Source organism: Malania oleifera, chromosome 8 (assembly GCF_029873635.1).
Source record: "Malania oleifera isolate guangnan ecotype guangnan chromosome 8, ASM2987363v1, whole genome shotgun sequence".
In the NCBI taxonomy this organism is placed as follows: domain Eukaryota; kingdom Viridiplantae; phylum Streptophyta; class Magnoliopsida; order Santalales; family Ximeniaceae; genus Malania; species Malania oleifera.
Window position 1 is genome coordinate 19,150,361 of NC_080424.1, and position 72,089 is coordinate 19,222,449.

At 37.4% G+C, this 72,089-nt stretch overlaps 1 protein-coding gene across 1 annotated transcript; it reads right to left on the reverse strand.

Annotated features, from left to right (window-relative positions):
• Positions 1-7,690: 7,690 nt before the first annotated feature.
• LOC131162427 (uncharacterized) lies at positions 7,691-56,332 on the reverse strand. Its single transcript, XM_058118882.1, has 9 exons — positions 55,935-56,332; positions 55,658-55,779; positions 32,941-33,148; positions 32,272-32,857; positions 31,921-32,172; positions 31,625-31,816; positions 31,462-31,536; positions 28,827-31,337; positions 7,691-8,403 (listed from the first exon to the last, which is right to left on the reverse strand). Exons 1-9 carry the CDS (start codon positions 56,096-56,098, stop codon positions 8,095-8,097), a joined length of 4,419 nt encoding a protein of 1,472 aa, XP_057974865.1. The 5' UTR covers positions 56,099-56,332; the 3' UTR covers positions 7,691-8,094.
• Positions 56,333-72,089: the final 15,757 nt, after the last annotated feature.

Below are 72,089 nucleotides of genomic sequence, written 5' to 3' on the forward strand. Positions count from 1 at the left end.
CCGAACTTATTTAGGGCATTATAATTGATTTGATGGCTTATCTTGTGTTCATAGGATAGGTATCATCATTTAAATATAGTGTAGGCTTCATTGTTGGAGTAAGATAATCCCTTAGTGAAAATAGTGAAGGTCCTATAACTAGTGTGGTACAAACATTTGTAAAGTGTGAAGTGTTCGACTCATGAAAGTTAGTATCAAATCTTGGTTAATTGCTTGTTGATTTGATTGCCTTCATACTATAGGATTGTATAAAGCATCAATAAGAGAACCATGTCATGCACTAATACCAAGAGAATCGATGTGTTAGAGGTGTGCTCAATAGGCAAATATAGCCGATGATATGGTCATGGAGAAGGCTCGACTTGGTGAGCATATTAATGTATTGGAGGGATCCCCAAGAAATTATAAGGGTTCCTTAAGGAATTGTTAAAGGATTTCCATGCTATGGTATAAGTGCTATAAAACTAGATGGGTGAATTTGCTACCATGATAAACCTAATGGTTCATGATATTAGGAATTCCAATTTTATAGCTTTAAAAGCATGGAAGAATAAAGGTTCTAAAACCCAGAGTGTATGGGGGTGCCTATGATGCTAAGGAGTCGGAGAGCTTCTTATTTGACAAGGGGAAAATACTCTTACACGATGAGGGCCAATTTGAAGGAGGTAAACGTATCCACGGGGATTATGTGCTTGACTGGTGACACTAGTCTGTAGTGGTGCACTAAGTATGATGATGTTTAGAATGAATGGTGTAATTGATAATAAAGCAATTTTGAAAAAAAGAGCTCAAGGCACAATTCTTTTTTGAAAATGTTTAGTACAATGCTTGGCACAAACAGTGAGATTTTAAGTTGATAAGGGAGTATGTGAAATAATTTTTTGCTTAATGTTTGACATCCAAGACATATTAAAGAAAGAAAATTTGTTCTGTTTCCTTGAAGGATTGAAGTCATAGGCGCACAATCCTGAACTTTGTCAACAAAAAGCTTAAGACTTGACTATGCATATGCTGCTTAGATGTTGAGAGCTCCACCATGCCGAGGGAGATTGGCCTATCAGGCGGAAACAATAAAAAGTATTTCAAAAGAGGCAAACCCAAAAAGTAAGGGAGACAATACCAAGGCATCAACTTCAAAGGAAACTTCCTTATCTCAGTCATTCAACACATCTAGTGGTATTGGTACATTCGCATGCTTTTTATGTTGAGGTTTTCATATAGTTGTTGATTGTTCTCACAAGTCATCATTTAATGTTGTCATGAGTCAAGCTTGTTCAGGACATTATGCTTGCTTGTGACCGTAGTATCATGCATTTGAGATGAGTTTCCATTATGTAAATACTAGCATAGGATTATTTTTTAGATATAGTTTTTCCCTAAGCTAAAAATGGGAGCGTGACTCTTTGATCATATTGATGTTTACTAGTGCCAGAGTGGGAATAGTATAGAAATCTCTTTAGGGGATTGAGGGTTAGTGTTCATCAACTTGCAAAACTCACTAGCTATTGTAAATGTTTTTAGCCTACTTGCCTCCCTTACTAGACACACATTAACGGAGGTGTTGATAATGAAATATGTTACTTTGCAATTCATTGTTTACTAATTAAGTGTCATTGCTTTCATAAGTTGCTTATTACTTCCGCTTATATTTATTTGAATGGTAATGAAAGTGTTCTATTGGTGAATTGTGGTAAACGCTAGGCTGGCTAGTTAAATAAAAGGGCTTTAGCAAGCACTGCACAGTCCTTTCACACATGTGTGAAATATTCGGCCCGTGACACCTAGTATTAGAGCTTGGTTAGTTACAACATGAATTTAGTTGTCTTCATTGTGGAATTGGTAAAAAATTTAGTAAATGACCATGCCAACCAATGCCCAGAGAATCAACATGTTGGAAGCATAGGCTGAGACGATAACCAACAGTATAGCCATAGAGATGATGAATTGGAGGGACCACAAAAGCATCAATAAAGTTCTATGGTGGAAACGTCAGAGGACTTTCACCACACTATGGAGACCATGCAAGCTCATATAGCTAACTGCAAAGATGAATATAATGGCTATGGGAAACTCTAAAACTCTAGGTTTTAACAATACCAAGGTACCAGAACCTAGGATGTATTGGGGTGCCCGTGATGCCAAGGAGTTGGAGAACTTCTTGTTTTATATAGAGTAGTACTTTCGCACTTTGAGGATGGACTCAGACTAGGTAAAATTGGATATTATGACTATATGCTTGGTTAGTGGCGCCAAACTGTGGTGGCGTACTAAGTACAGTGAAATTGATAATGGACGTTGTGTAGTTGATTGTTGGATAGACTTGAAGAGAGAACTCAAGGCCCAATTCTTTACTAAGAATGTTGAGTACAATGTTGAGAGGAAGCTAAAAGACCTCAAGCAAAATGGGTCATTCAGGGAATATGTCAAACAATTTCCTACTTTGATGTTGGATATCAGGGACATGTCAGAAATGAACAAGATGTTTTGTTTTCTTAAGGGGTTGATACCGTAGGCAAGGCAGTGTCAATGCCTTTTGTTGGTTCTTTGTGTCTAATGGGAGATCACCTTTGCATGGTGCAAATCATTGCAAAGAAAGGAGACGATGAGAAGTTTTTTTCAGCCATGCCACTCAAAAAGGGATCGATAATGGGTAAGTAGGCATATCTAACCACGATGGTGGTAGAGGAATAAGCAAGCCAAGATTTGGTGCCTATGAACTTCCAACTTGTGTTAGATGAGTATAAGGGGGTGTTCCAGATGAGCTACCTCACAACTTGCCTCCATAATGAGGTGTGGAGCATGCGATTGAGTTGTTACCAGGAGTGAAACCACCTGTTAAGAGGCCATATTAGATGACACCTCCAGATCTAGAAACGTTTAGAAAACAACTTGATAAATTGTTGGAAGTGGGATATATTCGCCCTTCCAAATCAGTGTTTGGAGCACCAGTGTTGTTTTAAGGGAAACATGATGGAAACATGCAGATATGTGTAGACTACCACATACTCAACAAGGTGACAGTGTGCAACAAGTATCCTATTTTGTTGATTGCTAATTTTTTTTATCAGCTGAGTCATGCCAAGTACTTCACTAAACTCAATTTGAGGTCTGGCTACTATCAGGTGAGAATTGTTGTGGGGATGAGCCAAAGACAACTTGTGTGACACAGTACAATGCATATGAATTCTTGGTGATGTCATTCATGTTGACGAATATGCATGTGGCATTCTGTACCTTGATGAACCAGGTACTTAATGAGTACTTTGACAAGTTTGTCGTGGTGTACCTGAATAATATTGTTGTTTATAGTTCCACTTTGGGGGAATGTAAAAAGCATCTGTGAAAGGTGTTTGATAGGCTGAAGGAGAACAATTTGTTTCTGAAGAAAGAGAAGTGCTCTTTCACTCAGCGGAGCATCAAATTCCTTGGCCATGTGATTGAACAAAGTTATACCAGGATGGGTATGGAGAAGGTGAGAGCTTTTCGAGAATGGAAGATCCCAATTACAGTGAAGGAGTTTCATTCCTTTTTTTATCTTGACAACTATTACAAGAAGTTCTTAGAGGAGTACTCGAGGAGAACTGCTCCTTTGATAGAATTACTAAAAAAGGGTCAAAGGTGGAACTGGACAAAGAAGTACTAAGGAGCCTTTGATGACTTGAAGGATGTCATGATGAGAGATCTAGTACTTGCACTTACGGACATTATGAAACCCTTCGAGGTACAAATAGATGCATTAGTCTATGCCCTTGGAGGAGTCTTGTTACAATAAGGACATCCTATTGTGTACAAAAGACGTAATCTTAGTGAAGTGAAACGGAAGTACACAACTCATGAGAAAGATACTAGCGGTGATACATTGTCTCCGCATGTGGCTACATAAATTACTTGGGTCAAGGTTTGTGGTGAGAATGGATAACTTGGGTGTTAGCCACTTCTTCACACAGCCAAAGTTGACACCTAAGCAAAGTTGTGGCAAGAATTCTTGGCAGAATTTGATTTCTCATTTTAGCACAAAGCAGTGTGCCTACACCAAGTTTCCGATGCACTGATTACAAAGGCCTCGCTGGCAGCCTTACAAATGGTAACACACTTGATAATGGGTATCATTACCACAACGATGTGAAAGCACATCAAGGAGAATTTAGCCAAAGATCTAGTTGCGTAAAACCTTATGAAGCTAATAGAAGAGGGGAAAGCACATTAGTTCTAGATGGAAGACGAATTGTTGATGACCTATGGTAGCCAACTGTTTGTACCACAAGCTGGAGATTTGAGAAAGACACTGCTGAGAGAGTGTTATGATACCATATGGGACAGACATATAGGATGGCAGCGCACTTTGGCATTACTGAAGCTGAGGTATTATTGGTCGGACGTATGTAACGATATGGTTGATTATACACAAACTTGTCTCACTTGCCACCAAGACAAGGTGGAGAGGAAGAAGATTGCAGGACTGCTAAAGCCCCTACTAGCACCATTTATACCGTGGGAAAGTATCTCACTGGACTTCATCACAAACCTGCCCAGAGTGAGAGATGCAAGGCCTATACGTGTGGTTATAGGTAGGTTTTCAAAGCACGGTACATTTATAACCGCACCAAAGTACTGTTCGACATAGGAGATGACACAACTATTATTTAAGAATATTGTGAAGTATCCTAAGATATTTTCAGTGACCTAGACTTAAGATTCACCAACATCTTGTGGACAATTTTTTTTTTCAGAATCCTTGGTTCACAACTTTACATCTCTTCGAGCTATCATCCACAAATAGACGAATAAACATAGAGATTCAACAAGCTACTAGAAGAGTACTCGCACCATTTCATCAATGTCAACCATAATAATTGGGTGCAACTACTTGATGTGGCTCAGTTCTGTTTCAATGCCCAAAAGAGTTCAATAACCAACAAGAGTCCTTTTGAACTTTTTACAAGCCAATAGTCGTTGTTACCTCACACAGTGGATGAGTCATACAGAGGAAAGAGTCCCAAAGCATACATCTTCACCAAATAATGGAGACAAAATATAGAGATTGCCTGAGCCTACTTGGAGAAAGCTTCTAAGTGGATGAAGAAGTGGACAGATCAAGGGAGAAGACCGCAATACTTCAACGTAGGTGACTTGGTGCTTGTTAAGCTCAATCCTGAACAAATTAGGTCAATATGAGGATGAAATAAGAGACTATTTTGTAAATATGAAGGACTGGTCTCCATCTTAGCCAAAGTTGGGAAGACCTTTTGCAAAATCGACCCTTCGACTTGGATGAAAGTGCATCCTGTGTTTCACGTGAGTTGCCTCAAGTACGCTAACACGAAAGATCCAAGAAGAAGTCAGTTAACCAGAGTATAATTGAAGATAGTGCAACCCAACAGACGATAAGTTGAAGACCTCCTTGCACATAAAGAGTTCACATCCTCAAGGAAGAAGAGGCAGGAGTTCTTAGTGAAGTGGAAATGTCTTGGAGACAAAAAATCAACTAGATTTCTGTGGAAGATATGCAACCGTTCGTCAATAAAGTTGAAGTCTAGCTAGTGTCAAAGTATACAAGGACATCAACCGCATAAGTAGGGGAGCATCACGAGCTAAGCTTGTTCAAGGCATTATGTTGACCGCTTGTCTCGTGCATTTACGATGGGTTTCCATCATGTAAATACTAGCGTAGGGTTATTTTTCATAGATAATTTTTCCTTAGGCTAAAAATGGGAGTATGACTCGGATATATTGATATTTCCTAGTTCCATAGTGAGAATAGCATAGAAAGTTCTTTAGGGGAGGGTAGGTATTCATAAATTTGCAAAACTCACTAGTTATTGTAAACGTGTTTAGCCTACTTGCCTCCCTCGCTTGACACACATTATTAATGGAGGTGTTGATAATGAATTAAGTTGCTTCAATGTTTGCTGCTTAAGTGTCATTACTTTCATAAGTTGCTTGTTGCTTCTGCTTATATTTGTTTGAATGACAATGAAAGTGTTCTATTGGTGAATTGTGGTAAACGCTAAGCTAACTAGTTAAACAAGAAGGGTTTACGCATGGTCAATTCACAAATGTGTGAAATACTCGGCCTATGACTCCTTTTAAGCTTCCATTGTCCTATTTGTTCAAATCCTAATGGTGAATCACCAATGTTAAGGACCCTCCTAAACTAATGTGAGACAATCTTCCATATGTTTGGCTATTCATTTAACTAAGTTTCACTATCCATTTTGTTGTAGTGCTTCGTTATTCCATTGCACTCTTAATATTTCTACTTTTGGAGGCTCATCAACTTTTATCTCCTCGATTTAACTGCATTTAGTTTAGGGTAATCTTCACTTGATCACTCAGAAAGCCTTGCTATTGGCTGCTTTTTCCTTAAAGTGTAGCTCCTTATCTATGAAGTCCTTGTTGTAAGTTACCTAGTAGTCCATGTCTACTAACAACACCCATTATTTGTCAAATTTCAAAATCTCATATTAGTGGCTTAGTTTCCCTTGATCATTTTTTTACTTTTCTTAGTTGTAGTTGTCACAAGTTAGCTTTTCTCATCCATTATCATCTTTGCCATATGAAGGGCATAGAGCAAAGAAACCTTGCATCAAAAAAGAGAATGAGAAATAACGATGCTGCTTCATGGCTTTCTATATCCCCTTAATTGTTTGGAACTAAAAGAGGGCATTGGGATCTCTTGTTTTCGTTGAATCGGGATTCAATATATCCAAAAACACATATAAGTCGGCAACTAATTTGTCATTTATGTTGAAATTATTTTCAAATATAGTTTTGTAATAATGATTAACTAAACATGTTTTTTTTACATATTTTTTGTATCTCGTACCATTGAATACCAAAGTAGTATTTAAAAACTAAGCAAATAAGGCCTAAAGTTCTCCATCGACCAACTTCACCCTAAGCTTCAAACCATCTTAGTCTTCTCAACCCTAGTCCAAGGTGGGATAAACATTAATGGTACAAAAGCTTAAAATGTGGATCAAGTCAACAGAAACATAATGATTGAGTAATCATAAAATCAAAGGATTTTAATAGCTCTCTTACTATTAGCTATAACTTGTATACACTCGATTAGCCAACTCACAAGTTCAATTTTTTGTATGAGTGGATAGTTGCTTGGCCTGGGGGAGGGGGGTGTGATTGGCCAAGTTGCTGCCACAAGTAATTCATGCATCATAGACACGAAGTGTGGACAATCAAAACGCAGCATTTAAACTACTATAATATAATGAATTTATGTAATACTCTCACCATTAGCTAGTTATAAGTTTTAGTACAACAGTAAGTACACGGCCTATTCTGATTAAACTTGATGGAATAGTTGGAATTTGTGACGAGACTTTCATCATCATCAATTTGGTTTCCAAAAATTTTAGCCATCTAAACAACAAACCCTAGGTTTTCAAACTACCCTATATCATGCAGGCTTATGAAAAAATTAATAAAACATATAAGAAATCATCCTTATCTCAAAAGAATTAAAAAAAAAAAAAAATGATTTGGTGCTGATTCAATCTGTAATCGTCCTTTCTTCCCCTTGGAATTACTCTCATAATATCATAATGAAATAGTAGGGATAAAGGTCTTTTAGGGTTAATTTAAAATATTTTATTTATAAAAGAATCTTTTTTTAAAACTTAGTATGAATGGAACCCAACAAGTAAACAAATAAATTATGAAAAATACCATCTGACAAAAAGCAAATCAACCTTGTCATTAACTAAATTTCGAGTTGGGTACTACAGCCGTGTAACAAAATAGTACATTGCTAAATAGATACATCAACTGAGATCCTGACCAGAACAATCATAAAAGTTAACTAGGGTAAACCATAAATAACTGCTTCCAGTGACCTGGTAATTGGTATAAAGCCATCGTATTGTTCCCAAATCTCCCAATCAAGCTATACATATCAAGCAGAGAGTCATGAGTTTCATCCCCAAAAATTTTATACTGATTCTTGAGTGGAAGAAAACTACATAAGCAGTGCAGAATGCAATACGTTTTGAAATCCCATCTTCAACTACACAGCCTTCTCCATAACATGCCAGAAGATCATAAAGCATCAACTCGAATTGCAGGAGTGAATTTTGTTTAAGATTCCCACAAGGTATGCATAGCATGCAATGCACTCAACTCTGTGGAATTCAGAGACATCTTATAAAGCTCCCTCACTTTTCTAACATCTCCAGATCTGCCAAACGGTGAAGTTGGCTGCAGGACAATAGATGATCTATTTGTATTTGCTGAATGTGTTGCTGTCAGCATCCTCTTCAGTAACGCCTGTAACTGACTCCAAAATTTAGCATGGAGACCGGGATTTTCATTTATAAAAGAGCTTGAAATTGATTCTCCAGAAACATGGTGTCCTTCAAGCAGGCGAGATAGAGCTGACTCCAGCATCTGCAACATAACTTGCAACTTGTTAGTCTTTTCGTGGCTCTGAGAATATATATGTAGTTCAGTGCATACTTAAGAAAGAACAAAGAAATAAGTGGACATTATCATCTTGATTTATCTAGAGAGACAAGTCAATCAGTTCTTCATTCAGTGGTGCTAAAAAAACTTGGAAACTAAACCATGTGTTTAATGATGATGACAGATGAAAGTGATGCCAAAAACAAGAAAATTTACCTAGAAGAAACCTAGGCTTGGATTAACAAGCAACATCCAATTAAGCAGAAAATCACTGGGGGAAGTTCACAGGAAGGCCAACAGTTCAGAGGGAATTCAAGTAGCTAAAGTATGTACTAATGCAAAGATCTAAAATGCTGAATGAGTGTGGGACCAAAATTCTCCTCTACAAAGTTATACATACCTCTCAATTTTGAGGCAAATCGAGATTTCTTGATATTGACTTGTTAATAAATCAATAACTTGATAAAAAATTCAATTATCTCCAAGAATAAAATATTTTTTATTCTTAATATTTTTAGTTTGACCTGCTGTATCTGTCTTAATTCTTGCCTTTTTTCGAGTAATTTTTTCTTTTCTAAATTAACTGAGGTCTACATTTTTTTCTGATTCAACCATTAGATGTTATGCCAGTCATGTGTGCTCTTTTTCATCTTACCATTTGTTTGGCAAGCTGCTGTAAGTATGATGAGATTCTCTTCCCCCAACACCTCTCCCCACACTACCACTGTGCAAAAGGGGATTATTGGCGCCATTGCATCATCACTCTATAGATTCTCCACATGTCCGCAAAAATGTCCATACAGTGTACAGACGGGGGTTCCACCAAGTCTATCATGCTCAAATTTTGGAGCTCTAGTCTGATAAAGTTTCATTGCATTTGAAGGAGTTTTGGTCTTCCTAGCTGAAGCTTTTGTTTGTTAAGTAAAAGACCTTTTTTTCCCACTATTTTACAATACACAATGCTGTTTTGTGGAAAGGAGATGTACAGGATTTAACAATCTTCGCGTCAGTGTGTTCTGTTTTATCGTTATTTGATTTAGTGCAGCAGGTGATTTTTCATGACTGTTCCAAGTTTATATCCATTTTTGTTGGTATTTCATCATGTTTTGAGTATGAACAGTACTTCCGACTTCATGGTTAGGTTCCATAGGTGTAATTTTTACATGGATTTTGATGCATAATAATTCTCTGTGATTTGTAGGCAAACATAGTTCATGTTGTATTTTGGGGAGTTGGATTTTTATGTTGACTGTGATTGGTTCTGAGTTTTACTGTTGTACTGTGATGGATTCATCTTAGTTTGATATTTACAATCTGCAAATGACCTTTGTCATGTTAAAATGGTCAGAATTACATGGCATGGTCTAGGTCAATCAAGGTTTTTCTTGATGCAGAAGGAAAATCTGAATATTTGGCATTGACAAACATCTGTGAACAACAGTGCAAAAGCTAACATGGAATGCGGCTGCCAATGGAATGTCACGACTGAATTTGGTGACACAATAGATGGCATTGTGCCTGTTAGAAATTATGTGGATGCATGTATAATAAAGAGTTTTGATGATTTTCAAATCGTCAGAAAATGAAAACTATCATTTGATCAGAAGGAATTTTGAGTAATAGACGACTGATATATTACTCTATTAGAAGCATTATCAGATGCATCATATATGTATTCTAGCAGTCTATCTAGTAACGCATCATTAGATGCATACTGGTAATCTATCCATTAGATGCAGTCTCTCTTTCAGAGGCATATTAGATGCAGTTGTGCACGTAACTCAACAGACACACCATTAGACATAGAAAGCATGTCTACACTTGAAGACATATAACATTATGCATCAGAAGTTTCTTAATAATGATTTTTTTTTTGTCATAAATGTTAATACATATTTCATTATTAACAAATCACAATTTCTATATATTTTTTTATCTAAGATCAGAGCTTAGAATATTGTTTGCATACATTTTTAAACATAAAAACTTTTAAAAGGCTTGCTGCAAACTCCATGCATAACTCAATGCATAACAGCTCTCGATGGCAGCTCTATAATAATATTGACTTTTTTCTTAAAACCATCTTGGAATTGAAACAAACTTTCTTGAACTCAATTTGGTCAAAATTATCTGTGTTCTTTTTGCTATGACTGTTGACATTCTCCATGCTGTTTTTAAATTGTTATGAGAATATTAAAAGCTGGAAGCTGGTTGCCCAAACGGCTAAGTCATTGCTTGTCTATATAAACCATGCTTCACCCAAGGAAGATGTATGTGAGAAATATAGAGAAAATTTTTTCTATCATGAAAGAATTATTCTGAAGAACTACAGAGTGATAATTTCTTTAACAGCAATCTGAGAATCTCTCAGATTTTGAAGCTTGTTGATTCAAAGCCTCACGCATACTTTATTGTGATATATTGTACATTTGTACCACTAATATTTCTTTCTCACATAGGCCGGAAGTTCTCAACTTTATCCTAGTTCACCACATCTTTAAAAGATCAATTGTTGGGTGAATAAGAAAAGATACTGAGTACTTCATTATTTCATTTCTACTAACTCTTGTAACCTTTTGTGGGTGGTTCACACAAGCTTAGGGCAGGTTGCCCTGAGGTGATCGTTAGCACGGAGTAATTGGCTTTCTAGCCAAGTGGAGTGCACATCCAAGTAAGGACAGGTAGTCCGAAGTGTTTGATTAGTCTAGAATTCTGAATTCAAAATGATAACTGTCTCACAAACCAAGTATTTATACCTATAACAACACATAATTGCATAAAAACCCCAAAAATAATGAGAAATTACACACACACACACAAAGGAAAAAATCTAGTACAAGCATAGTATCCTAAATCTACTCTAAAATAATTATGCCAAACAGGCGGCATAAATGATGTAGGTGATCCTCCAACCAACTGACACAAATTTTCTAATATGATGATGCACTTGAATTTGTTAAAAATAAGCTTCAGTCTTTTTTATTGGGCAAAAGGAATTATTTATCATTGTGTGTACATACCCCTCAGTCTCCTAGAGCTTGGTTTAACAAATTTAGTGTGGTATTATCTGCATTTGGTTATATCCAGCACTAATCTGATTATTGAGTCTTTGTCCACAGAAAGGAGGATGGAGTGGCACTTGTAGTAGTTTATGCTGATATCATCATCATTGGCAATGACCAAAGCAGGATTTGCACAAGTCAGGAGGGGATTCAAGCAAGATTCCATATAAAGGACTGGGGTACTCTGCATTACTTTCTTGGCATTGAGATTTCAGTGTGAGGAAGGGATGAACCTATCTCAGCAAAAATATACCTTGGACTTGCAGAGTGAGCAGGTGTGTTTGATGCTAAACCACTCCACACTTCAAACGTTGAGTTGTTTAAGGATGTGGACTTGAAGACAAATACCAATATAGGTAGTTGGTGTTGGCAAATTAATCTACTTGATTGTCACTAGACCTAACATATCATTTGCTACAGGGTGGTGAGTTTATGGAAACTCCCAAGATGGTGTTTGTAGGATTCTACGGGTATCTCAAGAGCTCACAAAAGTTTGATATTTAAATGTGATAAAAAGCAGTGAGATCAAGGAATACTCCTGTAAAAAATTGGGTTGGTGTGTTGAAGATGGAATGTCTATGTACATTTATACGTAATAACCTTGTTACTAACGTAGCAAGAAACAATTTATTCTAGTGAGATCCAATGCTCAAGCAGCATACCTACCTATGGCCTATAAAATTAGTTTGTGCAGTTGAAGTTTCTCACATCAGAAATGGGATTCAAGAAATGAAACCCATAAATACGTTTTGTAAAAACCAAGTTGCCATTTATATGTATGGCAACCCAGTGATTCATGAGTGAGCAAAGAAGATTGAAGTTGTTTGCCATTTTGGGGATGCTATGTTGACAAAGGTTGTGAGGACTCCACTTGCGAAATTTATGGAACACTAAGGCGATGATTTCAGGAAGATTTATTTATACCCACATTATCTCATTGGTGTAACAACATGGAGTCAGGTGATGTTTATACAATCACAGCTTGAGGGGAGGATTTTTTTTTTTGTTTTTTTTTGGAGTAAGAGAAAATTGTATTAACAACCAAAATAACATACTTTTTTTTTTTTTTGGCTAGATGAAGAATTTATTAGAAGAGAAAAGAATGTACATCAGGAAAAAAAAAAAAAAAAAAAGGAAAAATGGAAAATAGAACAGGGAGGATAAAAATCATCCCTTTACATCAATAACAATAAATTACAACAAAAAATCATCATAAACTAAAAGCCAACTCAATGAAGCAGAGCCTACAGGTCTTCCAAAGAAACATGACGAAAAAATATGTTAGCCGACACCCATAGCGAAGCAACATATACTACTGCTGCAAAGCAAATTATTAGCAGTAGCCACACCTTTGAAAATTCTAGTATTTCCTCTCCAACCAGAGAAACCAAATAACAGCCATAACAGTGCATTGCCACAAGGCTTTCCTATCCTTCCATCTACCAAAACCCCGAAATGTCATTGTATAAAAAGCCTTTAAACTGGAGGGGACAAACCTAATATTCACCAAAAATACCAAAATGTTTATTCCAGAAAACCCAAGTAAAAGGGCAATGAAGAAATAGATGTGAACAAATCTCACCACTCCTCAAGCAAAGGACACAATCCAGAGACAAGGCCTTGTTTGGCCTTCTTTTCTGAAGCAAATCATTAATAGTAATTCTTTCAAGAACCACAGTTCAAATAAAAGCTTTTATTTTTTAGAGAGCTTTAGCTTTCCAAATCAAAGAATACAAACCAAAAGAATCTGCATTAGGTCACTAGTCAACAAGAGAACTCCCCAGAAGAATCTAAAACTCCAAACCCTTTTATCTCTCCCCTGAGCATGAAAAGAATCAAGGAAACTAGTTAAAAGAGCCAACTCATTAATCTCTTTATCATTCAGATTTCTCCTGAAATGGAAATTCCAAGAGGGACTATCCCCCTCATAAATCAAGAAAATCAGGAATAGGAGAGTATCATGAAGAAAGGGACTTGATAAAGACGAGGGAAAGCAATAGCCAAAGACATTTCCTTAACCCAAAGATCTTCCCAAAAATAAATACGCTCTCCATTACCTACCAAATACTGGACTTTTGGAAATAAATAATTATATATCTAAGACATGAATTTCCAAGGACTCACACGAGTAATATAAACCCCAACTTTAGCATCCCACCCATTTTGTAGTAAGCCAAATTTATTGCGAATTACCTTATGCAAAAGACACCAAATTACCAAGACCCAAACCTCCCTTCATTTTGGATCTACACACAATCTCTCAACCTACAAGGTAAATATTTATTACTCTCTCCCCCCTCACTCAACCACAAGAAGTCTCTCATTAATTTCTCAAGCCTTCGTGCCACTCTCGCAACAATTCTAAAAAGAGAAAGATAATAAAAAGGAATGGAGGATAGAAATGCATGGATAAGAGTGATACAACCCCCTAAGGTGAAGAAAGCTCCTTTCCACCCATCCAGTCTCTTAGCCACTCTCTCGAAAACAGGATCCCAGAAAGAGTCAGCATTAGGATTGCCTCCTAAAGGAACACCTAAATAATTAATTGGCCAAGTCAAAACAGCACAACCTGCAAGCCTAACAAAAGAGTCCACATCATTGCCAAGGCCCACTAAACCACTCTTAGAAAAATTAATCTTCAACCTGGAAGCTTTCTCAAACACCTGTATTATCTGTGAGGAAGCACCCATAATGCCTGTGAGAAAGAAAAAGTTATCATCTGCGACTTGAAGATGCGAAATGATACAATCCTCGTACCCTACTTTGATCCACTCCACCAAATCATTCTACTCGATGCATCAACTGCAATAGTAAAGAGAAAAGGGGAAAGAGGACCCCCATGTATTAGACCCCTGACACATGAAACCAAGACCTAGCCTCACCATTTACTAAAACAGAGAAGACCACACACTCTCTAATCCATTTCCCCCACCTCAGACTGAAACCTTTTCTAACCATCACCTCATCCAAAAAAAAAAAAAAATCTAGTTCACTCTATCACAAGCTTTCTCAAAATCTAATTTCAGCATTAGACCTCTCTTATTCCATTGGGTAGCAACCAGCTCATATGCTACCAAGGCAACATCTAGGATCTGTCTGTCACCTATAAAAGCACTCTGGCCAAGAGATATAGCATCCTCCATAACTGTAGCCAATCTCCGAGATAACACTTCAGATAAAATCTCACAAACACTCGTGACTAAGCTAATTGTCTAAAGTCCATGACCTTAACTGCACAATCTATTTTAGGCACCAGGGTAATAAAAGTAGAATTAATACTCCTTCCTACCACTCCATGGTCAAAGAATTCAAGAAACACTTTGAGAAGGTCCACCCCCCCCCCCCCCCCGCCCCCCCTCTTTTAAAATATCCCAACAATCCTGAAAGAAATGCATAATAAAATCATCTGGCGCAAAATCCTTCTCTCTATCTATCTCAAACTGAGCACTTGATCTCCTCTTCATCAAAGGGTCTCTCTAGCCATGATGCTTTATCAGCTGATATAGGACACCAATCCAGCCCCTCGACCATATTCTCCCCTCATCCTCCTCTAAAAAGAGATTCTTATATAAATCAGTAATACAACCCACAATACAGTCGGGATCTCTAATAACCACTCCTCTTATTGTCCTCAAACTCTTTAATAAAGTTTTTCCTTATCCTACCATTTGCCATCTTATGAAAGAACTAGAATTACAGTCCCTGCTCCTAGCCCAAGATTTCTGCCCCCCAGCTTATCTCTTCCCTTAAAACAACTTATTCAAATTCATTAGACAATTGGATACATCTTCCAGCAATATCCTCATAAATGTGTCCCTCCTCCATCAGTCTATCAATTGACCGCAATTCCACAAGAATACCTTTTTTTCTGGATCTAACATCTCCAAAAGTCTCAACATTGCATATTTTCAATCTTTCTTTTGAATACTTTAATTCTTTCATAAAGCAAAAACCTTCCCACCCTTCTACAGTGTATTCCCCCCACCATCTCCTAGCCGAACTTTGAAAATCTGGATGAGAAAGCCACATGTTTTCAAATCTAAATGAAGTAGGGGCCCACTTAACAGGATTAGATACAAGAATCAATGGACATGGTCTAAACAACTCTAGGAAGAACTTCCTAAGCAAGGGCAGGAAATGCATCTTACCATTTAGTGGTAAACAGGAACCTATCAATCCTAGTAGCTGCATATTTAATGCCATTGTTGGATATGTGGCTCATATTTGAATGGAAGCATATGCCGAGGAAGCATAGCAATGCAAAGAACAAGGAAGGAGGTTATAGGAGGAAAACCGTCGACGGTTTCAATCGTCTGCAGAATTCAGCTCTCGGTATCTTTCCATCGACAGTTTGCCTGAAATCGTCGACGGTTTTGTTCGGCGTAGGTTACGGATTTTGAATGGGGAGATTTCGGAGGATTTTCCTTCATAGATTGCTACAGAAGTGTTTTAGATGTAGTCTAAGTCTTCTATACGCATAGGGTTAGTATATAAACTATTTTTGTAATCCTCGTTTGATGAGATAGTGAAAATCAGCCGCTAGCTCCCGTGGATGTAGGCAAATTGCCGAACCACGTAATTTCTTGTGTCGTGTGTTCTTATTGTTTGATTTAATTCTCTTTGTGGTTGATTGCTTGTTCCGTATATTCATCATTGAGTGCTTGCATTACTTGTTCCAGATTGATTTGAATTTGTGTGTTTCCGCTGCGCATTCATATCAACAATTGGTATCAAAGCTATTGGTTGCAATGACTGGGATTTCTTCTACAAAGTTCGAGATTGGTAAGTTCGATGGAATGGGGAATTTCAGACTTTGGCAGAGGAGAGTTAAGGATATGTTGGTGCAGCAAGGTATTGGGAAGGCACTATACAGAAAGAAGCTAGAAGGCATGGACGACACGAGTTGGAAGGAATTGGAAGCGAAGGCTGTATCTACTATCAGGCTTTGTCTAGCTGATGACGTGAGGTATCATGTCATGGATGAGGAATCGCTGGTAGCAGTTTGGCTGAAACTGGAGAGCCGGTATCTGTCAAAGTCTATATCGAACAAGTTGTAACTTAAGCAAAGCCTTTACGGGCTTAAAATGGTAGAGGGTTCGGACCTGAATCAATACATCAACGTATTCAATCAGATCATCAGCGATCTGAAGCGAATTGATGCGAAGTTTGAGGACGAAGACAAGGCGTTGATGCTGCTAAATTCCCTACCAATGTCTCCTACGTACGAGAATCTTACGACTCTGACATGGGAGAAAGAAACCCTGGAGTTGGAGGACATCACAAGTGCATTGTTGGGGTTCCATCTGAGGAAGAAGACCAATGATGAGAGTTCACAAGGTGAAGGGCTCATGGCGAAGGATAATCAGGATCGTGGGAGAGGCAAGTCTTGGAGCGGATCAAGAAATAATAAAACTCAGTCGCGGCCTAGGAGGAAGGACGTTCGGTGTTTTAAGTGCCGAAAAATTGGGCACATAAAATCGAAGTGTCCAGAGTGGAAGAAGGGGAATGCAGAAACTCAAGAGGGTTCGTCAAAATCCGCAAATGTAGTGAAAGGAGACTCGGGGAGCAATGATTATGATATGATTTCTATTTCATTGGGTTCAAAACGCCTCACAAATTCTTGGATCCTAGACTCAGGATGTTCTTTTCACATGACGCCCAACAAATCATAGTTCACCACTTACAAATTGGTGAGTTCTGGTCCCATTTTGATGGGAAACTATGCGACCTGCAAAGTTTTTGGAATGGGAGATATCAGAATCAAGATGTATGATACTGTGGTAAGGATGTTATGCATAAGGTATGCACCTGATCTACGGAAGAATGTGAGTTCGTTGGGCACTTTACATTGTAATGTGTATAATTACAAGTCTAGAAGTGGGATAACGAAGGTGCGTAAAGGTGTCTTGATGGTGATAAAGGAACAGAGGTTAGCAAGGAATATCTATGCACTACTAGGTAACACAGTTGTAGGTGGAGTTGCAGCTGCAAGTTTTGAGTCAGGAAACACTGTTTTATGTAAAACAATCACACACAAAACAGAGGGTATTCTCAACTACATTGTTTTGAATGTTTTTGGGGACCGGTGAGGAAGCATCACGAGTTGGACATAGGTATTTCGTGTGTTTATCACGAAAGGTCTGGGGGTACTTCATGCGACACAAGTGGGAGATGTTTGCCAGGTTTAACTTGTGGCTGAGGTGGAAAACTAGATTGGGAGAAAGTTCCTCAGGTCAAACATTGGAACTTAGTACACTGGTGTTCAAGGAGTTTTGCGAGCAGTATCTTAGGTTGTATGTAGAACTTGCAAGGAACTTCTTGGTAAAGTTAGCGAGTATGGCGTGTTTCTTGATTAACCGATTGCCAAAGGTTATCACTATATAGGAGTGTTGTAGGAGAAGCTTGGACATGTTATGCAGTAGACTTCTCTGGTTTGAGAGAGTTTGGAGGTCTTGCCATGCACGTTTCTAGTGAGGTGAGAACTAAGCTTGGTGAAATGTCTAGACGGTACACCTTTTTGGAATATCAAAAAGGGGGGTTCAATCTGTGAGATCCAAAGGCAAACAAGGTGGTCATCAATGGAGACATGGTTTTTGGTAAGAAAGTCATGGTGCAGCGTACTCGGGTAGATGAAGATAAATGGATGCCAAAAAGCTGCAGTAGCAACGAGCATGTTGTGCAGGTGCAGTTGGAGACTCGGGGCAGAAGTGCAAGGGGTTCTAGCTCAGGAGACCTGCAATATCACAATATAAACTACAGCAGAAAGGAGATTGTGATGTAGGTGGAGTTACAGACTCAGGCAGAGATGACATCGCTCATATTGCAGGGAGTTTTAGCCCAGGAGACCAGCAAGATCATAAGGGGCCTAGGTGCACTATCAGGCCACCGCCCAGGTATAAATTTGATGATTTGATGTCTTGTGCATTCACTACCACCAACAAGGTTTCTACTATTTTTCAAAATGCGGTGCACAGTAAAGGGAAAAATAGATGGCTGAGTGCTATGGTGGAGGAGATGGAGTTACTGCATAAGAATCAGATGTGGGAGTTGGTGGAGCTTCTAGAGGGGGAGAGGGTGATAGAATGCACATGGGTAATTATTTTGTTGTTTTATGTGAAAGACATGTCAATTGCTGGGAAAATTTTGACTGAGGTTAAGCAATTAGAAACTCTGTTGATAAAGGAATTTGACATGAAGGTTTTGGGTATAGCCAAGAAGATTCTTGGGTTGGAGATTCGCAATGATAAAGTCGCAGGGAGATTGGAGTTATCTTAGGGTGACTTTGTGGACAAAAATTGCGGGGAGATTTTGGTTATCTTAGGGTGGTTTTGTGAAGAAGGTGTTGGAGAGGTTTAACATGGTTAAACCAGTCACCAATGCCCCATTGGCGAATCAATTTAATTTGTCTACCGCTCGGTACCCAAGGACGAATGGTGATGTTCGAGACACGTCAAAGATCTCCTATGCCAATGCAGTGGGGTGCTTTGGTGGGCAACAGAGCGATCCGTCGATTGTGAGATTCATGGATGCAGACTATGCAGGGGACTAGGATGACAAGAGGTTTACAAGAGGGTATGTTGTGGGAGGGCCTATTTGTTAGAAGTTCAGGGTACAGTCTCAAGTTGCACTTTCAACAACTGAGTCGGTGTACTTGGTAGTAGCTGAAACTGCCAAAGTAGCATTGTAGTTTAAAGGATCGTTTAAGGAGTTGAGTGTTTAGCTAGGTGGAGTTCTTGTTACCACGGACGAGTTCAAGCATTGCTTGGACTTGATTTACATCTCCAGGTGCTAGATGGGAGGCGGTCCCAATCTATTGGCCTGGGTGGAGCAGCGGGTTATGCTTTCATATATCTCCTAAGTGGTGAATACTCACCAAGGTGGAGATTGTTGGAGATGTGGCTCATATTTGAGTGGAACGAATACGCCGGGGAAGCATAATGATGCAAAGAACAAGGAAGGAGGCTGTAGGAGGAAAACCATCAACGGTTTGCCTGAAACTGTCGACGGGTTTGTTCAGCACAAGTTACGGATTATGAATCGGGACATCAGTAGATTGGGAGATTTCAGAGGATTTTTCTCCGAGGACTACTACAGGAGTGTTTTAGAACTTTTGTACGCATAGGGTTAGTATATAAACTATATTTATAATCCATATTTGATGAGATAGTGAAAATCAACTGCTTGCTCCCGTGGACGTAGGCAAATTGCCGAACCACGTAATTTCTTGTGTCATGTGTTCTTATTGCTTGATTTTATTCTTTTTGTGGTTGATTGCTTGTTCTGTATATTCATTATTGTGTTTGCATTACTTGTTCCGGATTGATTCGAGTTTTGTGTTTCTACTGCACATTCGTATCAACAACCATCAACAAACCAAGCAAAATGAGCATCTTAAAGAGAAATATCCCTCAAATCACATTCCTTAGTAAACAAATCAAAGCCCCTCATACTTGAGGCAATTATGGAACCTCTCAATTTTTCATTAGTGAATATGACATTAAAATCGCCCCCCAAACACCAACAAGGAGAACACAAACCATGAACCGTAGTTAATTCATCTCTCAAAGTGCCTCTCAATCGAGGATCATTAGGACCATGACCTAAGGAAAACCATCACTAGCCCTTACCTATGACATCTAAGTGAACAAAAGCAAAAAAAGAACCAATGAGAGCATCCAATTTACTAGCAAATCTAGTATCCCAAATAATCACAATACCCTCAGAGGAACTAGTAGAAGTTAACCACACCCATCCTTCAGATCTAGAATCCCAAATGCTCCTAACAAGAAAACCATCCACCAACTCCAATTTGGATTCTCGGATCATAACAATGTCTGGGGAAGCCTTTACTAGAACATCCTTAAGCTGACGATGTTTACCAAGGCTACTCAAACCCCTAACATTCCAGCTCAAACTCTTCGTTCGACTGCCTTACAGCTCCATACCCTTTTACCTTTCCCCCTCTATAATTTACACCAAAAGCCAATTTTTGAAACTCTTATCCCACTTTTTTTATTCCTTTCATAAGTTCTAGGGGAATCGGTGGGAAAGCATTCATGTAGCCAAACCACCTAGTGGGACTTAAGGCTTCTTGTTGTTGTAGGTTCGAGGGGAACAACCACCTTGACAGCCTGGCCTAAAGGATTGACTACGGAACAGCCCCTTTTATCTAAAAGGTCTTGTGGGTCCTAATTGTCCCTACTTAGGTTGCTAGGTTATGAAGATTAGACTTTACCATAGTTTAGGATATGGATAAAACATTTGAGTTTTGCTTTGTATACCTGGGGACAAAAATCCATTGATAGACTTCTGTGTTTTTCTGGATCAATTGAAAGGTTCAGAAAATCACGACAATCCATTGACGGTTTTGTTTCCAAGTGGAAGGGCAGAACTTGAGTTAGAATGAGAAGGTTAAATTTATGGAGTACGTCAATATTAAGAATGTGGATTGAGGGAACTGAGTCGATAGTATGGTAGTATTAGCTGATACTTAGGCTATTACCCTTTTAATGGATGTTCACAATTGCTTTTCAGGGTGGAATCCAGGAATAATACTGTCAAGGTGGGAGGCAGTAGTAGTGAGGGTGTCGGCCATGAGGCTAGCAGTGACTCTACGAGTGTATTGTGGGATTTCGCAGAGCAGCTTATGGCTGAGGTGGTGCGAACGAATAAGGGGCAGGACCATTCCACAACTGAGATGGGATGCTCCATTGATCAGTTCACTAGACTGAAGCCTTCGGTTTACATAGGAAGTGCAGATCCGATTCAAGCTGAGAATTGGATTCAAGAGATCGAGAAGACCCTGGATGTTCTGAACTGCACAAAGAAGCAAAAGGTAACCTTTGCAACGTTCAAGTCGTCAGGGGAGATAGAAAGATGGTGAGTGTCGATAAATAAGATGAAAGAGTACCGACCGATACCAGTAGCAATGACATGGGCCTGTTTTAGAGAATTATTTTCTGAATGGTACTTTCCGGCCACAGTTAGAAACGCGAAGATGGAGGAATTCATGATCCTGACACAGGAGTCGCTGACAGTGTAGCAGTACGCTGCCAGATTCTAGGAGCTATCCCAATTTGCTCCATTGATGATACCGGATGAGGCGATGAAGGCTTGGAAGTTTTAGAAGAGTCTGAAGAAGAAGATCCAGAGAAAGACAGCGATCTTGCAGCTGCAGGTCTTTGCTACACTGGTAGACAAAGCCACTATAGCAGAGAAGAGTCTGCTAGAGAACGTGGAGGTCCAGGTCCCGAAGAAAAGGCCAGCGCCTCATAGTTCTTCTTCTGGGGCAAGACAGGGTAACTACAAGAAGAACAGTAGTGGTACATCTCAGAGCACCACATCCTATCGTGGTTGCCCCACGTGTGGTAAAAGGCACTCTGGGCAGCTTTGGAAGATTACAGAGGCTTGTATGCAATGTGGTAGGCAGGGACATCGGGCAAGAGATTGTCACATGCAAGGAAACAACGGAGCCCCACAATAGTCATACAGAGGAGACACATAGGCGCAACGTGGTGGTCAACAGGGGGGTACAGCCGAGGCTAGGGTGTATTCCTTGACCCCAGGCGATGCAAAGAATGTTGGTGATGTAGTCACAAGTATCATTTACATGCTTTCTCATAAAGTTGTTATACTATTTGATTCTAGAGCAATGCATTCCTTTATTTCCCTAGGATTCGTTAAACTGTGTGGATTAGAGGTGCAATCGTTAGACTATTAACTCGTAGTGGCTACGCCATCTGGGTCTATAGTTGTATGTAGCAAAGTAGTTCGTGATTTTCCAGTAACAATTCAGGAGAGGGTACAACCAGTGTGCTTTATTGTGTTTGACATGTATGCCTTCGATATCATCCTAGGGATGGACTGGTTATCTGCCAGTTATGCCAGTATCGATTGCCAAATGAGGGAGGTGATGTTTAGACCGCCAGGGGAGCAGGAGTTCAAGTTCCTAAGGTCGAGTGTGCATTCTGCACCACTGATCCTTTCAGCTATACAGGCTAGGAGATTACTCCTGGAAGGATGCCAAGGGAACTTGCCATTTGTGAACGACGCGCCAGAAGAGGAGTGTAAACTGGAGACGATACTTGTAGTGTGCGAGTTCCCTGACGTGTTTCCAGAGGACTTGCTAGGATTACTTCCGGACTGTGGAGTGTAATTCGTGATAGAGTTAGCTCCAGGTACGATGCCAATATCGAAAGCTCCATATCGTATGGCTCTAGCTAAACTGAGAAATTTGAAAGAACAGCTTCAGGAGCTACTGGACAAGGGGTATATTCAACCGAGTGTTTCACCCTAGGGAGCACCGGTGTTATTTGTGAAGAAGAAGGATGGGTCGACGAGAATGTGCATCGACTACAGAGAACTTAACAAGGTGACGGTAAAGAACAAGTACCCGCTACCCAGGACTGATGATTTGTTTGACCAGCTACAAGGCACGTAGATCTCCTCTAAAATCGACTTACGATCTAAGTATCACCAGATGAAGGTGAAAGCGGAGGACGTTCCGAAAACAGCATTTCGAACCCGATATGGCCATTACGAATTTATGGTTATGCCTTTTGCTTTGACTAATGCACCTGCAGCATTTATGAATCTGATGAACAGGGTCTTTCACGAATACTTAGACCGGTTCGTCGTGGTATTTATAGATGATATCATGGTGTATTCTAGGAGTGCTGCAGAACATGAAGTTCATCTGAGACTAGTAATGCAAATGCTTAGGAATAAGAAGTTATTTGCTAAATTGAAGAAGTTTGAGTTCTGTCTAGAACAGATTGCATTTCTAGGGCATGTAGTGTCCAAAGAAGGTGAATCAGTGGATCCAATTAAGATAGAGATGGTAGTGGGAATGGGCGAGACCAAAGAATGTTCAAGAGATCAGAAGTTTTCTGGGTCTTGCAGGATACTACCGATGGTTCGTTGAAGGGTTCTCCAATTTAGCAGGTCCTTTGACACGACTCACGAGGAAGAACGTGAGGTATGATCGGACTGATAAGTGCAAGCTGAGTTTCCAGGAACTGAAACGGCGACTGGTTACTGCTCCAGTTCTGACCTTTCCATCTGGGGAAGGCGGATTTGTTATCTACAGTGATGCCTCTAAGAAGGGTCTTGGTTGTGTTCTAATGCAGCAGGACAGAGTAGTTACTTACGCTTCTCGTCAACTCAAATAGTACGAAAAGAATTACCCAACGCATGATATGGAGTTGGCAGCTGTAGTGTTTGCATTGAAAATCTGGAGGCACTGCCTGTATGGTGAAAGGTGCGATATTTTTACTGATCATAAAAGTCTTAAGTACATTTTCACCCAAAAAAAGCTGAACATGAGACAGCATAGGTGGCTTGAGTTGATAAAATACTATGACTGTACTATTAGCTATCACCCCAGAAAGCAAATGTGATAGTTGATGCTCTGAGTCGGAAGTCATTTGATGCGTCAGTCTCAGTAGTGGGAGTTTAGCAACATATCTGTATGGACCTGGAAAGGTTGGGCTTGGAGGTAGTGGAAGGAAATCATCAGGCTGTTCTTGCTAGCTTGGTGGTACAGCTGACCTTACAGGAGAGGATCCGAGCAGCGCAAAAGGAGGATCAAAACTTGTTGAGGTTATGGAAGGAGTCCAGAGTGGGTTAAAGCCGGATTTCAGTTTCTCCGGTGATGGGATTTTGAAATTTCATAACCGGGTATGTGTACCAAATGACGCCGAAATTAAACGGATCATTCTAGAGGAGGCACACCGTTCGCTCTACACCGTACATCCTGAAGGTACGAAAATGTACCAAAACCTTAGGGAATCTTTCTGGTGGTCGAACATGAAAAGAGAGATCACCCGTTTTGTAGAGTAGTGTCTGACATGTTAGCAGGTCAAGGCAGAGCACCAGAGGCCAGCAGGACCACCTCAGCCACTTGACATCCCCAAGTGGAAGTGGGAGCATATCTCGATGGATTTTGTGACGAGATTACTTGCGGTAGTGCATGGGCAGAATGCTATATGGGTTGTAGTTGATTGGTTGACGTAGACTGCACATTTCATCCTAATCAAAGTCAGCTATTCTCTAAATAGGCTGGCAGAGTTATATGTGCAGGAGATAATACGACTCCACGGTATTCCTGTTTCTATCATTTCGGATCGAGATCCATGTTTTACATCTCGTTTCTATAAGAGTTTACAGGATGCCTTAGGATCGCAGCTCACATTCAGTACGTCTTTCTACCCGCAGACGAATGGGCAGTCTAAGAGGACTATACAAACACTAGATGATATGTTGCGGGCTTGTGTATTGGATTTTGGTGACAACTGGATACGGTATCTACCGCTTGTCGAGTTCGGGTATAACAACAGTTACCAGGCCAGCATAGAGATGACACCCTACGAAGCATTATATGGTCGCCGGTGTCGATCTCCATTGTATTGGGATCAGGTAGGTGAACGGCAGATATTGGGCCCGGAACTGTTTCAGCAGGCCTCTGCAAAGGTCGAGTTGATCAAGGAGAGAATAAAGGCAGCTCAGAGTCGGCAGAAGAATTATGTTGATACTCGTCGATGAGAGCTGGAATTTGAGGTAGGAGATATGGTGTTTCTAAGGATTGCTCCGATGAAAGGGGTGATGAGGTTTGGAAAGAAGGAGAAGCTAAGTCCTCGGTATATCGGGCCTTTCGAGATCCTGGAAAGGATAGGTTCGGTTGCTTATTGAGTGGCTTTACCCCTAACACTATTTAAAGTCCATGACGTGTTCAACGTGTCAGTGCTGAGGAAGTACGTGCCAAATCCTTTGCACGTGCTCAGTTACAAGCCTCTAGAGATTAGTGATGCATTAGCATATGAAGAGGCTCTAGTACAGGTATTAGATCGGAAAGTTCAGCAGTTAAGGACTAAGGAAATACCGCTAGTGAAGGTATTATGGCGTAACCGTGCAATGGATGAAGCTTCATGGGAACTAGAGTCAGAACTATGCCAGAAGTACCCGCAGTTATTTTATGGTACGTAAGTAGGTATAGTGATTTAGGTGGTTCAAATTAATTAGTATGGTCTTCGGGAGAGTTTGGTATGTGTATGTAATCTTCTGAAACATCATGTTGTAACCACGGTATTCCTTCGCCATATGTGAGGGTATGTAATAAACTTAAGCGGGAGCCGCTATGTGGATGGCTACCGACTCTTCAGTAGAACGGAGTTAAAAGATGAAATTATACTTAGAAACGGTTAGTAAATTTCGAGGACAAAATTCTTATAATGAAAGGAGATTGTAGAGACTCAAACCCGTAAAATAAATAAGAAAATGATAAAAAGGGAATTATAGCAGGGTTTGTCAATGAAGGCAGTATTTTCGTCGACGAAGTCTCTTCAGTTCTTCGTCGCTGAAATTCAGAGCGTCGTCGATGAATAAATACCAAACGAACCAAAGAAAATGTTCGGATGAAATTCATCGACAAAGGTAGAGCTTCGTCCACGAACTGAGTAGCTAGTTCGTCGACGAAGGCGCCACCTCGTCGACGAATTTGAATCGGTCAAAGGTTCTATAAATATCATTTCTGGTTGCTTAAGGGTTAAGAAAACCCAAAAGCTCTCTCTCTCTCTCTAGAATCAGCGAGTTCTCTCTCTCTCTCTACGATCCTTTGCCGTTCGTCGTTTGTTTTTACGATCGGAAGTTTCTATGTGGATCAGGGGAGGAAACTTTACAATTATAGCGGATTAGATCGTTATTTTGAAGATTTTTGAGATTGTCCCTAAAATTGAGGTAAGGATCTGATTTCGTTTCTGATTCGGTAGTCGAGATTATAGTAAAGTATTGTTCTCCGGTTTTTAGGTTTTGGGGATCCCGGGTCGTTTTGGACCGATCCGTTCGTGTTTTGAAATTCGGAATTAGGTAGGGGAATTTGTTTACATAAGTTTTTTTTAGAAAACTAAACCGCTAAAAAGTTAACTTATGTTTATATGTATGTATTAACTGCTTATTTGCAAAGTTTCACCGGATAAAAATGTTGGTTTTACGATTTTATGGTTTTGGTAAAAATAAGGGTTGTGGCGTATGATCTCTAAACTTTTCAAAACTCCTTTAATTGCCTTAAGCTTAACGTAGGAGATGCTTGAACCCTTTGTTTTCCATTTAAATGATATTTATCGAGTTATATACTATATAGCGGATTTTTTATCTAACGAGGACATATGATATGAAATGGAATATGTGAATCTGTTTAAATACGTATATGAACTATGGGAACTGGAGTTCCATTTTGCTATGTGAAAAATGTGGAAAATAGGTGTTGGATATATACCGAGCTATAAACGTAAAAAGGGTTAAACCGAGAGGTTGTGTGTCGATTTATGCCACAGAACGATTGCATGAGTTTGTGAAAACTGTACAGGTGATTTGTGAATGTGAAACACGTTAATTCATTTTACAGTAAATTGCATATATGATATTTGGAAACCACAGCTTCTATTAGAGCCCTAAAAAGCTCACCGTTATATCAGAGCCTTAAAAAGATCACCGTTATTTGAGAGCCCTAAAAAGCTCATCGTTATAAGAAAGCCCTAAAAAGCTCATCGTTATAAAAAGCTCAATGTTAAGCGTGGTTCCATTGCTTTATATATATATATTGGATGCAGTGCAACCAAACATATGATTTTCAGTGTAGGTATCGAGATAGTTGGCTAGATATTGGAGTGGCTACTGGTGGATTAATGGACCAAGTGGTACCAGTCGGACTATAGTAAATTGCATAACCCGTAGACCAAGGGGTAATGTGTTGGCAGTTGTTATTATTGTATCTAAGCTAGACAGTGTTCTAAATATGCATATTCATGATTTTAAAACTAAAATGGGTAAAGTCACAGGTTTGAGTACCAAGCGGAGAGATCGTATAGTGTATGGGCCTGTACCCTACTCTAACATCAGGAACTCTCACTTGTTATGATGCTCAACCATCTATCATAGGATTTATGTCTATATATTTTCTATAGTACAGTACTGAGAATATTCATTATATGTATCTGTTTTCAATTGAAATAAATGCATGTGGTCACACACTGATGTAATATCTTCCACCTTACTGAGAAGTGTCTCACCCCAACATACAACCTTTGTTTCAACTCCTACAGGGGGTTGGTCCTAGTTGCTAGAGGAACCAGAAAGGGTGGTCGTTTTGTCTTTAGCTTACGTAAGTTATTTTGTATATGCTACAAACTTAGTTCATAACATTTTTGGGATTGTAAGAACTGATTAAGTTTCAAGTATGGATGTATGTATTTGAGGTTACAGTTAGAAAACTCTGGTATGTCTTTTAGATTCCCATATGGATGTTTATGTTTTCTGCTGTACATGAAATTGCATATCAGTATGAGATACCCGTATGTCCCTATTCAGGGCGGGTCGTATATGTATGTCATTAGGGACAAGTGTAGTGGTACTATGGGGCCGTATAACGGGCCGGGGCGTTACAAACGTAGATAAGGAATGGGAGGTAATCATGTAAAAATACAAACAATAAAAAAAAAAAAATGTTGTTTTTAGGGTTTTAGTCAGGTCAGTCAGGCCATGATATGTCTAGAACATGTGAATCTAAAGGATTCAAATCGATTCATTAGATTGACAACGTGAATCGATAGAATCGGCAAAGATTCAGTTGTTTCTAGATTTTCTAGTAAGATTCGAATCGATATGATGTGTACATGATATGAATCGAATGAATCTAGAAAATATGGTTATCACCATTAGCCATCCTAACTAAAGACATCCAACAAAAAGCCATATAAGTGTTTCTTAAAGTAGAATGCCAATCAACTCAACTTTTAAGCACAGAAGGAGATATATGATCCTATAGAACACACAAAATCCTCCTTAAAATACATGAAATGCTCACAACTGATTTGGTGGAGAAAAATTGGGTGTCTACAATCACCACATGCTTATTTTGAGAATGCATGTCATAATAATACATCATATCACCAGCAAAGACTCTAGAGCGACATAGTTCATGGGTTTACATAAGAAAAAGAAATCCAAAATAAGCTGGTAGGCAAGCAAATTATTCATTATCCTTTGACATACTGAAAGAGTCGCATAAATTGGCGGAAAAGGATTCATATAGCTGACCCCACTTAGTGGGACTAAGGCTTGGTTTTGTTGTTGTTTTGTTGCTTTGACATATTGGGAGAGCCACAGCAAAGGGATGGAGGAACATGTCAGAGACTATAATAGAATTTCAGTGAATATTATATCTATTTGAAAAATTAATATTTCAGACTAAAAATTATGCCTGACAAGATGTTAAATCTGCATGCATTAAATGAGAAAAAGAAATCCATAATAAGCTAGTACTGTATCAGATAGGAAAGTCCAAGAATATACCATGCTTGAGTGAAAATAGCTTGAGAGGCTGATTGAAAGAGCTGATCTTTCCATCAGAATGGTCAGGAACATGCTGGGATGTGTCTTTGGCCCATAGAAGTCCAAGGACTTTTGCCAATTCTTTTCAGCCAAGGAAGCATATTGCTTGACCTTTTGAAGAATGTTGTTTTCACCTTTTGACATATTTTTTTTCATATGATCCAACTCAAAAAATTTCAAACAGCAGTCCCTATGGTAGCAAGCAAGCTGAAAATATGCATATGCAGCCTCTTGTTTGCGTAACTCACCCAATGATTCGTACAAGGATAAAGCCTCCCTAATGGCATCATTAGCCGAAACCCCATACTTCCTCATTTCTTTCCTAGTCCTTCTATCACTGTGACTAGTACAACCTCTTGATATAACTTCCAAGGCTCCACTTTCATATACCTGTCCGACTGAATCTTCTTTTGCCAAGAGCATGCCGAGCCTAAGATAAGTGTGTGCAAATTGAGTATATACTTCATTCCACAAACCGGATGATGCAGAACCTTCTGCAGCAGCATTTAGCTCTACCCTAGCTGCTCCATAATACCTGAGTGCTTCACTGTATTCCAGTATAGCAGTCTCAAGAGCTTGGCTGTATGCATCATGGAAGATGGCATGTGTTTTGAGGGTTTCAATTTTTGATACCATCTCTTCAGCCAATGCTCGTCTACCATGGCCCAGATTACAGTTAATTAATACAATATTTGTATGGTCTGAAACCTCCTTAAATGTATTTATAGCATCAGCAAATGCCTGTTCAGCTTTGTCCAGTTCTCTTCTTTCAAGCCTACTTCGGCCCAATTCATTACAAACCCAGCCTTTCTTTTTGACCACAGAATGTAGTTCTGCTGAACCAGTTGGTAGCCCACCCAAAGATTTTCTTGCTTCTTCGAAACAGCTTAGGGCAACTGAAAGGTAGTAATCTGCATCTCCAACTACAGGAGGCCCAAGGAATCTGAATATCCCACCAGTTTTCACATTGGGTGTTTCTCCCGCAGAAATTTCACATAGAACCGCCATTGGAGACCCTATTCTTTGTGTTTCCAGATTACCATTAGTTCTTTTAGAGTTAGTTGCAGCAGAATTGTCCACATTTATATTAGATGCTTCTAATGAGAAATCATTCTCTCTGTTTTGCTGCAGATTACCTTCAAAACTCTTCATATTCTCAACTTTGTGATCAACACGATCATGCTCAGGGTTCCCCAAAAGCGTTTGGTGGGTACTCTTAACATATGATCTTCTACTCTGTTTTCTGCCATATCCTGAAGTGCATGTATCTCCACTGCTACTGCTTGCACTATTGCCACTGCTAGCTCTATCACTCTCGCAGCTGCAGTTTACCAAGGAACATGAGCTGCAGTTGTACTGTCCCAACTTCTTCTTGAGCCTTTTGACCTCCTTCACAACTTCAGAAGACATTCTCAACTCTTTGATATAAGGTTTCCTCTCTGCTTGCACTGAGATCTCCTTTCCCTTAATCTTATTGAACTCAACATACACATCACCTACCAATGCCCAGGCCTTGGCCCAGAAGAGGTAAGTGGAGAACTGTTCAACAGCAAGAGAATCAACACTGGAGCTTGAGCTCCCTGTTGCACTAGCAATAAATGGTTTGGACTTTTCACTTCTATCACTGAATTCAGCCTGGGATACTAAGCTGCTAACCATTGATGATATAAACCTAGCCTCTTCAAGATGCTGAGGCATTGAACCATAAACAGAACATGCCAATTCTACAACCTTCAGTGCTTGATGCAATTGACCATCCTCCTTATAAGCTTGCCCAAGTGCCAAATAAGATTCTCCTAGCAAAAGAATAAGTTTCCATAACTTATGGTCCAGTTTTGATGTTGGTAGCCATTCTCGGATGTCACAAACTTCAATGCAGTCAGCATCACCACATGAGCAAACAGAAAAATTCATAGATGAAGGTGACCTGTCATGAGTTCTGCTGCTACGCTCAACCAGCTCTGGCACAGTACTTTGTAGTTGACGCCTCCACCTAAGAGACTTGATAGCCTGAGAGATGTGGTGCACCGCTTCTAACTTTGAAGAGATTGGATCAGCAACAGTTTCAATGACATGAGGAGAATATATAGGAGCCTTACAAACTGCAAAACTTTCATCACCACTGGAAGTCTTTGCAACTCCTTCCAGATCTCCTAATTCTGCATCCACAGACGTGATCAATTTTCTGGAACCAGATAAATTTGCTTCTAAAGTCATCTTTACAAAAGCTTCCGACCCTGAATCATCAGGAATTTGTCCTTCCCTACTCCACGTGCCCTCTGCAGTTAGAGAGGATGCATCTTCGTGAACAACTGATTCAGAAAAATTGTCGAGTAAGTCAAGAGATTGTTCTTCAGCTTTAGTAACTGGAACATTGTGTTTGACTGGAAGAGCTTCAGATGTTAAATCAAGCTCCTCATCATGATTCAAAATAAGCCTTGCAAATTGTTCATGAGCAAATGCCCGTACAACCTATTCAGCATAGCATAAGATTGTAAGCACAATTGTGTCCCACACCTTAATAAAATTAACAAAATATATGAGGGAAAAAAAAAGACAACTCTTCTATTAATGCCATGCCAGAGGTTATCAGTACCAAATGATCTGACTCGTCCAGAAAGTCCAAACATTTTTTGAAGAACACTGCACACTTTGCCTTGCTATTAGGAGCCTGCAGCAAAACTATTTATTGTTAGTAGCAGCCATTTACAAGTTATATTGCATGTAATGATTCAATAAAGACAAAGATTACTCCACACCATTGAAAGTGAAAGCCTATGAGCAATACGGTACAAGAGAGTGCCCAATGAAAGCAAGGAGTCACTTCTCCCTCTATTCATTATAGATGGCAAAGTGCTTGAGCTATCATCACAATCACTGGAAGAATGGCTCTTGGAAATAACAGAGAGATCAAAAAGTTGAATTGCTCCTTCTCCAGCACTTTTATACAGCTGCAAAGAACAAACATATAAATAAAAAAAGGAACCAGATTTATTGGAAAGCATAGAATATACTTGAGAAGGAGAATTTTGGATGTAAGAAAATACAACAATACCCAATAAGCACCCGGATCTTGCTTGCAGTTTTCCTGAAGAAACCTGAAAACAGAAAGGCCATTCTGTTGGACGACATGAGGATGAAAAGCAGGTGTGCCATCCTCAGAGATGCCCTTAAGTAGAAATATATCATCCGTTTTCAGAAGTTCGTAACCTTGAACAACACCATTTTCATGATAACAAATGGCCAATTCAGGCACACTTGCCATGACATTGTCAAGCCAGGCATCAAGCCAAGTTAGAGGTGTGACCTATCAACATAAGACAAAAATAAAAGCTCGTATAAAAACATTAAGAAGAATTTTCATAAGATGTATAGGACAAAGGACTTTCATCAATCTACTACATACCGGTCGAGCAACATCCCATAAATGCAAGCTCACAGCTACATATTTCTCATTACTGAATAGAAGCAAGTCACTGCCCAGAAGCATGCGGAAATTATGAAATTGCCACAATAACACTCTCATAAAACCATCATTACCAGCCCTCCTGTACTTTTCAGACTCTTGCACTGAACGTCGGGTCTTTTCACCGATTTGTGAAGCACTTTTGACAGCCTCACGCCCCTTATTATTCTTATTCTTATTCTTCTTACACCCCCAAACAAAATTATCTTGGCTGACTTGTGGGTACTCTGGTTGACGGTTGAATCCATCCTTTCTAGCAACACCATCACTCCGAGGAAAAAACTGGGAAGTATCTTGTTGTGCTGGATAGTCAGAAGATCCAAAAGTTCCTTTTCGGGACTCAAATAGCCCAGAAAGTACAGATGGGTCTGACCGGTCTTCGGATGCAGCATTATGAGTCGGCGGACAATCACAAGCTTCCATTCTAACTGAATGCATGGCAAAATTCAAAAATAAAGATTGATCTGCACAATTTGACTGATTGTTATGTCTTCTGACCAATTTTTCTCCCTCCTCAATGTCCGGCCTGTGTTTTGAAAAAAAAAAAAAAATTGAAAACAGTTAGAATAACGGGATGACTAGAATAGTGGCTGACAGATAAAAACATACCCAGTATTCATAACAAGAGTCTGTCCAATACGATGAACTGCAATTGATAATCGGCCCTTGGAGTATGGCATCTTAAAGATCTGTTTCAGAATATCAGCAGGGGCAATCACATCTATCTCATCTCCGTACTCGACCAAACCAGATACAGCAAGGGCCTCACCTTTCCTGGTAAGATTTGACATAATAGTACCACTTTCCCGAGGTACATCTGTTGAGTATCAGCACCAAAATTTTAACTTAATATCTCACACCTTCATTGAAGTAGAAAAACAGAAGTTTGTACTAACTATTTGCATTAGCATAATAAACTAAACTTTAGTACCACAGAAGTTCATGCAGAAAAAATTCTGTATGCTGAAACAGAAACAACAGCAGCTTTCATTGAGAACCTATATCCCAGAAGCCAAAGGGAAGTCAAAATAATGTTCTTCCTGTGCAATCATGTCAGTGATGGGGGATATTCCACCTCAAGTGAAATCAGTTCAATTTGTTCCTCTTACAAGGATAATAACAATGGCCATTAAAATGCTTTTCCTATAAAAAACAACTATTACATTGTTCCGATAGGCATAAAATTGACATGAATAACAACACATTTTCGAATATATTTCTTTAGCCTCTACCACAGTAAAGAGACTAGGGTATAAGAATCAGTAAAATCCCCAACTTCACCATCTCAAGGGAGATGACCTGCATCCTAGATTTATCACTGATCTTTTCTTCTTCATGTAAGCGTCTTGTCAATCAAGTATTGCCAACAGCTGTTGCACATGATCTGATAATCCCAGTTGTCGAATACCAAAGAAGGGAGAGTACAGCTACTTTTCAAGAATGTGCCAACTACTTTTCAATAGAAGAAGAAATTTCACAGGGAATAGAGAGATACAAAGCAGAGGTAAGACATCCTCCGGTAACAAAGGAAATATTAAGTGAAGAAAAAAGAAAAAGAATAAATGAAAACAACATAAAGATAATTCAAAACCCCAGCAGAAAAAACATAAACATACCAAGACATAATCCTGTCCCACAGCAGTAGAATCAAAGCCCTTCCTCTAAAAAAGTGGGCCCCATTCCTTTCCAAACAAATACCCCAAAAGACAGCAAAGATAGCACAATTTTCCACAAACAATTAGCATCTTTACCCAATCATACCTTTTGAAAGAAGTAAGCAAAAGAATTCCTACGGAATCTGAATGAACTCAACTCCACCAAAAAGACCAAATACTCCACAAAGCCCAAGCAAGCCACAGTACAGAAAAAAAAAAAAGGTGGGAATGAGTCTAAGCACCATGATAACAAATAATACAAACATCAGAGGATAAAGACTTGTACAGCCTCTTATTCTGCAGCAGATTGTTGATGTTAACTTTATTAAGGATTGCTAAACATATAAAGCCTTGACCTTAGAAAGAACTTTAGCTACCTTATACAACAAGCAAGAGGGACTGAGTAGAATGAACAAGTAATTAAAGTATAATTTTCAAGAAAATTTCCAAGACCCATCCAAACTCCACACCCTAGAGTCATTCTAGGAAGTAGGACGAAAGTCATCCAACAAAATGAGGAAATAAGAAAGCTCATCCAACTCCCGATCATTCAGTGAAAATCTTCAAGTCCTAAGCAATTGACTCTCCTTCTACAATGAAAAATTGAAGAATCATTATGCACCATAGATAACTGAAAGAGTAGAGAATAAATAATAGATAGAGAGACATCCCCCACCCACACATCCTCCTAAAAATGAATGCAAAAACCAGGACCCACTGTGTTTTTGATAAAGGGAAGAACAAACTGAAAATATGAGAAATAAACCATCAAGGGCTTTCATGACAAGTCCTAATATATATTAGCATCCCACCCTTTCCCACGCATGCCAAATTTACTTTTAATCGCCTCATACCAAAGAGAATCATCCTCCAACAGCAATCACCATAGCATTTACCCACCATGACAACTTTCTTAGCCAAAAATTTCCAAGAGCCACCTCCCTCCCCCCCCCCCCCCCCCCACCCCAAACAAAAAAAAAAAGAAAAAATTCTTACATTTACACAGAATGAGGACAAACACCCCCCCCCCCCCAAACAAACAATTAGATGACCTTCCCATGGGCAGTGATGAAACAACAGTTGAAAAAGAAGTACCCTTCCTTCCTAAATGAACCAATTGTTCAGTGACCTCTTCAACCATCAACAAACCACCATTGTAGTAAGTTTGTTGAACTATTTGAGAAGCTATTGCTTAGGAGTGGGATTGTTGAGGTCACACATTGTACAATCACAAGGTTCACGAATGATTAAGGATGTTGGGAGAGAGCACAAACTGGTTTAATGTGTCTTCGGAGGCAGCTTTGAGAAAGCTATCACCATCAAAAAGTACCTCAAGATTCCTCATAGGTCATCATCTCACGTGAACGAGATTCATCGATCAAAATCTTTCCCTTAACATAGTCCTACCATTCCTCAATCTACCCCTCGAGAGAGTACTGCAAAGCAAATAGCGTATAATCGTGTTATTCATTCTAATGGGTCTAGTATTCCTCAAGCCAGAGGCTCATTTGTGCAGTGCCATAGCTGCCATGCTAGAGGCCATATAGCTGTTCCTTGTCCCTAACAAGCTTTGGCTTCAAAGCATGAGACAATGAGATGCTCCATTGTGGAGGACTAGGTTGCATATGTTAAGTACTCGAGAGATGAGGGTGAACTTGTAGATGATTTTGATGAGGATGATAACCACATTATTGTGATGAGGTGGTCTTGTCCACCACCATGAATAGTGAGAAGTGGAAGCGGTCCACTATTTTTCGCACTTCCATCATATATTACGATACAACATGTAGCTGATTGTTGATGGGAGTAGTACCATGAATGTAATCTTAGCAGCTACTCTAGGTAGATTAAACCTTAAGGGAGAGCCACACTCCAATCCTTTTAGAGTGAATTGGGCAAACAAAACCAATCTACACGCCAATGAGAAGTGCCTTATACCCATCCAAATGGGAGAAAATAAAGATAGGGCTTATTGTAATGAAGTCCCAATGGATGTGGCCCAAATCTTGCTAGGGCATGATTATATGATCTTGATTATCAAGACATGGTAGGTAAAATACTTGTGTTTAGGTGATAGAAGTATTGAGTAAATTGGAGGACCTAAGCACGATTATAGGTCTCTCCCTCTATTTATAATATATGTCAAGAACATTATAATGACCATAATACCCTTACACTTACTAAAATGACAACACATATTAACAATGCTAAATCAACAAAATAACTGGTAACACTCCCCCTTAAGCTGGACTACAACTATCATATGCTCCTAACTTGTCACAAACAAATTTGACACGAGCATCTCCCAAGTCCCAAGGCTTTAGTGAATAAATCAACAAGTTGGAATTCAAACTATAAGTGGTGGTTATGCGCTTTAACACAAGTTTCTTCCAGACAAAGTGACAATCAACATCAAGTCGTTATGTATGCTTATAGAAGAATAGGTTAAGGCAATATAAATAGCAGCTCAATTATCACACATCAATTCCATAGACTGAGAATGTAGAAAACTAAGTTCTTCCAACATGTGCTCCAACGAAACAAATTTCACATAGTGTGAGCCATGGCCCTACACCTGGACTAAGCACTTGAGTTGGCCACCACAATTTGTTTCTTATTTCTTCCAAGATACCAAGTTGCCACCAACAAAAATAAAATATCTGATTGCATAACTTTATCAGAAGGTGACCCAGCCCAATCTGCATCCATAAACCCCCTAAATTTACATGTAACCCTGATCCTCATAAAAAGACCTCTCCCAAGCGCACCTTTGAGGTATCCCAAGATGCGAACAACTACAACCCAATTACTAGTTCTCAAATATTCAAGAAACTACCTCACATCACTTGCAGCGAAAGAAATATCCAATCAAGTGACTGCAAGATGGTTCAACTTCCAACAAGTCTCCAGTACTATCAAGGTTAGCCAACAAACCACCCATATATAGCTCTAACTTAGTGTTAGGATCCATGGGTGTATCAATAGGTTTGGATCCCAATAAGCCTAGACTCATCTAAACGGTCAAGAACATACTTACTCTATGACAAAACAATTCCCATACTAGATTCATATAATTTTATTCCCAAGAAGTATTTCAAGGGTATAGATACTAGATACCTTGCTATGTCATCCAAATACACAATAGGCAGAATCCTACCAAATGCATAATAACGATAAAATATAGAGTGATTTCCTGCACACCATAACTCAAGTACAACAACATTGAATCAACCACATGATGCTCTAGGGGACTGTTTACTAAGTCTCAATCACATCAACAGACCCAAGTAATTGCTTCATATAGACCTCCTCTTGAGCATCACCAAGTAGGAAGGCAATCTTCACATCTAACTGATGCAGAGGCCAGTGACACATTTCTAAGGATATGAACAAGGCAAGTTTCACAATCAGAGAGAATGTGTGTACTATGTAAATAGTCCAAACCATGCACCTAAACATAACCCTTAGCAACAAGATGGGTCTTCAAACAAGCCACATAACCATTAGGATTGACTTTCATAGAATATACCCAACAACAACCAACCAAAAACTTATCAAGAGGAAGAGGTACCAATTCCCAAGTATCATTATCCTAAAATGCACGCATCATCAATGCAATCCGCCATCTACAATGGGCTAAGGCTTCATCAGATTTAAGAAAAGCAACAAAAGATAAAGAGTATTAGCAAAACAATAATATGAGGCTGACAAGAAATCATAGCAAACGAAGTTCAAGATTCCTTTACTTTTTTGAACAGCAATGGGGAAATCAATATACAAAGAAACCAAAGGCATAGCACTAGAAGCTAGGGACACTTCCCTTGCCACCGTCGACAATAGAGGTGAAGAGAGACTCAAACTAGATGAAGATATACATGGATGATTAAGCAAATACAATAAGCTAGAATCAAGAAGATTAGGCAGGGGGAAGGACTCGTTGAGATTAGAGACGCTCAAGGACTCAAAATAGTATGGTGTAGACTCAAAGAACGTAACATTGATGAGAGAAAAAAATGACGCAGAGTATGACTATAAGAACAATACCCCTTATGAGTACATAAAGTAGCCTATAAAAATGCACTTTATAGCACAAGGATCCAACTTATACACCCCAATGGTTAACTGATGAACAAAGGACACACACCCGAATAAACAAGGAGAAAAGAGAACAATGGAGCAGCCAGGAAGAGAATAGAGTAGAGAATTTTACCACCAAGAACAAGGGATGGCATTTTGTTTATAAGAGAGCAGACAATGAGCACAGTATCAATTTAAAACACTTTAGGAACATGCATGTAATAAAGTAAGGAATGATTGACTCCAAGGATATCTTTATTTTTCATCTCTACAACCCATTTTTCTTGTGGAGTGTGGGAACAAGATGATTGATGAAAAATACTAGGCTTAGTCATATGTGTAGTGAATTGCATACCAAAGCACTCCTTAGCATGATTAATAGGAAGGCATAAAATATATGATATAACTCAAAATGATTTTTTATTAAGTTAAGCTAAGTCATCCTTACAATAGTTACACAATATTGGAAACCCAAATTTGACACACCTCTACTCAGATCTCAAATATCACAATGGACTAACATGAATGGGCTTGATGCTCATTTATTAAGTTAGGAAGCAAATGAAACACATTGATGCTTGACTCACATTCAAGACTAGACACAACTCAAAGTGGGAACTAGATTTTTTAGCTAGTAACGAAAACTGACCAAGACAACAATGGATTTGAGTGATATAGTTGCAGCAGTGCAAATAATACAAGGAAATAGCGAAACAAAGTTGGAAAAGTCCACCAGCTTCGTTCTCCACAAATCATCTCCCTCATCTTCAAATCCTAAATGAAAAAAGAATCGTTTATGGATTTGTAGTCTTGCTAATTGACATAAAATTAAATAGAAACTTGGGAATATACAAAATAGAAGAAAGAAAGACAAAGGAAGTGAGATTTAATGTCCCTATTATGATAGTAGTTGACCCATCAACAAAGGTGACATGAGGTAAGCTCTCACAAGAATTATGGAGGGCAGTGATACCTATGGTATGATCATGAGCTGCTGAATCTACAATCCATATACTAGTGCGAGAAATACTCAACCGGCAAGTTGTAGGTTTACAAGCAAAAGATACAATGAAAAATGAAGCTCGTTGGATGCAAGATAGTGGTGGAACTTGGAATACTCTTCCTTTGACATAGATACAATACATTGCTCCCACTTAAGCACAAAAGGGTAGAATACGTTGTAGCTAAGACTACAATGGCGATGTGTAGCAGTTCACTATGAAGATCCCAACACTCCTCTATCCTATAACCAACTTCATTGGCCACAATGAGTCCAATTGCGAGGGGGGCCTATACCACATCCATCTCTTTCACCATAACCACTTGAACCACTTATGAACTTCTACAACTACTTAGTGAAAAACAAGAATCACCTTGCATAATGAATGCAATCTTCTTAAGCCAAAGGCCAAAGGTGTGTATTGGAGGATGAAGGACGCAAGAATAAACATCAGCAAAGTATGGCAACTCTGCACTATGTAGGATCTGAACTAGATTGCCTCATACTCAGGTTTCAAACCCCCTAGGACCTGAAGAACTATCATCTGCTCCCTCTTCTTTTACATCCCATGGACATGGTTGCACAATGTTCAATCTCAGGTTTCACACTCCTATCTCCTTGTTGTAATTGAAAATACTCAAGGGATAGATCATACATACGTGTAATGCTACTAGAGTATAAAGTTTGTCATAATCCCAAGTCTCCCAGCATACATCCAAATGCATGCACATCCATGCAATCTAGGGTTCCATTGAGTTCCACAATAGAGCAACAATAAATGCATCTTACTGAATCCATGCTTCTTTCCTTTTGTCTTCACTCGGCTCAAATTAAAACAAGGGTTCAAATTTACCTACCATGTTAAATAGTGCTTGACGGCCTTAGACCACTGCACATAATTCTTTCCATCCAACTTCTCGATTGTTATCATTGTTATCAGAGACAATGACAAGGAAACATACTTCTGGGATTCATGAACTCCAACCCAACACTCATAAACAAGACCAACTATAAACAAGGTTATTGACTGGAACAACCACAAACAAGACAAAAAATTGAAACCATTATGAATGAGTCACAAATGAACTAGTGTACCACTGCCTTAGCCACAAGAAACTAACACACAAAAACTACCAAAACCTCAATAAACAAAAGCACAACCCTAATGGTTCCAAACAACCATTAACCAAGTGCCACAAGTAAACAAAAGGTTGGGTCTTTGAACAAAAGACACGACCAACAAGTTGGTATTATGGATAAAGCATTCAAAAAGAAATCAAAGCAAAAACTAGGATGAACAACCTTTTATACGCCAATACACGGGGGGCACGTAGATCTTCCTTCAGCAACAAAATTTTACAAGCAATTGGTTTTGTGTCTATATATGGCGTCCATGAATTTTTTTGATGACTGTGTTTTTTCCAATGACTCCTGGACTTGTTTCTAAACTGTAGTGGCATGAATGATCCTCTCCTATAGTGGCAAGTTTGCATGTGTGGCTTAACCGTGGCTATGCACTTAGTGTTTAGGTATGCTATGATACCATGTTGAAGTAGAAGATATAATCACAATGATAGGTCTCTCCCTCTATTTAAAATATATGTCAAGTACATAACAATGACCATAATATCCTTATTGACTCACTCTTACTAAAATAGCAATAACACATTAATAATACTAAATTACCAAAACAACCAATAATACGTAAAAAGACAAGATGATCATTTTGACCCCTGCTAAGCCCATACCCAAGGATCCCATGTCTAGAAACAAGAAAGAGCTTTGAAATGGGTGTTTCTTACAGATCATAGGCTGAGAAGTTCCTTACAATGTGAGTGACTGGAGCTAGTGGAGTTGTTATTTAAGTTCTCATGTAGTAGGATGAGCTTCATAGTGAGCTACAACCCATATAGGACATTAACATGGCATATATCTGATTCTAGGTTCACAGTTACCTAAGTTGCCTCATTATATGATGAATCTAAAAGTGCTTAATTGAATAGGTAGGTCGGAGAACCTCCTTGAGAAGGCTTTGTAAGACAGCTTTAGTCCTTGCGCAATGCCAACCCTTCTAACCCCATAGAAGGATGGATCTTGGAGGATATGTGTAGATAGTATAGCCATGAATAATGTTGTAAAGTTAGACATGGAGGAGAGGAGAGAAGATAAAAGAGAGGAAAAAACTGAGTGGCAGTTTCCTAGAGCCTACTTACAGCTCCAGGTCTGCCCTCTTATATATTATTAATAATAATATTCTTAAGGGCAAAAATATCACCCATTAACACAACCTAATTATTAAAATAACATATTCTTTTCTAACACCACCCCCCTTCTCAAGTTGGAAGGTGTAAAAATATCACCTAACCCAGCTTGTAACAAACATTAGACAACACCACCCCCCTTCTCAAGTTGGAGGTGTATAAATATCACCTAACCCAGCTTGTAACAAACATAAGACATGGCAAGCTTAAATAAAGGCTTCATAAAAACATTGCCTAACTGATTAACAGATTTCACAAAGGGAGTCCTCACAACCTTCTTCAACACAACATACCCCACAAAATGGCTGTCAACTTCTATATGCTTTGTCCTCTCATGAAACAGTGGATTGCTAGCAATATAAATGGCAACTTGGCTATCACAAAACACATCTATTGGCTTTGTTACCAAGAATCACATCTCTGACATAAGAGACTTTAGCCACATAAGCTCACTCACTATATGAGCCATAGATATTCCGCTTCAGCACTACATCTTGCAATAGTAATTTGTTTCTTGCTATGCCAAGTAACAAGATTACCTCCCACAAATGTATAATATCCAGTAGTAGATCTTTGATCATCAACAGATCCAGCCTAATTGCATTAGAGTATCCCCAATCTCACAATTTCTATTACATTAGAAATCAAAACTTTGTCGAGATAGCCTTTGAGATACCTTAAAATCCTACAAACAGCATCATAATGTTGTTGTTTGGGATTTTCCATAAACTAACTCACCACCCCCATTGCAAAAGATATGTCAAGTCTAGTGTCAATCAAATAGATCAACTTGCCAACCAACTGCCAATATCGATGTTTGTCTTCAAAGTCTAGTCCAACATCTTTAGGCAACTTCATGTTGGGATCCATAGGATATCAATTGGTTTAGCTCCCAACAAACTAGTCTCACTACTCCAACGTATATTTTGGCTGGGATAGATTCAACCCTTTCCTGCATTGTACAGTCTCAATACCAAGAAAGTATGCAAAATACACAAGTCCTTGATTTCTAGTTTTGCTTGAAGCCACCACTTAACATCTGCAATCCCACTATTGTTGCTACCAGTGATGATGATATCATCAACATAAACTACTAGAAGTACCACATCTGTCTTCTTTTTGCAAACAAAAACCAAATGATCATGGTAGCATTGGATAAAGCCAAATGCAAAAACTACAACACTAAATTTGTCAAAGCAGGCTCGAGGAGACTTGACCATCCTCCCCCAGAGCAACATACCTAGGAGGTTGCTCCACGTACACCTCCTCCTACAAATCTCCCTACAAGAAGGCATTCTTCACATCCAACTAATATAAGGTTCAATCAGAATTGACTACCAATGAGATCAATAAACAAACAGAATTTAACCTAGCAATTGAAAAGGTCTCAAAATAATCAATACCATATGTTTGGATGTACCCCTTGGCAACCATCAGAGCCTTAAGTTGTTAGACAAAGCCATCAGGAAGATATTTGATATTGTAGACCAACAACGCCAAACCAATTGTTTACTAAAAGGAAAATCCACCAAGTTCCATGTCCCTTGAGTGGTCAAGGCATCCATTTCTACATCCATTGCATGCTTCCACCTAGGGCTAACAAGTGCTTCAACATACAAGGGATAGAAACTGAGGATATAGACAAGGCAACATAGGACTAGGAAGACGAAGAACTAAAACATAGTTAGTGATAGGATAAGCAACTAAGGATTGTTGAGCACATGTTCAAGTACCTTTCCGATAAGCAACGGGCAAATCCAAATCACATTGGGAAGGATCTCCAAAACCAAAAGTCAAAATAGTGATAGGCAAAGGAGGTACCTGCATGGTGGTAGTTAGGTCTTTGCTTGCTCCATTCATAAACCTTCAATTGTTTATCCAAATCAATAACCTATGGATTTGGAAGAGAGGAAGAAGATTTCTCCATAGGGATAAGGGTAGGAACATGAAGATCAACACAAGGGACATCAGCACTAACATAATTCCTACGAATGTGGGGATCATAACATCTATATCCTTTCTGAGTTCTCGAGCACCCAACAAGACACATGTAACAGTATGAGGAGAGAACTTGTCCAAACCAGTATATGGAACATGAACAAAACATGTGCACCCAAAGACACAAGGCACAATAGAGAACATGGATGTTTTGGAGTACACGATTAAGAAGGAAATTTGTCCCCTTAGAACATTTAAGGGCATACTATTGAGCAAAAGACTGGCTGTAAGTTGTAAGAAGAGCATTAGTCCAAAAGGTTTTAGGAACATGCATATAAAGGAGTAGATACCATGTTATGTTCGTTTAGCTACTTCATTCTACTAAGAAGTATGCATACATGATATTTGATGAATAATCCCTTTGTCCAAGAAAAAATATTGAAGTTCATTTTGAACAAATTCAAGTGCACTACCAAAAAGAAAAATTGGAATAGCTTTGCGAAACTGAGTTTCTATTTCATGGTAGAATTGACTAAAGACATCAAAAATTTCAGACCTATCTTTTCACTAATAGATCCAAGTCATACGCGAAAAATCATAGACAAAGGCCACAAAATATTGATGACCAGTCAAATTCTTGACTCTACATGGACCACAAATATCTAAATGAATAAGAGAAAACAATGATTTACCACAAGACTTGACTCTAGACAGAAAAGATGTCTTAATATGCTTTCCCAACTAACATGCAGCACACTCAAAACAAGAAATAGACTTCAAAACAGGAAAAACTTCTTGTAGTTTTGAAGGGACGGGAGAAATGAGCATGCCACTAATCAAGAGAAACACCATGAGTAGAAATTAAGTCAGTCATATGACAAGAATTGGATCCACTGTGACCACCATTGAAAAAGTTAGGTCATCCTTCTCAAGCCTTCCACCAATCCTCTTCTTCATCTATAGGTCCTAAATAACACAATAAGAAGGAAAGAAGGTCACAAAACAATTATGAGACTTACCCACTGTTTTATTTGCGGAATCAGGCCTGGTATGGAATCAAATGTTACGAATGGAGTTGCATTCCTGCATTTGGTTTGCGGAATCAATGGGGGAGTCGTATTCCAACCAAAATGCCTGTGAATGAGGGAATGGTGATTCCAATCCATATGGCTTGGAATCCATCTTCATTCCATGGAATCAAATTCATTTATAATAAAAATATGTAAAAACAACAATAAATAGTAATAATACAAATTATAATTACTATTATACCAAAAATGATAACTAATGATAATTGCAATAGCAATAATATTTATTACTATAAAAATATTAAAATAAATCAAGAACAATGTTAATGATAAATAAGGGCAAAATAATTATTATTATTATTATTATTTAAAGGATAATAATTATTGAAAATAATAAAGAAATAATAACTAATCATAATTATAATATTTGTTATTATAAAATAATAATAAACACAAGAACAGTAATAATAAAAAAGAAAAAACAATAACTATTTTTTAAAGACAATAATCAATCTAAAAATTATAAAAAAAAACAATAATAATAAATTAATTAATTACAACACAATAATCAATAATATGAAAGCAATCAAATAGCAATCAAACAAAAACAACAAAAATAATAATACTAATTGTTATTATTATTAAAACAACAACAACTAACAAAAATTACAAGAACTAATAATATTTATTCTTCTAAAATAATAATACCAACAAGAACAATAATAATAATAAAAAAGGCAATAATTATTATTATTATTTCAAAGATAAAAATAATTATAAAAATAATAAAATTAATAATATTTGCAATAAAAATAGTATTTATTACTATAAAAAGCAATAAAAATAATAATGATAATAATAATAATAATAATAATAAATAAATAAATAAATAGCTATTAGTATTTTAAGGATAGTAATTATTATAAAATTAAAAATAATAAGAAGAAGAATAAAAAAAAATTAATACTAATAAAATTCACTATTATAATAATAATAATAATAATAATAATATAAAATTAAATAATTACGTTTTAGGGGTTTTTATAAAAAATGGCTTATTTTTCATTTCATTATAGAAGCCATTGAAGAATTCCAAACGTTGGAAAGAAATTGAAAATGAATTCCTATAGTCATTCACTGTTATTAACCAAATGCAATAATTGCGATCCAAAACCAATTCCATTCTTTCCTTGATTTCATTCCTCCATCGATTCCTTTCCTACTTCAATTTCAATCCACAAACCCAAACAAAGGGTTAGTTAATTGACTAATTGGTACTAGGTTCAAGTTCAAGAGAAATTTAGGAATATATATAGGCGAGAAGAGAATATTGCCAAAACCACAAACTTGTGTAACTAAACCATCAGCAAGAGTAACCTTAGAGGGTAAAGTAGTGGGGTTCAAGGACTCAAAACAAATTAGGACTACCTGTCATATGAGAGGAGGCACTAGAATCTATAACCCAAGGTGAGGAGGATGAAGAAGCAAGAAGCCCAGTTGTGCCTGAATGAGCCATAGCAGGACTAGATGTAAAAGGCTGAGTTTGGAGTTGTTGAACCATGCAAAAAAGATTGTTAAACTCCTCCCTGGACACGGTAGATGTACTCAACTCCCCAGTAGAGTGGCTAAGTGTGTTTGAAGTGTCAATAGAAGTCACCCTCACAAGAAGCTTATTGGCCCCAGCTGGCTTCCCAAGGAGACACCAACAGTGATTAGTGGTGTGATTTTCTTGCCACAATGTGTGCAAATGTGAGAATTGCCGACAAACTCCTCATCATATTACGCAACCATTACCACAACCACGATTCAAACCTCGTCCTCATCCTCCAAAACTTCCCCCACTACAGTTATAGGTAGTATCTAAAGCTAACTTACCTTGGGAAGCTTGAGAAGTCAGGCAGCACACACTAACACAAACAGCACTTTCAGGACTTCAAAAAACCAGAACTTACAAAACTTCAATAGGCAGCTATGACTATGAATTGAGCTTACAATATCCTAGGAGGACTTATTAACCACCAAGAACAGCAAAGTATTGCAGGAATTTAATAAACAACCTGGGAGCAGCTCCAAGCATTATGACTGGCAGCAACTGGAAACGATTGCAGAGAAGAACAGAACAAATATTTGAAGATCAATCGAAACACACCATCAATTGGCACTAATTGCAAACAATCAATCACAAATACACGTCATCAAAACAGCATCAGCAGCAAACCACAAATAGTGTAACAGGAACAGCAGCAGCAACAGCCGCAGCAACATACTAGAACAGAGCATAACTGAGTTCACATCAGCAAATCACCATGAAAACGCACAGCTTCCTGCCAAGGATGCTGCACAACTTAACCCAGAGGGACGGTGTCCTTAAACAATTCTCAAACCAATCAGAAAATCAGATAAGGAGATCAATGCTTTGATACCATGTTGTAAAGTTAGAGATGGAGGAGAGAAGAGAAGAGAAGAAGAAAAGAAAAGAGAAAAAAAAAATTGAGCGGCAGTTTCCTGGAGTCTATGTACAGCTCCAGGTCTGCCCTCATATATATTATTAATAATATTTCTTAAAAATAAAAGAAGAATTCACTAATAGGATAAAAATAAACACCCAGGAGAATAAGACATCTCCTTGACAAAGTATGAAAAATCCAGATAAAAAACACAAAGGAACAACCTAAAGGCTAAAGAACAAAAGGAAAAAATAAAAATAAAATGCCAGCACGAACTGACACTCCACAAACCATAAGGCCCATTGCGCTGAATATCAGAAAAGCTCACCCCCTTAAAATCCCCTCTCACCCCGTTAAAATCCCCTTGTCCATTACATCAAAGAGAAGCCAAATAATATATCTTTTCCCAAACCAGCAACTGAGACAACGTCTTCCCTAGAACAATGCACGCATCACGCTCCATCCACAAACCCCAAAAGACTGCAAAAAAAACACATTTTCAAAGTGCTGCCCTTTCCTTTTTCCTGCCAAATCCAGCAAAAGACACTGCCAAAAAATCCTGCACTATCTTAGAACTCACCCAACATTCACCTAAAATGCCAAATAACTTGTTCCAAACACTCCAAGCATAGTCACAATGAATGAACTAATGCGATGATGATTCTGAAAAATTAAAGCAAAGAACACATATGTCTAGAGATATAGCCTTCAAAGGTCTCCTCACCTGCAGCAAGTTACTGGTATTAATTCTATCAACCGCAACCAACCAGATAAAAGGCTTAATTTAAAAGGGGACTTTGCCCTTCCAAATGGAACTATAGAGAGAAAAGATAAATTAGACATATTCAAAAAATCACAAAAAGATTTGCACAAATAAACCCCCGAAAAATCCAAAGACCAAGACTGCCTATCCTCCTCTAAAGAAAAACGATAGTTATTCAACAAGACTAGCAAAAAGGATAGCTCTACCATCTCGCCATCAGTTAACGGTCTACAAAAGTGGAAAACCCAAGAAGGCAAAGGACCACATGGATCGATAACAAAAGAAGAAATGGACCCATCCTGCCCAAAGCTCAGGCAAAAGAGGCGTGGAGAAGAGGTGGACAAACTACATTCCCCAACAAAGGATCTTTTAAAAAATAGACATTACTACCTCTTTCCACTAGGAATTTAATATGGGGAATGAAGAGGGGATAACTCCAAGAGATAGCTTTCCACAAACTCTCCGAAGAACATCAAAATCTCAAATTAGTATCCCACTCATTCTCATGTAATCCATACTTGCTTTTAACAACCAAATGCCACAAGGAGGAATTCTCTAGCGGAAACTGCCAAAGCCAACAACAACAACAAAACCAAGCCTTAGTCCCACTAAGTGGGGTCGGCTATATGAATCCTTTTCCGCCAATTTATGCGATCATGGACCATTTTTTTTGCTAGATTCAAGGATATTAAATCCTTACTCACTATTTCCTCCTAAGTTATTTTAGGTCTACCCCTACCCCTTCTACTAACCCCCACAATAACAAACTGCCAAAGCCATTTAGAGAAAAAAGCTATGTTTTTAGACACTAGATTTCCAATACCTAGACCAACGGCCTGTTTAGACCTACGCACTACTCCCCAACTTACCAAATGATCCATAATACCCCCTATCCTTATTAGAAACCCCCCGTCAAAATCTTGAAAATCAAAAGAAAATATAATATTAGAAAGACATGCCTAGATAAGCGTAATTCTACCACCAAGAGAGAGAGGGAGAGATAAAAAAATAAGGCGCTTTTCCACCCATCCAGTCTCTTAGAAACACTTTCCACAACAAGATCCCAAAAGCTAGCAGATCTAGGGTTACCCCCCAAAGGAACCCCAAGATAGGTTAGTGGCCAATCCAAAACACTACACCCCACCTCCATAGATAGCTCCCTAATACTCTCAACAGACATATTGATAGTCGCGGAACCACTCTTTCCCATATTAATCTTAAGCCCAAAAACCTTCATAAAACCATGAAGGAGACCCAAAATATTCTTAAAGGATGGTTTATGGTCCTCCAAAAAAAAAATTAGTATCATTGGCAAACTAAGGTGCGAAACACTGACCCCCTCTCTCCCCAGTTCCAAGACTTATACTAAACCTCTAACCACTACCCTATCCACCATCCTACTCAAGGAATCAGCCACTAAAACAAACAAAAACAAGGAAAGACGGCCACCTTGCCTAATCCCTCTCGTAGTCTTAAACAAAGATTTGGACTTGCAATTTACGAAGACGAAGTAGCTCAGATTATGCAAGAAGCCTCTAATCCAATGCCACCATCTCTCACCAAACCCCTTCCTAAAAAATAAAAATAAAAAATCTTATCCAGGAACTTCCAGTTCAATCTACCATAAGATTTCTCAAAATCCAACTTAAAATGATTCCCATCTTTGTTAACCTCATTGGCAACTAGAATGGCATCCACAACTTGCCTACACCCCACAAATGCACTCCGAGCCTTAGAAATAGTCGTATCAAGCACCGTACTCAGCCTATTAGCCTATTAGCTAATAGTTTAGTGATGATTTCATAAACACTGAAAACTAAGCTAATAGGCAGGGCTACAAATGAACCAAGCTGCTCATAAGTGACTCAAAAGCTCAACTCGATAAGAGCTCGTTCAAGCCTCGTTCATTATGTAAACAAGTGATTTCCAAGCCTAATTTTATGGCTCATTTAATAAAGGAGCCAAGTTTGAACATGAGCAGGCTTCTCCTTGATTATAGGCTTGACTTGGACTCGTTTAATAGGTTTGAATTAGAATCATTTATGGGCTAGTTTAGTAAGGTCGAGTTAGGCTTAATAGATTATAGTTGGTTTCAATGTAGGAATTATTTATGCATAAGATTATTTACCTCAAACTACATAACCTTAATTTAGTGATAACGGTAATGTTCAAGACCAAAAGGCTAGCTTGGTGGGGCAAAAAACCTCTGAGGCAGCATTAATAAAAGCTCATTTTCACCTTGTAGCCTAACAAAAGATCTTGTTTCTCAAATTGAGAGGTTACAAAAGAATCGAACTGTTAGCGAGCATCCCAATAGCTTGGCTTGAAAAGGACTCATAAGCTCATTCATTTGCATAATAAACAAGCCTAAGTTAATATATTAAAGCTCCTTCTAAGCTCAGCTCAAGCTCAAACTCGGATAAAAATTTAATGAACAAGCTTGAGCAAAGCAAAGCTCAGCTCGGCTTGGCTCAGCTCGTTTGTAGCCCTACTAATTGGTCTAAAGTCTAAAATCTTAATAGATTAATTCTTCTTCGAAACTAGAGTTATGAAAGTGGAATTTGATACTCTTGCTAAAATCCCGTTCCCATAAAATTCATTAAAGACCTTAAGCAAATTATCCTTAACCACTTTCCAACAATCTTAAAAGAAGGCCATATTAAAATTGTTAGGTCCTGCAGCTTTATCCCTCTCCATCCCAAAAAACCATGGCCCTCACTTTCTCTTCCTCGAAAGGTCTCTCCAACCAAACCACCTCCTCACCAAACAAAGGGTCCCACTCTAATCTTTGAACCATATATCTACTATCATCCTTCTCAAAATACAAATTAGAATAAAACTCAATGATTTCAATAGCAATTTGACTCTCATCGGATATAATAAACCCCCTATCCACTTCCAACTCCTTGATCAAATTCTTCCTCATTTTCCCAATAGCTATCCTATCAAAAATCTAGAATTACAATCACCATCTCTAATCCATTTAAACTTCATCTTCTGCCTCCAACTTCTAATTTCCTTGGAAATCACCTTTTCCAATTGATTCTTCAATTTCTCATCTCTTCCTCCCACAATAGAATATTATCTTCTTCGTTCGTGTCTAACTCTACCAACTCCCTAAGATACCAGCGTTTCTAAACCGTAGGTCTCCAAACACCTCCCTATTCCAATCTTTCAACTTCTCTGTTAACCTTTTTAGTTTTTTCATGAATCTAAAGCCTTCCCAAGCCCTATCCATATCCTCACTCCAAGAATTCCTGACTAAGGGCTAAGAGGAATCATGATCCAACCACATTTTTTCAAACCTAAAGGGAGTAGGTACCTAGGCAACCATCCTCGATTCCAACAAGATTGAGAAGTGGTCAAAAGATGGCCTAGGTAAAATAGATTGAGAGAGTCCCACTCCGTATAGAAAAGCAACCTATCAGGCCTACTCGCCACCCTTCTATCCCCACCCATTGACCATGTAAAATAAGAATTATCAAGAGGAAGGTCTCTCAAACCACACTCCCTAATAAAGGAGTCAAAACTCTGCATAGTACAGTAACTCTATTCTTAAGGACACAAATATCCCCATTACACAACCTTATTATTAAAATAACATATTCTTTTCTAACATATATGATCACCATCAAGTGTATGCTCACTATTCCTAGACTTGAATATACGCTTGACACGCTAGCCAACTCTAGTTGGTAGTCAAAAAATGACTTGCACAATGGATATCATCAAATTAGAAATAGACAAGGAGATGAGTGGAAATCAACCTTTAAGACCCAAGATAGTTTATTTGAATGGAGGGCCATGCCCTTCTGACTTTCTAATGCTCCTAGCACCTTTATGAGGGTTATGATACATGTCCATTCATAGGAAAACTCCTAGTGGTCTATTTCGATCATATACCAAGCTACATAAAAATTAGGGAGGAGCACTTGATACATCTTCATAAGGCCGTCGTCACTTTAAGGGAAGCTAAGTTGTATGCTAAAGTGCAACTTTCTACGGTCTCATGTGTTCTTTCTTGGTTTTGTGATCTCTGTGCAAGCAATAGTAACAAATCCTGACAAGATTAGAACCATTAGCCTAGAACTATTTCTGAGGTTCATAGCCTTCGTGGCTTCACTACTTTCTATAGGCTATTCATTAGGGGTTTAGCACCGTTATGGCTCCCATTGCTGATAGTCTTAAAAACAAGGAGTTTCACTAGACCCCTTCTACAAAATCTTTTAAAGAGATTAAGCGGAAGATGACTCAAGCATGTACTCAAGCACTTAGTGGAGTCTTAGAGGTTTCTTACGAGTTACGATGCCTCTAGGCAGGTGTAGGTGGAGTTCTAAGTCAGGAGGGAGACCCTGCAGCATTTTTCAATGAAAAATCCTAGATGCTAGACAATGATATGACACATGTGACAAATAGTTATATGCTATAGTCAGATCCTCCAATATTGGAGATATTACTAGTTACCTCAGGAAATTGTTCTCTTTTTCTAACCACTTTTCTTAGCAATATCTGAGTTCCCAAAAAAAATTTTTGAGTGCTAAAAGAATGCTTGTTAGGTACAATTTCTTAAAGAGGTAGTTGATTGCCTCAATACAATAGCAATTCTTTTCCATGTGTCATGACTACCAGTGTCATTGGGTTTGATCTTGAAGGATGACTATTAAACTTGTCCTGATTTTAGGCTCATTTTCCCGAACATAAGTGAGGCCATTGTACATATTTTCAGATTTTATCATCCATAAGGGTTACCTTTTAGGGGCACTAGGCTATGCATTCCTGCACTTCTTTTAGAGATTTCTTAGTTTGGAGGTTGCAGATGGGTTAGTTGGTCATCTAAGATGGAATAATCATAAGATCATTGCCTTAGTCAAAGACAAATTTTATTGGCCTTCTATGGAAAGAGATGTTGCTAGAATAGAGCATTAATGTGAGAGCTTAGCCAAATCTAGGAGACACAATACTAGTCTTGACACCCGACTTCCATTGTCATACATACCTTGGAGAGATCGAAGTATGGGTTTTTTTTTTTGGACTCCCAAGCACAACTAAGGGACATGATTCCATTTTGATGTTGTTAATATATTTTCCAAGATGACACTTTTCATCCCATGTAATAAGACTTCCAATGCCACTCGTGTTTAGAGAGTCAGTCAAATCGCATGGTTTGATATCAAGTTTTTCTTGTTACGGTTGGAAGATAGCAGAAAATGTGTGGAACTTGTTGTTTTCTTTCTACTTGCCATCCCACAAACTAATGATCTAATGTAGGTTATGAATTGTAGTTTTGTTGACCTACATAGGTGTGTAGTGGGAGAAAATTAGGGAAATTGAGACTTGGTGCTATCCACTATTGAATTAGCTTATGATAATTTTATGGAGAAGTCCATGAATAATAGTCCTTTTGAGTGTGTATTTGGTTAAAACCCATGCACCCATTGACCATGTTCCTTTGCCACCAGATGCTTGCCTAAGTCCTTTGTTAATCACATCAATGAGTTGCATGCAGAGGTTAGGTGGAAACTTGCCATAAGTAACATGGATTAGAAACTAGTTGGAGAATTCAATGTGGGTGATAGCATCATGGTTCGCATTATACATAAACACTACTCAAAAAAATCATTTAAAAGGGTCCAATGCCCATGTTGTCGGCCCAGTCTCCATCCTAAAGAAATTTGGACCTAATGCACATTTACTTGATTTGACAAGTCATATGACCACTAGACCGTTTTTAAAGTGGATGATTTGATACCTTCCCAAGGCAACTTTGAGCTACCTAGTTTGTTATCTTTTACACGTTTGCGATTCCTTGAGCCCAACCACAAAACAAGTAAAGCATCTGGAGTCTATGCTAGATGGTGAGTTTGTGACTTCTCCACAAGGAGGTTTGCTACGGTATTTGATTAATGTGAGGTCAACCCGCTTTGGATGTACATGGCTTAATGAGGATTCTATTCATAAGAGTGCCCCTAAGTTGTTTAAGTCATACTTACAAACTTAAGTCACACTCTTTAAAGCCTAGTTTCTTTCTATCGAGGAAGTACCATGTCGAACTGCCTACATCATTCAACGAGCCTATTCGGCATAACTTACTTTAGGTGTAAATTTAGGAAACTACGCTTTTATTAGACTCTTTCTTGCATTGTATAATTTCCTGTTATGTACTTATATTGAGGTTTTTATGTGACTTCGCGTTTTAGTTGTTGGTATAAATACTTGGTTCGTTAGTTGTATGACACACATATCAAATGTGAAATCAAAATTGTAATTTTGTTCCCCCCTCTCTTACACAGTCGTCTCTCTCTTTTTCTCCTTCTTCCTTCTTCTTCCTCCTCCTCCTTCTTTTTCCTTCTTCCCTTCTCTTCTCTATTTTGCTTATGTCTCTATTCCATTCTCATTTTTTTTCTCTCTCTCTCTCTCCCCTTTGTTTATCTTACTCAATTCTCTCTCTATTTTTCTTACTTCATATGTTAGCTAAACTCCACATTTCTTAACCGTAGGACATGGCCAAGGCTATTCTTGATGATGAGTATGTTGATTCTCATTAGGTGGTTATCAAGGGATTTGGTTTAGTGGCGAGGCCAACTCGCTTTAGATGCTACATGCTAGTAGAGGATGACGTTCCCGAGAGTACTCCAAAGTTGTAAAAATGGTTTTGCAGTCAAACTCTCTAAAATTGAGTTCCTTCCGACTAGAAAAGTATGATGAAGAACCATCATTGCCACTTGACAACCTATTTGGCTCACATATTTTAGGCCTAGGTTTACGAAACAAACATCCATAAATTAAATTAAAAAAAGTATGCAGGATTTGTGTTGTTTAGTTATATAAGCATTAACATGTAATAATGTATAGTTAGTTAAGTGTAGGATGTATAATAGTGGGTAATTACATCATAGAACCACTTGTTGACAATTTGAAATTAATATGAATTTTTCCTTGTGTCTGTCTACCCTCTCTCTACATACAGCACTCTTCTTCTTCTCCTTTGTCCTTCTACTTCCCCTCTTCATCCCTTTCTCTTTCTTCTCTCACATTTCTCCCATCTCCCTACTCTCCTACATCATAGAGATTAGAGACATTTGAGGCCTCTAATTTCTAATCTCACAGCCAACCTCAATAGTGCAACAAAACCCCTTGATGGAAACATCTTCAAAGAAAAGAACAAATAGAGCACCTTTTCCCTTTCAAACTCAACTCTAATTCTACACTTCCTGTAGATTTGAGTTTTACCCAAAATCTGAATCTCCCAAAAGTCTTCTGGCTAATAAAGTTTTCCAAACAAACAGCAAATAAAGAAATGTGCTCATAAAACCACTATGTGGCCATCAATATAACTATAATCCGCCTATTCCACACAACTCCTCTATTGCAAACCCCAAAACCCCATACCGTCGCCTTATTGTAAACCCCATACCATTGCCTTCACCAATCTCAATTCAAAGAACATGGCTTTAATCTAAATTGTTTCCTAAGAAATCCCATCCACCAAATCAACCATGAACCAATGCCATGGGAGAGACGAAACAAGAAAATGCAGTGAGATAGAGTTGGGGAGAGAGAAAGAGTGATGCGAGAGAGAGAGACATACTTTTCATCTCACATACCATTTTCAAAAAATAATAATGTAAATAATTAAAAAACAAACAAACAAACAAACAAACGTAAAAGGCAACTTTGTTCATAACATACCAAAAAAATCACAGCAAATAGAGAAAAATGGCCAAAAAAGATCAGTGTGGTGGACCACACATACTAAGGATAACAATTTGGATATATGAAAGCTTGAGTTGAATAGTTCTTAATAACATACAAGCATTCAAATATCAAAACAAATGGCTTTTATGTGCAAATTTCAAAAAAAAAAAAAAAATTGAAGATGTAATATTATTACATTGAATTATTAATCATATTAGAAAATGATTCCATGACCACAATATTCTACAGACTTACTATTATCTAAACTTTCAACAGTAACTATTTTCACTAGAAATCCTAAAATACTCCCTTGAGCCATCACTTAAGTACCATGGTTGCGCAAACTTTATAGTATTTTCAATAAAATTCTCGATCAAAGCTCCCTCCATTTAATATACGCAAAACTACATACAAAAAAATATTGAGAAATGTTATAGGAGAGTTTAGGAATTCAACAGGTACCTCCACTGGTCTTTGAATGCCCAGCGCCAATCGGAAGAATCTTTTCAGGGAGATTCGACAGAAGCGGGGGTGTATTGAGATCAGTCTCCGTTGGAAGCATCCGATATCGAGGAGCAGTCACTCTACAATTCAAAACACAAAATAAGAAAATCTCTTTAATTAGACTAAATCAAAATCTAATAGTTTGCGAGTTATGTTTGCACCTTCCTTGCTTCTTATAACAAAAAAAAAGTACTCCAAAAAGAGACAGAACGAAGCAAAAGGAGAGGATTTTTACGTTTTGGATGAAGGAACAATAGCAGAATTGAAAGCATGGAAAGCAGTATCGGTGGGCACGGGTAATGTCCCGCAGAGAAAGCCCACGGGTTTGGGTCTCACGATCTCCAATTTTCCCACGCACTGCAATTCTCGCGACCCATTGGAGGCCGCAGATTTCTCCATTGATTATCGCTATTCTGATTCAAACAGACACCACCAACGCATCCACTGCTACGGTTTCACTTCAGCTTCTACCCAGCTTTCTTTCACTTTCTGAGCGTGCGCTTACTAGTGCTACGAAATTCAAACTGAGAACGAAGCCGTCGTTTGGTTCGAGCCCAGCCTCCCTATCTTGCCAAGGATTTCCAGTTTTCCATAAAATATAGAGAGCGTTTTCATGTTGTCGGTAGTATTAACAATCTTCTCTTTATAAATATTTTTATTTATCAGATTAATTTTGAGTCACTAGAAATTAGCTCTCTAATGATTTGTTTAGTACATAAAAATTTACTAAAAAAATAAATTTAGTTTTTGTTATAAAAGATGTAGGAAAATAAATAGAGATAGGACATAAATTTACGTGGTTCAGTTATGTTTATTCCACGGACGAATAGGATAAAACGAAAGTATTACAAGAGGATTTAGAATTGGTCTTGTACAAAATATTTTTGGTCTTGTACAAGATATCCCTCTTTTTTTTATTTCTCCTCTTTTTTTTATATATACTTACTTACTTTAAGCATTCAAATGTGTATACAAGTATGTAATGTGTGTTACAAATGAGAAGGAAAGAGTGCCCCTTTATAGGGCAATAAGGATAGCAAAGCATTTATTGGAGTAGAAAAACGAAGGGGTGGAAGATGAAGGGGTGACATTCATATTCTTTATAACACTCTCCCTTGGATATCACCCATATATTAACTTCTTCTACTAAGAACTTTAAGATGTCTCATTTTGATGAGATGAACCAATTTCTTAAATGTTATAGTAGGCAAACCTTTGGTGAACAAATCTGCTAAATTATCACTTGATCGGATCTGCTAAACATTTATATCATCATTCTTCTGAAGTTCATGTGTATAGAAGAATTTAAGAGACATATGCTTTGTTCTGTCACCCTTTATGTATCCTCCTATTAGTTGAGCTATACATGTAGTGTTGTTTTCATATAAAACTGTTAGAATATCATTGATTGAAGACCAAACCATCTACGGTTTCTAGAATCTCAGAAAAACCGTTGACGGTTTCTGTAACGACCTCAAAATTCTTATCATTTTTCATCATTTTTAAAAGATATACAATAAACATTCTTACGCAACGGAAACACACATCATAAAACCATTTATACAAAAACTGTACGATACCAGAATCTATAATATATAGATTATACAAAAATGTCCCTCCAGTGTCATCTATCCAAAAACATACACCACTCTGACAAAACTCACCCTATAACCAGGGTGATCTGAGCTACCCTCTATTCGCGAGCCCAATCTGCTCGCCTCACTGGCTCACCTGAAAAATGTTAGAGTAATGGGGTGAGTCGACGCTTAATAAATGGAAATATGCTATCACTAGTGTGTGGCAACTAAGTTAACGATACTTTTAAAAACAATAACTGAACTGCAATTTAATAAATCATCTGTAAAACATATCTTTCTTTCCCAATTTAAAACATACTGTATCATCTGTTTTTCTACTTTTCATACTGGTAATATCATACTATACTCATCATATACTGTAAAACTGTAAACATATATATATAACTGTGCTTTTATCCCTGGGATTCTGTACGTCATGATTTGACCCCTCATGACAGGGTTGTGCGGCCCGTAGGCGGGACTCTATCTGGTCGGCCCTCCAAATAAGTCATCATACTCTACACTAACTCAGTCCGGCCAAACTGCATCCTCTCCTAAGCTCGGGACTGGCTACTACCTTGTCAAACCAGCCCCCTCAACCCAGTGTACTGGGGAGCTGCATACTTTATGAGCACGGCTGACGGTACCCACATACTATCTGAGATATGTGGTTGCACTCTATTTGTATCTAACAACGGTACCGTGCTCTATAATCTGTATCTATCTGTGTATCTTTCCTCAGGAATCTAATACTATATACATATATACACATATACTATTTTATTATTTTCATCATGTTTTCAAAATTACCATAACTCTATTTTTCTGTACTGTAAATATTGTATCTCTGTGTACTGTATCTGTAGCATCTTGATGCTACCTCTTTATATTTATCTGTGTATTCTATATATATACTCTGCCTGTATGTTTTGTATGTTATGGTAATAGAAAAACATGGCATGCTATAACACTGTGTATATATATATATATATATATATATATATATATATATATATATATACTGTTTTGAGTATCTGTATACATGTATATGGATATATGTATATATCTGTTTCATGAAACCATTCATATAAAAGCTGTATAAGCATGTACATTTCTCTGTGAATATAAATATATATCTATATATTCTGTGTAAACCCATATACTGGAAAAACTATATAATTTGTATGTACTGTCAATAACTATGTATTCAGCATAGTATGATACATCACAAGACTATATAAATTCTTTATCTCATGAAAATCTACTCAGACCACACAAGCATTTAACTCATATTCTGTATAAACTATATAATAAACTGATATGAATATATGTTTATAAATTCTCTAATATCTTTATAAAAATTCCTAGCATAACATATTTCCCTTACCTCAACTTTGAAAAGCCCCTATAAAAATCTGGCTTTATACCCACAAGATTCCTAACTCAATATCCTGAAAACACAATGTCTCAGAACAAAACATCAGTATTTCCTAGTCTACATCATTTCCTATAACTGCCAGAAAGTCAAAAACTCAATAAAAGACCTTACCCTGAATTTGGGATAAAATCCAACTTCATTTTCTCGACGATCCGCTCCGGCAAACTTGTAGAGAATTCCACCAGGAGCGTCGTGGTGGCTTCGGATCGTCGATCCGGTGATTGGTGGGGCCGAAAAGGAAGAGAGAAGGGAGAGAGGATTGTAGAGAGAGAGAGAAGAGAGAGAGATTTCTTAAAAATGAAATAATTCTCGGATTTCATATATATATATATATATATATATATATATAATAGGGGATTTCATCAATGAGCCCATTCTTTGTCGACGAGTCCTTCACAATTTTGTCAATGAGACCCTGTATTCGTCGACGAAATTCAGGCTGCCTCAGAACCCCTCTCGGTATTTCCTCGTTGACAAAGCCTTGTGTTCGTCAACGAATTTCTGAAGACCTTCGTCGACGAGACCCTGTATTCGTCGACGAAGTTTGGCAATTTTCTGAAATTATGATTATTTAATATTATCTTCAAAATGCAATGTCGTTGACGAAATCTACAACCTCCTTCTGTTTCTATATCTATTTTTTCTCCCTCTTATTATTAAAATGTTATTATTCTTCATGTCACTACAGTTTCAAGTTATTGAGGGCTATTAAGTGTAAATACGCGGTAAAATGGGGAGGTAAAAAAGCAAACCATCGACTATTTCGTCGAGGCCAGCATACTTATGAATAAGGGTTGGCTCATCTTCTTTTAGTAAAAAATTCCTTCTCTCACTCTCTCTCTTTCTAGGGTTCAATTTCTCTCTCTTCTCTTTCTTCAATTTCTCTTCAAATCCTCAGCCAAATTGAAGAATAAGCACCATTTATGGGTCCTAGATTCGATCCTCGGCATTTTAACTGGAGTGAATTCGTCATTTGGGGATCGTAGGCACCACTCTAGGGATAAGGTTAGGGGAATAGATTATGTTAGTTATTTTGAAATATAAACCAATTAAACTGGAGTATTTGGATACAAAAATGCCGTATATGGTTTTCTAATTTAATCAGGTATATGAAAATGATGATTTTGGGGTTTATTATGTGTGTGTGTGTGTGTGTGTGTGTGTGTGTGTGTGTATTTGAGAAAACTAAAATGAGTAAGGGTAATCATCTCCTTTTTCCTATAAAATCTATATAATGAGTTAAATAAATTTATGGAGATGATCATACCCTTGTTGTCAGCAAAATATATATTTTTTGAGTAGTTTATCAGATTATGATTTAAGTATTTAAATTGTGTGGCATGAGAATAAATGGTTATAATTGTAGAAATAAATTGGTTGGAATCTTTTGTGATATTATACAGAGAAATTATGATTTTATACGGAAATGTGATTTTATACTGAATTGTAATTTACATACAGAAATGTGAATTTATACTGAGTTACGAATATAATAGGTTTTGTACTGACTTTTGAAAACGATTATTGATAGTTCTATGTTGAAAAACATAAGTTTGTACTGAGACCAATGGGGAGGGATGTTCAATATAGAAATTATGTTGTGAAGTCTATATTGAGACCGATAGAGAGGGATGTTCAGTATAAAAACTATGTTGTGAAGTTTGTATTGAGACCGATGGGGAGGGATGTTCAATATAGAAATTATGTTGAGAAGTCTGTACTGAGATCTATGGGGAGGGATGTTCGGTATAGAAATTATGTTGTGAAGTCTGTACTAAGACCGATGGGGAGGAATGTTCAGTATAGAAATTATGTTGAGAAGTCTGTACTGAGACCAATGGGAAGGGATGTTCAGTATGGAAATTATATTGTGAAGTTTATACTGAGACCGATGGGAAGGAATGCCCAGTATAGAAATGGTGGGGGCTTACTGTGAAGTATGTGTTGAGATCATGTTATCTGTTGTATTATGGAAAATACATATATGTAGATTTATGTAGAAAGAGAAATTTATGGAGCCAAAGCTTGTGTTGAGAAGAAAATATGTGTTTTCTAATATATATAGGGGCAAGTACAGTTTTGCATGATTTTCTCAGATGACGTTAATAAATTAATGGATGTTTTCTTGTTACACTAAAACTCATTTGCCACACACTGATAATAATCTATTATGTCTTATTGAAAAGTGTCTCATCCCATGATTACATAACATTTTTCAAATGTCATAAGAAGATTAGTTGAAGTCAGGTAGCGCAACAGAAGCGTGGGTAGGATAGAAGGTTCTATTTAGAATAGATATTAAATAAATTATGTTTTGATGAGTCTAGAATCTTAGGGATATTAATTGTGCTACTGGAAAATATTATTGTCATGCTGAGGTAGATTAGTACTTTGGTAATTTGTATTTGAGGTCTTTCGTTGTATGAAAATATTTATTACAGTTGGTATCAGAGCAGTGAAACGGGTCGCCACATCTTGCTTTAACACTTCCTTGGGTTTTCAAGCACCTAATAATCTTGGAATGAAATGACCAAGCAAATACAAATCCAGCAAAATAATAATAAAGTCTTCAACCCCATGTGTACCTACAAAATAGTGAGGAACAAAAGTGAATATTGGGAGGTCATTCACGTGTCATCATGTCGGAAAAGGAGTGGACATCAGGAGGTCGTCCAAGTGTCACCATATCTGCAAAGGAAACGGGTAAGGCATGTTGATCCCCATTAGTTTGGACTACATGTCCAAAAACTTCTCTTTTTGATAGAGAGTTTAATTATTATGTGATAGCCTCTTTCCATTTTGGTCAATCACTTATATACCGACATTCATTAATAGATTTAAGTTCAGGATCCTCATTACTTCTAGCAATGTTAGTAGCTACTGCATATGCAAATGTATTGTTGAGAACAACTTTATTTCTATCCCATATTTCTTTTTCGTAATGAATTGAGATCTCATTTTTATTTTCAGGTACTTGTCCCTTTTTAAGGGATGTCTCTTCAGGAGTTTTCTCTTTAAGAGATTCCTCTTTAGGAGGTTCCATAATAGGGATTTCATTTTTAGGAGAAATGGGTTTGTGAATGTCATATGAATTATTCACCTCTGTAACCTCTTCTGGAGTGTTTACACATTTCAATTTTCTCCTTCTGAGAGTTTTATCTTTTGCACCAGTAGGCCTTCCACGCTTAACTTGCGGTTTAGGTTCATTAGTCGGTTGTTGTCCTTCAGGGACATCAGTACGTGCTATAATATTTTCAGTAGGTATATGAGATTTTAATATGGCCTTGGTATCTGCAAAAGAATCTGATAATTGATTTGCAACCCCTTGCAAATGTATAATCTTCTGAACTTCAAGTTTACTTTGGTTTGTGCGAGAATCTAAATGAGGTAAACTCTTGACATTCCATGTGATTTCATGTTGTGCTTTAGGCACTAATTTTTCTCCCCCTAATCTAGAGAATAATGTTTCATCAAAATGACAATCTTGAAACCGTACTTTAAACAAATCATCCGTTAAAAGTTCAAGTTATCTAATAATAGAAGGGGAATCAAAACCAACATAGATACCAAGCTTACGTTGAGGTCCCATTTTAGTTCTTTGATGAGGGGCAATAGGAACATATACAACACAAACAAAAGTTCTTAAATAAGAAATATCAAGTTGTTGTTGAGAAACTAATTGCACGGGTGAAAGTTTATTGTAAGTAGTTGGCCTTATATGAATTAAGCATGCAATATGAAGAATAGCATGTCCCCAAACAAATAAAGTCAATTTGGTTCTCATAATCATAGGTCTAGCAATGAGTTGAAGTCTCTTAATAAAAGATTCATCTAAACCATTTTGTGTATGGATATGAGCAACAGGATGTTCACCCTCTATTCCAAGTGACGTGCAATAGTTATCAAAAGTTTGGGATGCAAATTCACCAGCATTATCCAAACAAATTGATTTAATTGGATAATAGGGAAAATGAACTCGTAATCTAATCAGTTGAGAAAGAAATCTAACAAATGGAATATTACAAGTAGAAAGTAGAGAAATATGAGACCATCTAGTAGATGCATCAATTAAGACCATAAAATATTGAAATGGTCCAGATGGTGGATGCATTGGTCCGCATATATCACCATGAATTCTCTATAAGAATTTGAGAGATTCAAGACTTACTTTTAAAACAGATGGTTTAATAATTAGTTTCCCTTAAGAGCAAGCAGTGCACATGAAATCATTTGATAAAAGAATCTTTTGGTTCTTTAGTGGATGACCATGTGAGTTCTCAATGATTCTTTGCTTCCTTATATTTCTAGGGTGTCCAAGACGATCGTGCGAAAGTGTAAATAACTTTGGGTCATTGCACTTCTAGTGCAAGAAATTATATGATTCAACTATTTTAATCTTTGGATAATATAATCTAGAAGATAAAGTTGGTAGTTTTTCTAAAATTTGTTTCTTCCCACAAATAATAGAAGTAATATAAAGGAATTCTTTACTGCCTCCATTTTTAATTTCAATGTGATATCCATTGAATCTTAAATCTTTAAACCTTAACAGATTTTTTGTGGATCTCCTGGAATATAAAGCCTTATCAATTTGTAATAAAGTACCATTAGGTAACTTTATATTAGTTTTTCCAGAGTCTTCAATCAAATTTGCAGAACCGGATATTGTATTAACATTTGTTGAAGATATATTCAAGTAATCGAAATATTTTCTGTCTCTAAGAATTATGCGTGTTGTAGCATTATCAGTTGAATAAACTTCTTCCAAAGACATCTTAGAATCGATCAAAGCTTTAAGACAATTCACACTACAACACATATTTAAAAAACTCATTATTATAATTGATCATAGCAACAATAAATACGATAATTTATTTATTAAAATCAAAATACAATATTGCTTATTTTATATCTTAAAATATTTCATCATTATTTTCATCTTAATTTACAAGGAAATCGGCAACATAAAGATAAACATAGTTGGATGGTCCACCATTAAGATCTATCAGAGCAATATTATCAGAAAAATTTATTTCAACTTCTTTACTCTTTTCCTTTTCTTTTATAGAGGCTTAGTATAGATCTACCAAGTACCTGAGCGTACAAGAGATACGTGACCAATGACCTTTTCCTTTGCATCCGTAACATTCAGTTTCATGCTATTTTGGTCGCTGATTTTGATTATCAACCTGCTTCTAGGGGCCATCCCTTTTCTGGGGGCTATCCCTTTTCTAGAGGATTGTAACCTCATGTCAATGCCAGTGATTATTTCGACCACGACCCTGACCATACATGCGGTCTCGTCCTCGACCACAAGATGTATTCATATTCACTTCAGGGAATGGGGTCGAACCAGCTGGACGAGTTTGGTGATTTTTCATAAAAAGCTCATTATTTTGTTCAGCGATAAGAAGACATAATATAAGTTCAGAAAAATTCAGTAAATTTTATTTCCCTATATTACAGCTACAGGAGCACATTAGTGGGATGAAAAGTAGTAAACGTTTTTTTTCTGACATGTTTTCCTCAGTAATTTTTTCACCACATAATTTTAGCTTCGAGCTAATCTTATGCATATTTGAGTTATATTCGTTGACTATTTTAAAGTCTTGCAACCTTAGGTGCAACAATTCATATCAAACTTTTGGTAAAATCACATTCTTTTGGTGGTCAAATCTATCCTTTAATTTTTTTCCATATGATAAGTGGGTCTTTAACAGTGAGGTATTCAATCTTTAATTTTCATCTAAATGATGACGGAGGAAAATCATAACTTTTGCGCGATCCTTCAGGGATGCGGTACTTCCATCTAAAATAGTGTTTCCTAAGTTCTTTGCATTTAAATGGATATCACCATAAAAAATCCATGATAAATAATTATTTTCTTTAATATCATGGGGAACAAATTCAACTTTACTTAGGTTCAACATTTGAATAAATTAACAATAATAAGGAAATTTAGAAAACAAAATGTAAAAACTGAAATAAAATTGCGATATAATATAATATTATTTTCACCCTTCCGAGGTACTTAAATATATTTCTTCAAGAACATTATATTATTTTTTTTCAATTTGTACTCTTGAGGAGTATGATTCCAATTTACAATATTAAATTGGGTAATAATTTACCACCTTTTTCAGAGGTTAAATATACCACCTCATTTGGAGGATAAACGTTTCAACTCTTCAGGAGGTCGAATTTAACATCTCTTCAGGAGGTTAAAAATATACCCTCCTCAGGAGGTAAATATTTACCATCTCTTTTGAAGATTAGATACATAGCCTCTTCAAGAGGTCTATCGCTTCGAAAATTAAATATATAGATGAAATATTTAAATATATAGTCTCTTTAGGAGGATTATCTTACCATCTCTTCTTAAGATTGATACTTTTTAATCCTTAAAAGACATATTCTCTTCTAGAGAATATTATGTTCTTATAGAGTAAAACTTACAAGAAATAAATTAAATAAAATTTAAAGAAATATCTCAGATAGTTAGAATCTCATGTTGATAACGTGTTACAAAAGATGCAGTAAAATAAATAGAGATGAGACAGAAATTTACGTGGTTCGGCTATGCCTACTCCACGGGCGGATGGGATAAAAAATTTTACTATGTCGGGAGGAATTACAAGATGATTTGGAATCGGCATTGTATAAAATATATCTCTTTTCTTTATCTCTTCTCTTTTTTCTATATACCTACTTACTTCAAGCATGAAAATGTGTATACAAGCATGCAATGTGTGTGTTACAAATAAGAGGGAGAGGCTGCAATGTTATAGGGCAATAAGGATAGCAAAACATTTATTGGGGTGGGAAAATGAAGGGGTGGAAGATGAAGGGGTGACATTCATATTTTTTCATAACAATTTTAATAATTTTCTATTTTTGTCATATAATTTTTAGCTATTCACTCTTAATCCATTTTATTCTTCCACACCAACCATTGGTATTACTTTTTATTATTGTATTGTGATAATATTTTTCATAATGTTAGAAAATAATAATAAAAGTATTATTATATTATAGCGTTATAATAATATAATATTAAATTATCCTATAATATATTATGTTATTAATTAATAAAAAATAATAAAAGTATAATTATGTTATAGTGTCATAATAATGTAACATTAAATTATCCTATAATTTATATTATGTTAATAATTAAATATTTTGATTACTATTGGCAAGAAAACTCATCATAAGTTTAAAAGGGCATACATGTGAAGCCTAAATCACATGAAGCACAACTTGTCAGTGGTAGTTAGCTTTGTGCAAAGCTTGTGGTGCCTAGACCTGCCAAATTTAGGTCGGACAAGGCTAAATCACAAGAACCAGGGAAGGTCAACCATGTTTAGATTATATGAGATGTCGACCAGCTTTGACTAGGTCGCCCATAACAAAAAAAAAACGATTGATTAACCATGCTTGAGGTAGTTGCAACCACATATGGATACATGTATATAAATGTAGTGGTTCGAAAAATAAAAAATAAAAATAAATAAATAAAATGAAAATATAAATATAAATAAATAAATAAAATAAATAATTATTATTATTAATTAAATAATATAATATAATATAATAATATAATATATTATATGATATATATATATATGTTAAAGGTAACTTCCTCGAAGAAGGAAAATTTACAGAGAAGTTGCGCCCCACCACAGAAGCTCTTTCATCGTCTCCTCCATCCTCCTTTTCTCTCTCCTTATTTTCTTGGCAAATATTTGGCCGATCGAAAAATGGAAGATATCGTTGAGTTCCTATCTCCGTCATCGACATTCCTACTGGAGTGGATTTGTTGTAAGAGCGACGTAGGCACCACTCTTGGGGAAAGGTATACTCCCTTTTTTTCCTTAATTTCTTTTTAAATTTTCAGCTAAATCAATGATCAGACACTACCATGAGGTCCTAATCTTGATCGTCGTTATTTTGGCTGAAGCAAATTTTCAATTTGGGGGTTCTAGGCACCACTCCAAAGCGAGAGTAAGATTTAGGGAATTAAGAAAATTGGTTATTTTCGGGAGTTTAATTATTATTTGAAATTTATGGGCCTAAGAAATGTTAAAATAATATTTTATTTATGGTTAATTTGATTAAATTAGGGTTATTGATTCAGGGTTCGGGTGAGCGCTGTAGGTATTGTTTTGGGGTCCCTACTGGCATAGTTTAGGAAACCAGGTAAGGGGAATATATTAAATCAGGATTTTTGAGGAAATAACTGGTGAAAAATGGAAATATTATGTATATATGTATATGATTTTCACGTGGGTTCTGAATAGCCAACCGTTTGAATTGTAAATTTTTTGAGCATAGAGTTGTGCTACTAGATATTATTTGTGAAAATGGAAAGTTAAAATGACAGATTTTTAGGTTAATTGTGTAAAAATTAAATGTATATTTTTCAGTATATGAATGATGATTATGGGTTGGCTTATTTTCGGTGAACGTATGAATATGTGTTGTTAAATTGTGTGGCATGTGTAAAATGAAGTTTCTATGTTGAACTATGATATATGTATGAGATGTAGGAAACACTGGAAATGTATTGAGAATTAAAATGTGATATAATTTATTTTGCATGTATTTGATAATGTTAAATTACAATGTATGGTTTGAGAACTCCGGTGGACTATAAAAGGGCACAGTACTGTTACAGATATGTATGGTAGTGCTAGTGCACCCACACGTCTTAGATATAGTGTGGAGATGGGATGGTCGATTGTGCTGGGAAGGGTAGAGTCCCCCTGAAGTCTAGACTAGTGTGGGAACAGTCAATTGTACCTACAAACTGTAGAATATGGTCGATTTAACTCTGAAGGGCAAACCAGGGTTAAGTCCAACCTTCAGGCCACACACCCATCATGGGACGAAAGCATGACTATGATTATCACCAATGTAGAGAGTTCTAAACACATAATTGTAAGTTTAACCATTGATAATATGAGAACAACGGATATGAAAATAGCAGATATGGAAGCAACGGTTATAAAAACAGCAAATGGAAATAACATGAAAAACAAAATATGTGAAAGCATAAATGAATACAGAAAAGAGAAATATAGAATATGAATGTAAATGTAATGAATGACACAGAGATCGCAACATAAAGAGTGATGTAGTAAAGTATTATCAGTACTAAATATAGTAGTATTGTATGTATTTGGGGCGGGGTATACTCTTTGCCTGAGGGCTTGCTGAGAAAGCGAGTGCCCTGATAGGTATTAGATGTAGCTATATTGAGCTGCATAACGTATTAGGGTAGAGGAAAGTTACTTGTATGGGCGGGTAATCTTCCCTATTTTTGAGAACTTCTACTAGTAAACCTTTGTGTGAATGTGTGAGTATAGGATAAACTAACCACTTGAGGGCTTACTAAGTAAGGTAAGTGCCCTGATATGCTTTAGTTGTGATCGTAGGTTGCTTAAGGTATCAGAGCAGAGGGGTGCTACTTGTATGAGCGGGTAATCACCCATATTCTTGGGAACTCTTGTTGGTAAAATAACTTGCATGTGTTTGAGTAGGAACAGAGAATTATTTCATAATTGTGGTTTCATTTGAAAATAATGAATATACATATATGTTGTACTTAAACCTCATGATTGTCACATGCTGATTTAATATATTTCATCCTTATTGAGATGTGTTTCACCCCGATAGTTGAACTTTACCTTTTTCAAGACCTCCGTGGGATCGAGCTTAGAGATCTTGGGGCTATTAGCAATTTTGGGAGAGAGGGTATCAACTTTTGAATGTGTATATTTATTTTTGAGTTTATTTATGTTTTTAGAGATGTATATATGTTTGTGAATACTGGTTGTTTGGAGGATACCTTTTGAGGTTGTATAGATGTAGAAACTATGGTATATTATTGAGGAGTTGTTATTATTTTCGCTGCGTAATTGATATACAGCCAGGTACAGGTAATATAACACGTGGCACCCGAGCCCCACTTGGTGGATTCGGGGTGTCCTAAGGTGGTATCAGAGATATATTTCAAAAACACTCAGGACCCTAGTTTCGGGTTCAGGGCGTTACAATAAAACCACTAAATGAAAGCAGTTGAAAGCTCATAAACAACGACCCAAATAAAAGTGAGAGGCCCAAGTTCACTAGATATGCATGTGTCCTCATCAAGAGAAGACACATGGAAATAACCAAACTATAAAAACTAGAAGAACTTTCCCCTCATTGTAACTACAAACAACAACACTTAGAACTCTCACGATTCTTTCCCTTCCTCCCTTGACCAACAACTGACTTAGGCATTAAAGAGATCTCCCAGAGGCTATCATGACCTCCTAAAAGCCTTCTTTTATTTTGAAAATCTTAAAAAGCAACCCCAAGTGTTCATTAATAATTTACCTTACTTGTTCTTGGAGCAATAATCCCCTACTTGGCATCAACAAAATTGGAAATTTCTCTAGCGACAATGTAGTCATCCTCGCACCATCAAACATGCCACCACACATAACTAAGAAATTGTCTCAAAAAAAGTTAGTTGACCCTTTGGTTGGGTCACCCAAAGATAGGGAGTAGGAAACCTTCTACTTAACCCATTAGAACTAGTCATGCATGACCAATTCTCAACCTTTCAACAGAGGATTGAAAGAATACTTAAGGAGATCTTACAAAACAAGCAGGCACCACCGCCTGAACAACTAGCATTTCTTGTTACCATTGTTGGAGAGGAAGAGTTGTCAACCAACCAACTTTGTCCAACAATTATGATCCCAACAAAAGGTCAACTTGTCGAAACCAGTGTCGTTGCAAGCCAATCCTCCAGCATTGAAGAAAAATTCAAGGAGATGAATGAATGGTTTAAGGAAATGGTGAAGGAAATACGAGAAGGGAAACAGAAGCTAGAATTTCTAGGGACAGATGAGATAGATCCACCATATTTATCTCTAAATTTTTGGAGGGCTCCATTACCAACCAAGTTTGAGATGTTGTAAGTTAAGTACTATGATGGAACTAAAGACCTTGCTGATCTCCTTGATACTTTTGGAATTTATGCACTTCCAAGAAGCCTTAGATCCCTTAATGTGTCAAGGTTTCTTGATGACATTGAAGGGGTCCACCTAATCCTAGTACCAAAGCCTTTACCCATGCACAATCAATAGTTTTAGCAAGTTTAGTTGAAAGTTCAAAGTCTATTTTTAGCAACAAAAAGATGGAGTAAACTTCATAGCCTAATAAGCTTAATTCAAGGATGTGTTGAATCTTCTAAGGATTTTAAGGCGCTTCACCATTGCAAATTTGGAGGAAAGCAAAAAATCTGTATTTTGGGGTAGCTTTAGCAACCTTTGTTAACACCTTGAAACCATGTCATTTTCTACAATATTTGGGAAAGCAAGCACCAAAAAATATGGGAGAACTTATGAAAAAAGCACAAAAATATATAACTGTAGAAGAGATGATGTCCACATGAAAATAAAGAAGTGGGACAAAGACGAAATCAAATGATTGATATGCAAACCTCAATAATTAAAACAAACAAGGAGATATTCTTAAGGAGAAAGGTGATTACGCGTCAAAGATGCATAATTAGGTGTTTAAAAGTAGTGATTAAGAATTGTGATTTCATTTATATGCTTAATTATGTTTAGTATTTAAACATTGAGCTCAATTTACGATATTTGAATTTTTATTCTAATTTTACTTGTAAATTGATGAGTGTTCGTGTTTAATTATTGCAAACTAATTTTTTAGAAATTAAAATGAAATTAAAGCAAATAGGAGAGGCTCTGAGCTGGGAATTGAAGGCCTGTTGTGCATTGAAACTGGGCTTCACAACAAGGAGTCATAAACCACGTGAGGCCCATGCATGCATGGGCCATGCAAGCTGGCAGTCGTGAGTTGGGGAGAATCCAGAGGGTATTCACCCATGAAGATTGGGCCCAATAACAGATGTGTTAGGCCATGTAGGGTTGGGCCTAATAGGGCAGCAACATACGGTCAAGCAGGAATAAGCAGCAGCACGTGAATAGGCCACACATGAAAATGAAGAGGCCATGGAGCTCATAGGGGAGTCAAGCATTGCATAAGCCATGCACTGAACGTAGCTGGGCCGTGCGCTGGTGTGAAATAAATTAAGAGACGTCATGTGAGCTGTAACTTGGAGGATTTGCATGGGCCATGCATGTAAGGTCCATGTGCTGGGAAGCAAAAAGGCGCCGCTTTAGAGTAGGGAGTAGGCCTTAGGGTTTCATTAAAAAAGGGTAATAGGGTTTTAATGTGGGAAAGTGCTTTTTGGGTTTTTTTTTTTTTTTTTTTTTTTTCTGGGAGCTGCGTCGCACAGAGAAGGTGCTTTTGGGGGGTTTTCTTTTTTTGGAGCTCCACCGCACAGAGAATAAGCTTTTGAGGAAGTTTGTCTTTGGGAACTGTAAGCAGGGAGCAGTTGGAGGCCTCCTCACCTACAACCATCTCTCTCTCTCTCTCTCTCTCTTGTTTCTTTAATTAATTACTTTTTTTAAACTTCAATGTCATTTTAATATTTAATGGAACTTATTAATGTTGGATTAATTTTCAGTTAAGCTCATTTTAATGTGGGTTTATTTTTTTAAGCATTTGGTTGAGTTTATTTTTGCTTAAGACTTTGTTTAAGTGTAGTTTATTTTTGTTTAGGCCCTTGTTTAAGTTTAACTTATTTTTGTTTAAGACATTATGGAGTAAATTCATCTTATTGTTGAATGACTTTATGAGATTAATACAGTCTTCTTTTTTAGTCTATTATTTGAATGCTTAAAGAGTCGGACATTTTGCTTGTTTAATTTAGTTATTATTTGTTTGAGTGGTTAAATGAGTCATTGAATGGATTATACTGGGTTGGCATAGTTGGTTAGTTTGTTTAATTGTATGGTAGTTATTTTTCTGTTTAAGCATGTCATGTCTTTAGTTTAGGATTTGCTTTGTTTTAATTTCATTACAAGCTCCCAAAAACCGAAGAAATTAAATCTAAACTGTGTTCAGTAAACGTTTTTCTTATTTCCTTTGTTTTGTTTTACGCGAGTTTGAAATTAATCCGCATTCCCTGAGGAGACGATCTAGCATTTTGGGCTAATTATTACACGACAGAACTCCAATACTTAGGATAGCCTTTGCGCTGGTCATTTTTATAGTGAGTCAAGTTTTTGATGCCATTATAGGGGAATTGTCATATTGAGTTTTAAATTAGCGTTTTCCCTTTATTTTGATTCTTCTCATAATCTAAGAAAGAAAAAAAAATTCATGTGTAGCTTTATCTCTATTACATTTTTGGGTGTTTTCTACTATATTAGTGAATGACTACTGTTTGGATTGATGTTTGATGTCTTAAGTCAGAGACATTTCAAATAGATTATACAAAATTTCACTC

What these genes read in the sequence shown, in the direction of transcription:
- LOC131162427 (XM_058118882.1), bottom strand. Translation starts at nt 56,098, where the DNA reads ATGGAGAAATCTGCGGCCTCCAATGGGTCGCGAGAATTGCAGTGCGTG. An exon ending in AAGATCCGGGTGCTTATTGG is followed by an intron (nt 31,817 to 31,920) that starts GTATTGTTGTAT and finishes TGTTCTTTGCAG; the next exon opens with CTGTATAAAAGTGCTGGAGA. An exon ending in ATAGGCTTTCACTTTCAATG is followed by an intron (nt 31,537 to 31,624) that starts GTGTGGAGTAAT and finishes GTTTTGCTGCAG; the next exon opens with GCTCCTAATAGCAAGGCAAA.